At 44.4% G+C, this 71915-nt stretch overlaps 1 protein-coding gene across 2 annotated transcripts; it reads left to right on the plus strand.

Moving 5' to 3' along the window:
• The first annotated feature begins 291 nt into the window (after positions 1 to 291).
• PIGG (phosphatidylinositol glycan anchor biosynthesis class G (EMM blood group)) lies at positions 292 to 55465 on the plus strand. 2 transcript variants are annotated; one of them, XM_083419635.1, is made up of 13 exons: positions 292 to 561; positions 2514 to 2719; positions 8581 to 8790; positions 9593 to 9781; positions 10636 to 10780; positions 11859 to 12075; positions 13235 to 13452; positions 14651 to 14929; positions 19169 to 19623; positions 22482 to 22673; positions 31306 to 31615; positions 40868 to 41031; positions 48212 to 55465. In XM_083419635.1, the coding sequence occupies exons 6-13, from the start codon at positions 12063 to 12065 to the stop codon at positions 48435 to 48437; spliced, it is 1857 nt and encodes a 618-aa protein (XP_083275761.1). In that variant the 5' UTR covers positions 292 to 561; positions 2514 to 2719; positions 8581 to 8790; positions 9593 to 9781; positions 10636 to 10780; positions 11859 to 12062; the 3' UTR covers positions 48438 to 55465. The 2 variants fall into 2 exon arrangements, with proteins under 2 accessions (XP_083275761.1, XP_083275760.1); XM_083419634.1 differs by having other exon boundaries at positions 298 to 561; positions 11859 to 12071.
• Positions 55466 to 71915: the final 16450 nt, after the last annotated feature.

The raw sequence follows: 71915 nt of genomic DNA on the forward strand, positions 1-71915 counted from the left end.
AACTAGTATGAACTGTATTGCAAACATTTTAATTGGCGATGCCGAAATTTAATGCAGTGTGCGGCGCCTCGCGACCCACTTTGACTGAGAGCTTAGCCCGCAATGGATTATATGTGGTAAGACGCACTTTAACGCACGTAAAAGCTCCGTCGCAGTGGCTTTCTGGGAAATGTAGTCTTGCCCACCGCCCTCTCGGGATTGGCTCTTGCCTCCACGCCTTCCTTATAGGAGGCGTCTTGCGTAGAGGCCAGGCCACGCATTGGTCAGCCGGCAGCCAATAGCTGCCGAGACTTCCCTCCGGGCTTCCCCGATTGTTGTGGCCCGTCGGAAGCGGCGCAGGTGTGCGCAGGCGCGCCTCGCGAATTCACCTGTCTTCCGGCTCTACCTGTCCGCGCTGGAGCCGGAGGATGCGGCTGCGCTCGGGGGTCTTCGCCTCCGCCTGCCTGCTAGTGCAGGCGCTGGGCGTCGGGCTCTTCCTCAGGGGCTTCTTCCCGGTGCCGGTGAGGTCGCTGCCTAGGAGCGGGGCGCTTGCCGGGCCGCCGGCGGAGCCGCCTCCCACAGGTAAGTGCTTTGCCTCCTTCCTGGCGGCGTGGGGGGCGGGAAAGGTGTGGGGAGCGTCTCTTCCAGGCCTTGTGGGGGGTTGCACGCTTGAAAACAACGGGGGGCGACCTCTTTCTCATCGCCCAAGCCGGGAGTTCGTCCCTCCACACCCCTTTTCATGGGAAAGAGGCGTGGGCGGGGTAGCTGCCCCACCCCTAAATCAAGATAATAATCGAAAATAGCTTACAAGAAGAAATAAGTAAAAATATTTCGACAGGTTTTCCTGAGAACTTGGGGGCAAAAGAAAGGGATTTAAAACAACTGTTGTCCAATCTAAACCAAGTCCTTATTACGGTCAGGGGCCAGCATAAAAGCACCTCCATACATAAATGTAAGGGACGCGGGTGGCACTGTGGGTTAAACCACAGAGCCTAGTGCTTGCTGATCAGAAGGTCGGCGGTTCGAGTCCCCGTGACGGGTTGAGCTCCCGTTGCTTGGTCCCTGCTCCTGCCAGTTTGAAAGCATGTCAAAGTGCAAGTAGATAAATAGGTACCACTCCGGCGGGAAGGTAATCAGTGTTTCCGTGTGCTGCTCTGGTTCGCCAGAAGCGTCTTAGTCATGCTGGCCATATGACCCAGAAGCTGTACACCGGCTCCCTCGGCCAATAAAGCGAGATGAGCGCCGCAACCCCAGAGGCGGCCACGACTGGACCTAATGGTCAGGGGTCCCTTTACCTTTATCTTACATAAATGTAACATGCTAGATAGGCAATAGCGTAACTGTTGAAATAAAAAGGTAAAGGACCCCTGGGCAGTTAAGTCCAGTCAAAGGCGACTATGGGGTTGCGGTGCTCATCTCGCTTTCAGGCCAAGGGAGCTGGCGTTTGTCCATAGACAGCTTTTTGGGTCGTGTGGCCAGCATGACTAAACCACTTCTGGCGAACGGGACACTGTGACGGAAACCAGAGCGCACAGAAACGCTGCTTACCTTCCTGCCACAGCAGTCCCTATTTATCTACTTGCACTGGTGTGCTTTTGAACTGCTAGGTTGGCAGGAGCTGGGACAGAGCAACTGGAGCTCTCTCCATTGAGGGGATTCAAACCACTGACCTTCCAAGTGGCAAGCCCTCAAGGCTCATTGGTTTAGACCATAGCGCCACCCGTGTCCCGCAAACTGCCAAAGTAGAGGGTACACTTACTCATGCTCACAGTTACAGTAGAACAGCATAAGATGAAAACACATAACACATGTAAATCAAGCCTTCAGTTTTAGACCTGCCGTGTTGAACTGTTGTTGAGACATTTCATTCTGAATCTGCTAGACAGAGCCAGAGAGAGGGTGATGACAGGTGAGTGTCCTGCCCCCTTCCCAACATAAATCCTGTCTACACCCATGAAAAGAGGCTCTGCCTTGCATGCAGAAGGTCCCAGGAGCAACCTCCAAGGCGCCCTCGGATTAAGCCTTTTCTGAAACCCAGGAAAGCCACAGCCAGGCAGTACTGAGTTAGATGCACCCAGTGGTCTGACCCACTACAGTGGACGTTCGGGTTGCAAATGTGATCCGTGCAGGAGGCACGTTCGCAACCCGCAGCGTTCGCAACCTGCAGCATCTGCACACATGTGGGTTGCTATTCGGCACTTCTGCGCATGCGCAATTTAGCACTTCTGTGCAAGCGCCGAAACCTGGAAGTAACCCGTTCCGGTACTTCCGGGTTCAGTGCGGTGCACAACCCAAAAACACACGACCTGAAGCGTCTGTAACCCGAGGTATGACTGTATAAGGCAGTTTCCTTTGTTTCCCCACAACCACTACCCATCACGTAGCCCAGGAGAGAGGGAGGGCAAGTGAGTAGGGAGTGAGCTGGCAGGTTGCCCACTTTCTGCAGCAAGGCAGACCGCTGGGGGTAGTATTTACATTGAAAACCAACCCTTGACTTGACTTGGTGACTCATACATGTCTTAAATATATTTTAGGATTCTCTTCCAACTGGACGAAGGTGCCATCCCCTCTCTTTAAAAAAGCTGTCATAGTACTGATTGATGCCTTGAGAGATGACTTTGTGTTTGGCTCGAAAGGCAAAAGGTTCATGCCCTACACAACCCAGCTGGTGGAAAGAGGAACATCTCATAGTTTTGTAGCGGAAGCCAAGCCACCTACAGTCACCATGCCTCGAATTAAGGTGAGTTGTGAAATTTGGACACGTGCTTCAGAACAATGTTAGAAATTAGGTGTGTTTTGCAACCAGTGCGGGTCTGATTGCGGCCATGTGGAGATCTCTGGCTGCCATGTTGACGACTGACATCGCCATCTGGCTGGCCTCTCTACCTTTCTAAAGCAGGTAAGCAGAAGAACTTATTTATTACATTTCTATCCCACCTTTTCCTCCAAGGAGTACCTGGTTTACCACCTCCTCAGTTAATCCCTACAACAAGCCTGTGAGGTAGGTTTAGGAGGCTGTGAGTGGCCCAAGGTCGCCCAGTGAGGCTTTGTGGGGATTTGAACCCTGATCTCACCGGTCCCAGTCTGACACTCTAACCACTGCACCACCCTGCCTTCCTAGAGCACTTCTGCTATGGGACAGCTATATAAGTTAAGCAAGCAAGTAAATATGGGGAAAGCAGAATGTCACTTAGAGAAGGATCTGAAATCTTTCTTTGAAGCTTGAATTTCTTTTATTTTGGGTTTTATTTAATGTTTCAATGTGGTATAATGTCCTTTGAGATTTTTTTCCTTTAAAATACAAAGCTATATAGAAATGAAATTAATAATCATAAAAATATTAATACATCTCATTTAAAAATGGCACCTAAATATTCCATTGTTGTGTCCGTAACCTAGGTTTAAGGTGCCATCTGGTGATTAGCTTACATATATGAGTTTCTAATACTGATTCAGAATTGCTTGTACTTTTTTGAGAGGACTTCCAGGTTAGCAAGCACTGTAGGTGTAGGACAGAATTTCAAGCGTCGGGTATCTGTGTGCAGGACAGAGTCTTGCTAGCTGTTTCTTCCCCTTAGAACTTCCCACTGCTTAAGAGGCACTCTGCTTTTGAACAGAGCAGAGGCTTGTCTCTTCAACGGCAGCAACTATTGAGAGGAAAACTAGCAAATCTTTGCATGTGTTTGTGGCCCTCATACATTTATGTTCCTCCTTTTGATCCTGGCCATTGGCTTTGTTGTTATACTGAAGGGCAGACAATGAAAAATCTCCTGTTGTCCCATTGAGGGTGGATGGTTTATAAAGTTTTTGAAAAAATGTTTCTTGAGCGGAACCAGTAATGACTTCTGCTAAGTGTTCATGAGATCAGGGTATAATTTTATCTATATTCTTTGCCCCAGGGAAATTTGCTTAGCAACTCCTTTGTTTTCTGAGATTATATCTACATTTCCCCAAAGACTTGCAAACATACACATGTTCACAACTATGAGGACTAAAAACTAACATTTTTTTTTTTTTTTTAAAAAAGGGAAGCAGATTGTTTAATCTGAATTATGTGATGTATCCTGTGGCTTTCTTGGGATGCTGTATGTAGCTCCAGCCCAACAAAGTACCTACAAACAAATTGGGATCTGGACATCCAAATTCCACAAAACAGAAGAGTATAAACCAGTTATATAAAACACCTTTATATCACAAATATGAACAAATGAAGACTGAAGACTGACCTTTAAGATTTAATTGTGTCTCAGAACATTTTAGGAAGCAACATATTACTACTAGCTGTTGCAGATTTTTTTAAAAAACAACAACACATGGATCCAGAGCAGGAAAGGTGCTAAATTGTGTTTCTACAGTGCAATTGGTTGCATGTAAGAGCTCCATGAGCTTGCTTAGGCAAATCAACAAAAGCTGCTGACATTAAGGATGGAAATACAGTCATATGTCAGGTTACAGATGCTTCAGGTTGCACATTTTTGGGTTGCACACCGCGTCGAACCCGGAAGTACTGGAATGGGTTACTTCTGGGTTTCGGCGCATGCGCAGAAGCACCGAATCTCAACCCGAGTGTCCACTGTATGCTTTAATGGGTTGCAGGCAACCAACACGTCCCATTAGCCCAAGGATTTCTGCTTGCATGGCGGGACGCTACCCCATCCTCCCATGTGTGTGCCCTGTGCCCTCCCCTAATCTGTTCTGGAGTGTTGGGGGAACTCCTAGAACAGATGTAGGGGGTGCATAATTTAGTGCTACCTTTTTATATGCAACGACAGCTGCCAGGGTAGTGATTGCCACTAAATGGACACACCAACAAAGGAAGAGTGGATTTGCAAATTAAGTGAGTATATAGAACTGGCAAAATAAACTTCAGTTATAAGATATCAATCAAATCAAACGTTAAGAATGGAGTGGAAGTATTTCGAAGATTATATGTCAAAATATTGTTCTAAAAATGACATGCTAAGAGGCTTAGAATAAAACGTGCAAGCAATAACAAAGCCAATAAAGAAAGGGGGGAAATCAGAATTTAACAAAAACAGTTTATTATAGAATGCAAGGAAGAAAAGGTAGAAAGAAATATAAAGAAGTTGAATTGCTGTGGAGGGAAGTAGTAATAATAATAATAATAATAAGAATAATTTTTATTTATACCCCACCCTCCCCAGCCAAGGCCGGGCTCAGAGCGGCTTACAAGCAATAATAAAAACAAGTTGAATGATTACAACTTAAAAAACAAAATTAAAATACAATATTAAAATATTGAGACATTAAAATATTAAAATGTAGCCTCATCGCAGGAGGAGAAGGAAAGGAAAAAAGAAAGAGAGGGAGGGAATCAAATTGGCTTCAATTTGTAGAGGGTGGGGGGTGGGTTTTATAATTAAGTATATAATTATGCAGCTGTTGTAATTTAGATATTATATTTTACGTGAGGGAATCATTGGGAATTTTGGTTATTATGTATATAAGTTAAGTTTCAATAAAGATCTTAAAATTTAAAAAAATAAAATAAAAATAATTTAGTGCTACCTTGGACACAACCCAGTACTTTAAAGAATTGATCTGGTCCTATGCATTAAGAGTATTCCTGTTGGGAGTTAATGGTGGCCTGTTTGTTTTAAAGGCTCAGATCTCCAATATCTACATGTGTCATTGTGGTGATATGATTGTTGAGGGCAGCAATAACTAATATGTTTTTTTGCTGTATCTTAAATGAGAGTAAGGAGGCAAGGGCTCCTTTGTCAGGTGATGGCTGGAGATGTGAAAGCCCATGTGAACCCCCACCCCACCCCCAGTTTCCCCTCCAGTTTACCCCCTCCTCATTTTTTTTACAGACCTTCAAATCTCTAGTTTGCATCCAAAAAGATAAAATCCTGCACAAAATAAGACATAAAAAGGCACTCCCACTTAGGAGCACGACCACGTGGGAAGTTTCAGCTGGGTGATGTGATAAACTGAGCTAAATGTATTTGTTGTTGTTTAGTCGTTTAGTCGTGTCCGACTCTTCGTGACCCCATGGACCAGAGCACGCCAGGCACTTCTGTCTTCCACTGCCACCCGCAGTTTGGTCAGATTCATGCTGGTAGCCTCGAGAACACTATCCAACCATCTCGTCCTCGGTCGTCCCCTTCTCCTTGTGCCCTCCACCTTTCCCAACATCAGGGTCTTTTCCAAGGAGTCTTCTCTTCTCATGAGGTTTTCTATTCTAAAGACAAAAAAAATATGCAACTCTCAGGAATCTCTATAGCAAGGAATGCATACTACAGTTGTACCTTGGTTTTCAAACAGCCTAGTTCCTGAATGTTTTGGCTCCTGAACAATCAAAACCCGGAAGTGACTTTCCCGGTTTTTGAACATTCTTTTGGAAACCGAACGTCCGATGGGGCTTCCAGTTGGCTGCTTCCTGCAGCCAACCAGAAGCCGCGATTTGGAAGTCAAACGCTTTGGAAGTCAAACAGACTTCCTGAATGGATTCTGTTCGACTTCCAAGGTACGACTATACTATTTTGTGCATCAGGATAATAATTCCTCAGTACTAATATTAAATGAGTTTCTAATTAAATACTCTGACAACATCAAGAACTGTGTTATTAGGACTTAATGAGCCGTTGCAATTAATTCATCTTGTGCCCTTAAAACTTACTGTGAAGTTTCCAAAAAAAGACATTGCAATCTCTGTCCCAAAATAGATGCCTGTGAGGATTGATTGTCTGCTTCGGAAAGTGGCCGTCATCACAATTTGTCTTAAGTATCGGTTTCTTTTAATTTTGGTGAATGGATTCTGTAAATGTTGCACAACAGCTACAGCGCAGTTGATCAACTTTTTAATTTTGTGTGTTGTGAAACGGCACTCGGTGCTTGTTGTGTCTTTTCCTTGTCTTGTTTTTGCTGTACAACTGGAATCTTTCCAAGTCCAATATTGGGGATGGGCAGAAGTCTGAGGAGAGGGGAGGGATGTGCAGGCAGAGGAGGCAGGGGAGCTGGATGATGATCTGGGGGAAGGGGCCAGTGATATGTGGGGTTTTGTGCAACCCGTGAGGAAGGTGCCAAGGAGAGACAAGGGGAAGAGACTGGGCACCCAGAGACAAGGGGAAAGGAGGTGGGAGGAGAGATTCATGGAGTCTTAAGAGGCAGAAGGGGCTATGCCAGTCCTAGGGAGAGTCTTGCCTTTGGTCCTTGCTTCCACTGTCTCCACGCATATGGAGGGTCATAAAGTGACGGGAGCAACTAGAGCGGAGTTGTAGGGCGCTAGCCCCCATTGAGAGATTTTACTTTCTTGGGCTCCATGATCACTGCAGATGGTGACAGCAGCCACAAAATTAAAAGACGCCTGCTCCTTGGGAGAAAGGCGATGGCAAACCTAGACAGCATCTTAAAAAGCAGAGTCATCACCTTACCAACAAAGGTCCGTATAGTTAAAGCCATGGTTTTCCCAGTAGTGATGTATGGAAGTGAGAGCTGGACCATAAAGAAGGCTGATTGCCGAAGAATTGATGCTTTTGAATTATGGTGCTGGAGGAGGCACTTGAGTGTCCCATGGACTGCAAGAAGATCAAACACATCCATTCTTAAGGAAATCAGCCCTGAGTGCTCACAGGAAGGACAGATTGTGAAGCTGAGGCTCCAATACTTTGGCCACCTCATGAGAAGAGAAGACTCCCTGGAAAAGACCCTGATGTTGGGAAAGATGGAGGGCACAAGGAGAAGGGGACGATAGAGGACGAGATGGTTGGATAGTGTTCTCAAAGCTACCAGCATGAGTCTGACCAAACTGTGGGAGGCAGTGGAAGACTGGAGTGCCTGGCGTGCTCTGGTCCATGGGGTCACGAAGAGTCGAACACGACTAAACGACTAAACAGCAACAAGACAGATGAGACTTATGACATTTGGTTTCTCTCACATTTTTAAAAATGTCAAGATGTTCTTTTCTTAATTTTTTTTTTAGTTGTATTATTTGAGCCAACCCATTTGAGCAACCTGGGGCCTTTGTGGCCAAAACACCACATATAAACAAAGAGTAACATTAACTATAGGTGATTATGTGGCCAAAACTCAGTTGATCCAACAGGCTCAGTTCATTTTAGGAAATTAATTGAAAACCCCTCTCAACTGGTTAGTGAGAATGCCATTGAAAAGCTCTGTTCCTCTGGTTAATTTGGACTATGGACTGAAGGAAAATGTTATAAATAATCTCAGCTTTGCACTGTGTGTGAACTGGGAATCCTGGCTTACAACTGAATAATGAACCCGTTGTTTCTGGGTTTGCACATAATGCTAGGCTAAGATTCCCATCACCCTTGAACCTCGGCCATGCTGACTGTGGGGTGATGGGAGGGAGGAATCCAGCAACAATTGGAGGATACCACATTGGCTAGCCTTGTGTACATATCTAACAGAGACTTCCTTGGCAGTTGTGTGGATGTGTTCTCTCTGTTGTTTTTTTTTTTTTTAAGTGTCTCAGAGTTGGTTCATCAAGCCTGTTACAGATGATTGTGATAACATTTTTTCCTGTCCATGTACCCTTGTCCTAAGGCAGTCTCGTCCTTTTCTCAAACCCTATCAAGATGTTTTCCCCTCTGCTTTTGGGGCATCTGTTTGCAGGCACTGACAACGGGGAGCATCCCGGGTTTCATCGATGTCATCATGAATCTCAATTCTCCAGCCTTGCTGGAAGACAACTTGATCCAGCAAGCCAAAGCAGCTGGGAAAAGGATAATCTTCTATGGTGATGATACTTGGGTCCGATTATTTCCAAAGCAGTTTGTGGAATATGATGGAACAACATCTTTTTTTGTCTCGGACTATACTGAGGTAAGAAATTGCATTGTTAGGTTTGTGTGCAAATGATTACTGTGTGAAAATTTGATTTATTTTTGCCTATGTGTTCTTAAAGATCTGTGTATTAGCTCCTAGTAAAAAAAGCTGGAATTATCTGTGATATTCTAAAGCATGTTTTAGTTGCCACATTTCTAAAATGGGTATGTTTTTCATGTCTGCGTTGTTGTTTTTGGTGGTTTCTTTTGCAATTGGAGGCAGTCAAATAATTGACAGGCCCTGCCTTCCCATTGTGACGAATTACTAAAAGCTTAGAGGCTTAGAAATTCAGTTAGGTCCACATGGTTACTTAATTCTTATTAACTGGCCATCTGCCTAAAGATCCTTCTATACCAGTGTTTCCCAAACTTGGGTTTCCAGATGTTTTTTTCGGACTACAATTCCTACCATCCCTGATTATTGGTCTCGCTAGCTAGGGATGATGGGATTTGTAGTCCAAAAACAGCAGGCGACCCAAGTTTGGGAAACACTGTTCTATAGTGTTCCTTGGACTCCAACACTCCAGAGGAGAGGGGCATCATGTTTGAACGTTCCCAGTTGAAAACAGCTCATTGTATCTAGAAAATGAGCGTGTCTATGAGAGACATTCAGCCTTGACTTCTCCCTTTAGTGTGCAATTTCCCCTCTTGTGTAAGAAATGACCGGAATCATTGCAGTGTGATAAAGTCAAGGAACAGCTTTTCCCCTTAGATTCTGCCGACTGTATAAACTGCAAGCTTGAAAAATTAAGATGGCGTAGGAGTTTCAACCGGCCTTTGCTTATCCTTTCCCTCTTAAGGTTGATGATAATGTTACCAGACACTTGGATAATGTGATGAAAAGAGAAGACTGGGATTTGCTCATCCTTCACTATTTGGGGCTGGACCATATTGGTCATCTGAGTGGACCGCACAGTCCTTTAATAGGGCCAAAGCTTTCTGAAATGGATAACATCATCAAGAAGATTCATACGTCTCTCCTCTCCAAGGTGACATGCATATATATTGATGTAAATTTGATCATGAGAGTAGGAACAGCGTATGAAGCCTTAGGTTTCTATCCAATGTCATTCATACACTTATCAGCCTGTCCCAATGCATGCTTACTTGCAAGAAAGTCCCACAAAATGTAGTGAGGCTTACTCTCAGGTAAATGTACATAGGTTTACTGCCTTCGTGGTGCTGTCGCCTTTGAGGTTTGGGGCAAGTTAACCTGATGCCCTTGAAAATCTTGGCCAATGTGTTAAGGACACAAATAATCATAACAATTTAAAATGTCATCAATGCATGTGGCACAATTTCAGGCGTTATGCAAAGGCTGTTTTCAGGCGTTCATGGCTATTTCAGACATTATGCAAAGGCAAATCCATGTTTGCCACCCACCTGACAACTCAACACAAAGCTGCATCCGATGGCAGCTCTCTCAGCAAGGGCACCTGTGTGTAATACACACGACTGCGGTACTCAGATTGCACCTTTTTTCAGTGAAATGTGTTGAGTGACCTTAAAGCTCCGTAAGGGAAAAGGACCAACTGCCAACTTTTACCAGTGTCTGTGTAAAAAGGAAAAAAACAACAACAACAGTTTGTGGCTTAGTTACTTGAAAAAGTGATGCCGGGGCTCAAATCTGAGAATGCCACCTGACCTGGAAATTATTCCATCCTCCCTCAATCTCCGATGTGTTGGAGGACTCTCTGTACAGGTGCCCTGTTCCTGCTCAAATGGTTTTGACTATGACCGCCTGTGCTTTCTGAGCTTAGATGTTGTTAGTTAAGGAAGCTAAATGGTTAATGGAGAATGTCAATCGCCCCACTAAGCCCTTTGCAATTTCCTTCCTTTGCAGGAGGAGGGAGAGGTGACTTCACCCCACCTGCTTGTTGTGTGTGGCGACCATGGGATGTCTGAAACGGGGAGCCACGGGGGATCCTCGGAAGGCGAAGTGCGAACGCCCCTGCTTTTCGTCAGCTCCGCTTTCGACAGGGCCGGGGGTAAGGGCTGGATTCCTCTTGCCGGTGCTGTTATTTCAGTAAAGAGATCCAGCCGCTTTTATTAAAAAGTGCCGCAGAGGAGTAGCTGCTCCCTTGCGAAATGCTTGTGAAAAGACGCAACTTTAGAAAGGCCTGCTTAATGTGTCCTGGTAGACAGACAGTCTTATTTCAGAAAAAAAGAGAGAGTTAAAAATGTCTCAGGTCTGTGGTAGCCTTAGCATTAATAACGCCAGGACAGCTGCACAAATTATTATAGCTAGGAAGTGGAAGGGGCAAGGTTGAATATAAAATGGAAGAATGGTACAAAGAGCTGTGGGATATAGCTATTAATGATCAATTAACATGGGCCATTAAGGTAAGACAAGGAATATGCAGGAGAAATGATTTTGAGGAGATAGGGTATCTGTAGAATTTGTACTGTTAAAATGGAAAGGCGTCAAACCATCGCAAGAGGTGTTGAAATTTTGGGAGGTTGGATAGTTACACTGGAATGGCCTTGGTGCTGGGGTGCACATTTTTGTTCTCATTTATTTATGCTTATTATTTTGTCAAAATAATAATAAATTTAAAATGTCAGGAATCACCCTTCCCACTGTTGGCTTTTTCTTTTCTTTTTACCCCAGACTACCACTCCCCTCAGCCAAACATCTGGGTGTAGTGATTAAAATATCTGCAGGGCACAAGGTTAGAGGAGGGTGTCATATTATTATTATTATTATTATTATTATTATTATTATTATTACTACTACTACTACTACTCCTCTTACTATTATTATTACAGCTATGAACGGCTCCAGCACTTTACTCTCTTAGGAAGGTAATAATGGGGAGAATCTTGATCTGTTTTGGTTAAAACGTGGCGCTGATAATGCCAAGGTTGCAGGTTCAGTCCCCTTATGGGCTGGCTGCATATTCCTGCATTGCAGGGGGTTGGACTAGATGACCCTCAGGGTCCCTTCCAACTCTACAATTCTAGGATCAGAAGGAACATGATTGTGTAGCAAATACCACTTTGCATTTATCATATTTTTGGGAAGGCAAACCGGGGAAGTCTTAGCTGGCGTCTTTCTCCTCTCAGGTCTCCTGAAACCTCCAGAGCTTGTTCAGCAGACTGACTTAGCCGTCACGCTGGCCATAGGCCTTGGCTTGCCCATCTCAAGGAACAGCGTCGGGCAGCTTTTGCTGCCTGTCGTGCAGCAGAAGACGGTGAGAGAACAGCTGCGGTACTTGCATTTAAACGGGTTCCAGCTTAGCAGACTCCTCCAGGAGAACATGGCTACCTATGAAAAAGGCAAGTAAGTTAATTGTGCTTTTTATGATAGCTGTCGAAACGTTCTTAACCCACAGGAAACCCGCTTTGAAGAAATAACAATATAGTGGTACCTCGGGTTAAGAACTTAATTCGTTCTGGAGGCCTGTTCTTAACCTGAAACTGTTCTTAACCTGAAGCACCACTTTAGCTAATGGGGCCTCCTGCTGCCACCGCTGCACGATTTCTGTTCTCATCCTGAACCAAAGTTCTTAACCCGAGGTAATATTTCTGGGTTAGCAGAGTCTGTAACCTGAAGCGTATGTAACCCGAGGTACCACTGTATTCTGATTGTTAGGGGATTGAAATACGATTTTTGTAGCATGACAGGAGAGAGACAGGATCAAAAGCGACTCTTGTTCTTGTGACTCAATAGTCGGGGATGGTTCCCTCCTCTTAAGGCAGAACCTGCCGTTGGTCAGTTTCTGCTACAGTGCGGACATCAGGCTGAGGCATTTAAATCTTCTCATTTAAATCCTGCCTGCGGAGGGAAATGGCAGCTCTTCTACCTTATTTACAGTGGTGCCCCGCAAGACGAGTGCCTCGCAAGACGGAAAACCCGCAAGACGAAAGGGTTTTCCGTTTTCAGAGGTGCTTCGCAAGACGAATTTCCCTATGGCTTGCTTCGCAAGACGAAAATGTCTTGCGATTTTTGAGGGGTTTTTTCGCTCCCCAACCCCTTTTTCCTGAAGCGCTAAGCTGCTAATAGCCTTTTAGCAGCTAATCCGCTAATCCCTTAAGCCTTTAATAGCCTTTAATAGCCCTTAAACTGCTAGTAGCGCTAATAGCGCTAATCCGCTAATGGGCTTGCTTCGCAAGACGAAAAAACCGCAAGACGAAGAGACTCGCGGAACGGATTCTTTTCGTCTTGCGAGGCACCACTGTATTTTAATTTAGTTTAAACAGGGTATAAAACAAATGAGTAGTTAGCTTTAACTGTGGTTTAAAGTGGACATGTGCTCATAAACACTCACTTGGGTTTCTTTGCAAACTGTGTTTCGGATTCTGTTTTTAAAAGCGAGTTTGCAACTCAGTGGTTGCGAGGGAACCATCGCAGACCTTTATGTCTCGATGAAAGTAAGAAGAATCCTTTCTGCAGATCCCTCGAATAACTTTCCGTCTGCTTTAATGTCTCTTGTGACTAGATCCTGGATTCCAGCAGTTTAAGATGGCGGAAAAATCCCACGGAAGTTGGATCAAGCTGTATTTGGAAGGGAATACCTCGGAAGTCCTCAGAAACCTTGGCAAAAAAGTCCTCAGGCAGTATTTAGAGGCCATCAGGGTCCTGAGCTCTTCCTTGAGCAAGCAAGTGGCGCAATATGACACGTATTCAATGATAGTGGGAACCATCATTGTTCTGGAGGTATAGTTGCGTGTACTGAAGCCATCAAAATTTTCAGTTCAGTCAATAAGTCACTTACACTATCTCTTTTTCAAGTTGGGTGGTTAACCTACTTAGAAAGTACTTCTTTCATGCTCTAAAACAAGCTGACACAGCACCAGCCTCTTGACTCAAATTTAGGTGGCAACATATCGGCCATGAGCAGGGGATCTTCCTTCAGAAGGTGCTGACCTGGCCTTGCACCTTACATGTGTTGTGTCTGGTTCTCATATGGGCAGTATAAAAATACTGGGACGCGGGTGGCGCTGTGGGTTAAACCATAGAGCCTAGGACTTGCCGATCAGAAGGTCGGCAGTTCGAATCCCCATGAGGTGAGCTCCTGTTGCTCGGTCCCTGTTCCTGCCAGCCTAGCAGTTCGAAAGCATATCAAAGTGCAAGTAGATCAATAGGTACCGCTCTGGCGGGAAGGTAAACGGCGTTTCCGTGCGCTGCTCTGGTTCGCCAGAAGCGGCTTAGTCATGCTGGCCACATGACCCGGAAGCTGTACGCTGGCTCCCTCGGCCAATAAAGCGAGATGAGCGCCGCAACCCCAGAGTCGGTCATGACTGGACTTAATTGGTCAGGGGTCCGAGCAACGGGAGCTCACCCTGTAGTGGGATTTAGAACCGCCAACCTTCTGATCGGCAAGCCCTAGGCTCTGTGGTTTAACCCATAGCGCAAACGCTATAGCATTGGGTAAAAGAGCAAGTCTTGCCTTTGCTCCCAAAATTCTCACGAGCAGTATATGCAGAGAAACACTGTCTTGCTTGGCATGCTGGATAGTTTGAGCAGTCAGCCGGCCTGGTCTGTCCCTTGCGCCACGCATAGTGTGAAATAATGCAGGACCCTAACTAAATATAAAAAAGACCCAGAGTGGTATAGGGGCACGAGAGTGGTATAGGGGCTAAGACCTGGGAGACCAGAGTTCAAATCCCCACTCAGCCATGGCCACTGGGTGACCTTGAGCCAGTCACCATCTCTCAGCCTAGCCCAGCTCACAGGGTTTTTGAAAGGACAAAATGGAGGTGTGCAGTGGGGAGGACCAGGTACGCCCCCTTGAGGCCATTGGAGGAAAGGCAGGATGGAAACGCAACGGTCAAAAAAACCAAAAAACTGCTCCTTTCACCAGTTTTGAGTTCTAGACTCTCATGGGATGTTCTTGCTTGTTTTCTCCTCCTAGGTGCTGGTGCTGCTACTCTTGAGTACTGCAAAAGCTCTAAGCAGCAGGGCGGAACTGGAAGTGCCCCTCTCCCCATTGTGCTCTCTGCTGTTCTACCTGACATGCCTGATGCTCTGTGCGGTTCATGTGGTTGTGTGCACTTCGACGGAGAGCTCGTGCTATTTCTGCAGCATCTCCTGGCTGACAGCCATTGGAGTGATCATGCTGATTTCCGGGCTTCTCTGCGTCATTCTCTCTGCCCTGGAAAAGGTGTTTGTGAACCCCAAACAAATGGCAAAGGTAATAGATACAGGAATGTAATTTAAGCTGCCAGGGAATGTGGATCTGTGCTTTTCTTGTGCCTCGCTGCTTCGGAAAACCACTACACCTTTCACATGGTAACTTAAACCAGTGTTTCCCAAACACGGGTCTCCAGCTTTTTTCGGACTACAATTCCCATTGTCCTTGACCGCTGGTCTTGCTAGCGAGGGATGATGGGAGTTGTAGTCCAAAAACAGCTGGAGACCCAAGGTTGGGGAGCACTGCTTTAAACCTTTGCAAGGAAAAGAATACATCGTGCAGCTGCAAATTTATGTACAGCACCACCACTTCTGCCTGTCGGTAGCCCCTGATAGGCAGACGAGCCCACAATGTTCTCCTTAATGAGACTGACCTGGCACCTACGTCACAATCTTTTCCATGCTAAGCAACAGCGTTGATTTTTGTCCCAGGCATTTTAGCTTGTAGAAAGCATGCTAACAATTGCATTGGTGTTGTTTCTGTATTCGTACTGCTATACAGTTAGTTGCATAGTGCCCTGGAATTCCAAATACGATGGTCTCTCTCTCCAGACCCCCCCAGGCTGGAACTGGACATTAAATGACTCCCACTTCTTTGCTTTTCCATTGCCTGTTTAATTTTATTTTTTTAAACCCACCTACTCCTCAACATGCTAGGTTGGTGAGGTCTTGCAGTCCAAGGCTGTTACAAATGATCTTAGCGTGGCGAATAGCGAACATCGATTTGCCACAGTGGTGATATTGCTGCCTGAAAGGTAAGCTGCTCTCAGTTATAATGACTAAATTACCAGTGCCTAAGAGCAGAGTTCAGGGAGATTAGTGGTGGTGGAGCTGCTGGCTCGGCTCTTCTGCAAAGCTTCACCGGGCATCTTTTAGTCTTTGAAAATCGCTGCATGAAAGCTGCTTCTCCCAGTAATCCATGTTATCCGATTTTTATACCGGAGCGGTAATGAAAACCCTAGTTTTGAAGTCACGTCTATAGATTTCAGTTTAACTGCTTTTTAACATGCAGTTTCTTGCAAAAGTGCTCTGGGAATACAGTAGTTTTGTATAAAAGTGGCATAAAATTGTGACGGGGGAAAACTAGCACAGAAAAAGGGGAAGGAAATTAAGCCCCTCCTTTTGACTCAAACCCCTTTTTTTGACCAGTTTATCTACATGGGCAGAAGTGTGCAAGCTATGGGGAACCTTAGCTTGGAACTGGTGAGATGCTGGAATTGGTGAGCACCGAAATCAGTACAGCTGTGAGTTTATGAGCAAACCTTTTAAAGCTACTTTGGTTCCGGTGGTGTCGCTGTATGAGAGATTGAAAAGAAAGCATTAAAGATTACCTTTAGGTTAACAGCGAGTGGTAACTTCTCTTGACTTGTAGGTTAACCTTGTGCACTTCTTCAGAATCTTAATATTGAGGTTTTGTTAATATAGTCATAGCTTGTTGTAATGGTTCTAGGGGTTGCTCGTGTGTAAGTTGCCGTTACTCCTGGCTAGGTTGCCTGGTTGAACCCTTTCTGTCTGGACAGCCTTAAGTTCCGTGGCTGCCTCAGTCGCTGGCAGAATCCGTCAGTGGGCGTTTCTTGAACCTCTTCCAGCGTAGAAGCTGTTTGACGCCCAGACTTTGCCTGCGCGGAAGTCTTCTGCGCAAAGTGGGTGTGGGCAGCGGAGTACTCGTGCCCTCTCCGCTGGTCTCCGGCTAAGAGTCCTGGAGCCACCTCTCCGATTCCCCCATCTGCCCCCCTTCTCCACTGGTGTTACGCTGATTTCCTTCCCCAGCAGATGGGCTACCTCTCTCCCTGCTCGGACCTTCTCCGCCATCCCTCTGGAGCCTCCTCTCCGCTTCCAGCTCCGATGGCAGTTCCCTGACACTCGTGTTGCGTTCTGCTCTTGTTACGGACTTTCAGCTTACGAACGTGGCAAACCTGGAAGGGTTTACTTCTGGGTTCTCTGCCCACGCATGCACAGAAGCGATCTGCGTGCTTGGTGCACGCACAGAAGCACTCAATCGCGCTGCGCACATGCGCAGAAGAGACGCTCTAGTTGCGGACTTTTCGGGGTGCGAATGGCACACCGAAATGGATTAAGTCCGCAACTAGAGGTACCACTGTATGGAAATTGAGTAGGAGAAGGGGCATACAAGCATTTTTAGATATATAATAATTTTTATTAATTTTAACATATTGATTATCAATCATACAACAGAACTTCATTTCTTATACAATATTTTTGGACTTCCATCAGCACCTTACCGTACATTGAATCGGTTGATTTGGCTCTGGCTGATCACTGTAATCCATGTGTTGGTAACCACAAGGCTGGATTACTGCAATGCGCTCCCTGGGGGCCTAGCTTAGAAGCTCCAGTTGGTGGCGAATCTGATGGCCAGATTGCTGAATGGGGGGGGGGCACATGGCCAACGACATGACACAACGGTTAAAACATCTGCACTTGGCTGCCCATTGACTGCAGAGTCATGTTCAAGGTCCTAGTATTAATTTACAAAGCTCTGAACAACTTAGGTCCAGGGTAGAAACTGTTTGAAACCTTACCTTCCAGCTCAGCTGCCTAGTTCATCTGCAGGAGCATTGTTTGTCATCTCCTGAGTTGGCAAGGCTTATCTGACAGCAAAAGGAAACTGAGCCTTTAGTGTCATTGGCCCTGCCTGCCCTGTGCAGTGCTCTGCCAATAGAAATTCAGCAGACTTCTTCCATGCTGATATTTATGCATCTGCTGAAAACCTTTCTATACTGCTTATGCATAGAAAACTAGAATGCTTAATAAATAAATAAAACTGACTTGCCACAAGTGGGAACCATTTACCCCCTCCCAAGCTGAGGGATTCGAGGTGGTGGTCTCCAGTAAAAATAATTATGCTTAATGTTTAATTATGAGCTTTAAGTTTTGAAAAGGAGGGCTTCAAAGAGTTTAAGTGGTATGCCCAAAGAACAGCCTTCATCAACCCAGTGCCCACAGATGTTTTGAACTATAACCATCACCACTCGCAGCCATGCTAACTTGGGTCTGATGGCTAGTTATGGTCCAAAACACCTGCTTGATGAAGGCTGCTATAGACAAAGTCTGAGCGTAGGTGGCAAATATACTTTGATATACCCGTAGTTAAAGAGTTATTATTCCTGATAGCTTCCGGCAGTCGAAACTGATTACATTGAATGCATAGACTAGAGCAGTAACTGAATAAGCAAGTCAGTCTTTCTATTTCCCATATATACATTAAGATCCTTTCAGGCACTGCCTAGGCAGTGAAGTCTGAGAGGCCTAACATACAGCCTTGAAGCCTATGATTTTCGTCAACTGAATGGCTGGATATTTTTTATATACTTCTCTCTGCATGTCTTACTAGTGTTCAGATGATAACCCTTTATTTTACTTGACTGCACTTTTCCAGAGTCGTTTTGTTTTTTGTAGAGCTAAGCCAGTGTTTCTCAAACTTGGGACTACAACTCCCATCATCCCTAGCTAGTCAGGAACGATAGAAGTTGTAGTCCAACAACCACTGGAGACCCAAATTTGAGAAACACTGAGCTAAGCGAACTTTCAGTCTGCTAAAAAAGAGTGCACTCAAGGATTTCTGAAGAGTTATCCTTAAACCGGGTTACTCTGCCACAATTAACATATAAAATAGCCATTTCCGAGGTAGCCTTGCCTGGCGGCTTCTTAGGAAATAAACCCATAGCTTTAGTATGAGCAATGTAATAACCAGCGGATCAATATTATTCTTGCTGCAGCTGCGAAGCTAAATGAACAACTGTAGCTGGTTGGGTTTTTTCCCTCGCATTGCAACACGCTGGAAAATGGGTAGATTTAAAGAGATCAGAGAAACGGCTCGCTACTTACCTCCTTTAGAATTTTCTGATTGCGAAAAGATTTTCTATTTTTAGTTCCACATCGAGGCACTTCATACTCAGTCGCGTGGCTAGAGAGACAATGCAAACTTTACATGGTAATGCCGGTTATTCAGAGAGGAGCCCTGCACACTCCTTGAAAGAGAACGCGCAGCCGCTTCAATGGCACAATTAACCGAATGTTGACAGCAACTCTGAATTACGCTGAAATTAACCTTGTTTTGGGCTAGGAATGTAGGAGAATTACATAAAACGTAACAAAAATACCGTTGTCGTTGAAGAAGCCAATGCATGCAATTTTATACGCCGGCGGGCTCTAATGATGCGTTGGATTCTTTCCAAATTATATCGCCAACACATTTTTCTCCCTCCCCTCTTCACAGAATCCAGCTGCCGCTGCTTCCAGCTGGTCTGAATTTGACGTGCTTATCCTGGCAGGCACCGTTGGCCATGTGTCAAGTCTGGGCGCCAGCAGCTTCATTGAAGAGGAGCACCAAACGTGGTACTTCCTCGTCAGTACCCTCTGCCTCGCTCTCTGCCAGGAGACCTGCAGGCACTATTTCTTGGCTAAAGACTGCGATCTTCAGCTTCCCTCTTCAGCCAAAGCAAACCCTGAAGAAGCCAAAGGAGCCCACCACCACAGGGAGGATGCTGGCTACCTGCAGGATGCCCCCAAAACGGGCAAGGCTGCCAACTCTGAGAGCACGAGGGGCTCCGAGAAGTGGATGGCGTTGGCCACTCCATGGGTTGTCCTTGTGTGCTGCCGTCTGCTTCGCTCGCTAAATCAGACTGGGGTTCAGTGGGCTCACAAGCCAGATTTTGGCCACTGGTTGACAAGGTGCGTATTGGAATTGCTCTCTATTTGTTTTTGGCAGGATGGGTGATGAATTAAGGGTTGTACATGGTAGTTCACCTGCAGGGAGGTGTAGAATGGCTGGGGAAACCCCACCAGATAGGCAGGGTATAAAATTATTATTATTATTATTATTATTTAGGGAAGCATAACAAAAGGTCTTTCTTTTGGGCCACAAGCTACTGATACTTTATGGATCTTGCGGCTTTATTAGCTAGTATTTGTAGTAGTTTGTGTTTCACGCCATGCCTTGGAAGGTTTCCTCATATTTTCTTGGCAACCTCCAAAACAGTGGAACGTAGGTCAGCCATCTGAAAAGGTTACGCAGTTTTTGAAAATTTGGCAGTGGAATGTTCTTCCTCTGTGCATTTTCCCTCTTCCAGGGAGGAAGATGGCAACCCCATTGTTTTCTGGGTTAATGACAATGCGGAGGGAGAAAGATGGGGTGTACCATTTGGAATATGGCTGGAGGTTCCCTTACCTCTGAAGCCACGGAGCAACAGACTCTGGCTCTGACCACTCAAAATGCTTTTGTTTTGTTACTTCATCCCACCCCTCCACCCCGCACTCTACCGACCACTTTGGAAATTGCTGCAGGTTTTGTCTGCCCCCTCGAAATGCTTTTGTTCTACAAATCAAGGCACAGCTTCACCACCAGCATCACAGTCAGAACAAGCGCCATCGTATGAAAATCCTGGCGCCTAGGCCAGGGTGGTGCCTGCCCGCTCATGGTCAAAGCAGCCTCTATGCCAGTCTCTACAGTGGTTCTCAACGTGTGGGTCCCCAGATATTGTTGGACTACAACTCCCCTCATCCCTGAGCTCTAGCCTTGCTAGCTAGGGGTGATGGGAGTTGTAGTTCAACAACATCTGGGGAACCCACAGGTTGAGAAAGGCTGCTCTAGAATGAATGAGTGGATGAAGTTCAGGTCCTAGCAACGGCTAGTCCAACAACAGCTGAGGACCCCAAATTTGAGAAACTCTGGGCCAGGCTAGTCTTCCCCATGACTTGCCTTTCTATCTCCAGTTAGCCAATGGGGGGCTGAGCCTGAATAGTGCGGTGTATTACTTAAGGCCACTAAATGAGTTCACGACAGAGGCCAGATTTGAACTAGCAGCTTCCTGGTTCACTGTTTAATCATGAAGCTGCTCTAGCTCTACTTGGTAGTTAGATTCATAGACTTGTAGAGTTTGAAGCAACCCAAAGGATCATCTAGGCCAGTATTTCCCAAACTTGGATCACCAGCTGTTTTTGAACTACAATTCCCACCATCCCTGATCATGTGTCCTACTAGCTAGGGATGATGGGAGTTGTAGTCCAAAAAACCACTGGAGATCCAAGTTTGAGAAACCCTGATCTAGTTCAGCCCCCTGCAGTGCAGTTGTATCTATTTGATGCTTTGCAAAAGACTGGAACAATCTTCCTTTGCATCTGCTTGCTTTCTGTTTAAAAATAAAGTTTCCTTTTCCATCTAGGAAACAGTTACCTGCTCTTGGGTGGGAAAATGATGCTTTCTGAGATAACTTGCTGATCCTTAACTTCTTTCCAACAGAATCGCTTGGCCTGTGAAATAAGATTTTTAAAGGAAGCCTAAAAATGAAGGCTGGCATTGTGTAGCAGCCCACCCTAAATCTGCAGTGAAGCTGCCTTATACCGAGTCCGACCATTGGTTTACACAACCTCACTCTGGCTCTCCAGGTTTTTGGGCAAGGTCTATCCCAGCCCTACCTAGAGACACCAGGATTGGGACCTTCTGAACGTCAGGGAGATGTTCTATCCCTGAGCTATGACACTTCCTCGTTATATTCATGTGCAAAAATAAGGTAGGGGGGGGAAGGTGCCAGGCACCCAGAATGAATGCCATGGCAGAAATAGTTCTCTGTGCTCCGTGCTAAAAATACAGTGAAAACTCTGCTCCAAGGCAATCCAAATTCTGTGATGCAAAAAAAAGCCGAATTATGTCGCTTGTATAAATTAGGCAAGTTTGTGAGATTTCTCTAGTTTTGCATAACGCTGTGCTTGATACTATTTTAATTTATTTATTTTTGCGTTGGATATTCTGCTTCCGCAAATTGTGATGAGGGGCAAGGAGCCGGAACTCGTGACTTCTGAAATTTCACCAGGTGTTGGCACTGCACTTTGAAGAATATATTTGCAACCCTAATGGCTAGAAAGCTGCTCTTTTGCTGGAGCAGAGATTGGGGAGGGGGGCGGGAGGAAGCAAAGCCCTTTTACAAATGGTGCTTGGAACATTTGACTACCCCAAGCACAATTCCAATTTTCTCAGGGTAGTAAAATTGTCCTCAAGCAGATCCATGTGTGTGATATCAGAAGAAATGTATTAAGGCTGCAATCCTGAACCCACTTATCTGTGAGTAAACCCTATTGAATTTAGTAGGGCTTACTTCTGAGTAGACATGGTTAGGTTTGTGCTGTAATTCTTCCTTGGATTACCTTTTTTTGGGAAAACCCCAATGGGGCAATAAATCCCTATAATTTACACTGGCTGGGGCAAATATATCTAGTTATAATTATCTATATCTGTATCTAAGGTTTAGGATAGGGATAATTCCTCTGCTGTAATCAAGAGGCAATTCCATTTTTTAATAATAAAAAGTGTCTGGAACAATGTGACAAAATGAAGTAATATGCAATTTAGACAAAAGTATATGTATCAAGGTATGAGATTTGCTGTTTTTAGGTTGAAACTAGTTAACTCTTCAGCCTCCTTCCCAATAAACAACTTTAATACACGTCCAACCAACCAACAATTTCAAAAAATGAACTTGCAGTAGCTGAATCTGTTAAAATGGATCTAATTGAAATTATTCTTGTTTTTGCAGTTCTGAACATAAAGCTGAACTTTCTCTCGTGGCATCTGTATCTCTAGTTATGATTTTTATTCTTGTGCAGCGGAGATGTTCTCTGGTTTCAAAAATAGCAATGGCACTTGGACTCTTGGGAGTGTACAGTTACCGGGCAGCCATTGGAAATGTGGAATTTCCATGGCAACGAGACAGCAAAGATATTTCAAAGTAAGTTCATTAGCAGCTATGTAAATGTACTTAACACTGCGAGGTCTAAAAGGAAATGTTATACGAGCGAGTGGTGTGCTGGTTTGGGCATGAGCCTTAAGAGTTTCTGCAGGTTGCCAGGGACCATTGCAAAATGGGAAGCCTCTGTAAGACTGTTCTGCCTTGGTCAGACCACACCTGCAATACTGTGTCTGGTTCTGGGCACCGCAATTTAAGAAAGAAATTGACAAGCTGGAACGTGTGCAGAGGAGGACAACCAAGATGATCAAGGGTCTGGAAACCAAGCCTTATGACCAGTAGTTGAGGAACTTGGTTATGTTTAGAGGAGATGTTGTTGTTGTTTAGTCATGTCCGACTCTTCATGACCCCATGGACCAGAGCACACCAGGCCCTCCTGTCTTCCACTGCCTCCCGCAGTTTGGTCAAACTCATGCTGGTAGCTTCGATAACACTGTCCAAGCATCTCGTCCTCCGTCGTCCCCTTCTCCTTGTGCCCTCCATCTTTCCCAGCATCAGGGTCTTTTCCAGGGAGTCTTCTCTTCTCATGAGGTGGCCAAAGTATTGGAGCCTCAGCTTCACAATCTGTCCTTCCAGTGAGCACTCAGGGCTGATTTCCTTAAGAATGGATAGGTTTGATCTTCTTGCAGTCCATGGGACTTTCAAGAGTCTCCTCCAGCACCATAATTCAAATTAGAATTTGAATTATTATAATTCAGATAATTATTCAAATAATTCAATTAATTCAAATAATTCAATTAATTCAAATAATTATTATAATAAATGAATTATTATAATTCATAATTAGAGGAGATAGCCATCTTCAGATATCTCAAGGGCTGTCACATGGAAGATGGAGCTAAGTTTGTTTTCTCCTGCTCTGGAGGGTAGGACTCGAACCAATGGCTTCATGTTATAAGGAAGGAGTAAACATCAGGTGCCTTTCAACTCTACAATTCTGTGATTCTATAATGCACTGTGGGAATGAGGAGACACCTAGTCAGCTTGGAGATACATGGTTGGCTCATTGCAGGTGACCAGCTGAGTGTTAAACGACAACGCGAGGGATAGTTGGGGATCAATTTGACAGTAAGGTTCCGCAAATCTCTCCGTTTCCTAGTTGCAGCCACCTGCCCTTTCACAAATGTCTCTGGGGGCTTCTAAGCCGGAAGCATAATCCGCTGAACTTTCAAAGCTGCAGGTTCCGTGTGTGACTCTTCCTTCCTTAAAGCTGACGGCTTAATATCGCCATTACAGTGTGAAAAGCAGTTTAGAGGCATGTGATCTGAGGCTTCTGAGGTACAACAGCTCTTTTTTTAAAATGCATCTTTAACTGGGTTGATATATTATAATCATTTTGTGCTGTTGTCATTTAAAATTGTCTAGTGTTTTTTATATATACATACACACACACACGTACACACACACACACATATACATATACATTTACGTATACATATACACACATATATATATATATTTATACACACTCACACATATATATACATACACATAAAAATACAGTGGTACCTCAGGTTGCATACGCTTCAGGTTACAGACTCTGCTAACCAAGAAATAGTGCTTCAGGTTAAGAATTTTGCTTCAGGATGAGAACAGAAATGGTGCTCCGGCGGCGCGGCAGCAGCAGGAGGCCCCATTAGCTAAAGTGGTGCTTCAGGTGAAGAACAGTTTCAGGTTAAGTATGGACCTCCGGAACAAATTAAGTACTTAACAGAGGTACCACTGTATATACACACACACACACATATATACATACACACACACGCATATATATATATTTTATATATATATATAAAATGTATGCCTCTTTGACTGGACTACGCCCCAAAAGTTGGCCTATAAATAAGTTCATTAAAAATGCAGCAAGAAGCTTCTGCTTCTGAACGTCAATGAGAGCACTCATTTTAATAGCTAGAAATCTCGAGAGTGTTTGTAGCTACATGTACGAACTAGAACACTAGGATGCATTCCTGTAACTTTTAAGGAGAGGTGGTTGAATTGATGTTTCCCCTGCAACTAATTGGCGGTCTCTTCATTTATGAAGCAAGTAACTTGGACTTGTGGTTTGTGGAGGTCCTTGTCTCTGGTGACACGGCCAAATGTAGCCTTTTGTCATCACCAGTAAGTCATTTAGAGTTAGACCACTTGCATGTACATCATTTCCCTGTCCTTTTGCCTGATTTTGCTTGATTCATAAAACCAGCATAGTTGTGTTCAGGTAGTTTGTGGGGAAGACAGGTGGGGTTTGGACCAGGCGAAGAATATGGGTATACAAAGGTGTGAAGACCTGGGAGTTGGGTGGGTGACTGTTATTTGGGTACATGCCATTTTCCCTCTGAATTTCATTTTCAGTTGGGAGAATACAGAAAAAGAATTGCTATAAAATATTTTCTCTTTTGAAATGAATAACATGCTTTTTTAAGACAAGGTTTTACTCGATTTAAAATTTATTCTATGAAGAGTTTTATGTAAAATAATCTACAACAACATTAGAAAGTGGTGATTTCTGTATTTGCTGTAACGACATATACACCCCTCAAATATAATGCAGTCATACCTTGGAAGTAGAATGGAATCCGTTCCGGAAGTCCCTTCCACTTCCAAAATGTTCGAAAACCAAATCGTGCCTTCTGATTGGCTGCAGGAAGCTCCTGCAGCCAATCAGAAGCCATGGAAGCCCCGTCGGACATTTGGGTTCCAAAAGAACATTCACAAACTGGAACAATCACTTCCGGGTTTGTGGCATTCGGGAACCAAAAGGTCCAAGTTCCAGGGCATCCAGGATTCAAGATAGGATTGTACGTACTGCAAAAGTTTAACTATCTAAATATGCAGCAAGTCATCAACATTATGCCTGTGTGAGACCATTCTTCCAAATAGTACACTTTCTTTTGTTAATAACAAAATTTCTACTTTTCTGTTTTCAACATTTATTTTCCCCAGGTTATTATCATTATGATTATTTATTAAATTTGTATACAGCCCCTTCATCCATGGATCTCAGGGCATTCAACTTATCAGATGACAAACGCTTAAGATACGTGTACTTAAGGTACCATAGGGCAAAACACTTTGCAGCTTTCTCTAGTATTTGATCATATATTAGTAATTTTGCTTCTACAGAACAGAGGCATACTTTTTGAGGCTGCAATTCTTTGTGTGCTTATCGTGGGAGAACTTCACTAAACAGAATGGGTTTTACTTCCTAGCAAGCATGCGTAGGACTGCTTTGTGAATTTCATAAACACAGCAAATGGTATACTTTATAAATAATGCATTTTATACTGATAAAGCCATAAAATAAAGGTAGGGTTTATGAGAATGTTAAATATTGCATATATTTCAGTTGCTCTCCCAAACTTGTTTTGGCAGGGATGGATGAAGAAGAGAGAGAAACCAATAGGTCCTTTTAAAAAAAATAATGACTTCAACACTTTCAGAAAGTTTAAGTCTCTGTTATGTAAGAATTGTAGCATATTGGTACAATAGGTATTCAACACTGATAATAGAAAGTGGAACTCATTTAGCTGTTTAATACAGGATTGTATCCAATATTAGTCATACTCTGAGTAAACTCATAAAAATAGGCCAATTAATTCCAGTTGGTCTACTCTGAGTAGGACATAGTTGGATGCAACCCTTCATTTAAATGACATATTTGTTTATATGGATTGATATACTAGTGGCATAGTTTAACTTTTTGGTGGATGTTCCTTAGGGTCAAATGTTTTTCTTTCTTTCTTGAAACAGAACAGAAACGTTATAACTGCTTCAGTTGAAACGAGAGGGTATTTTTTAATGCAATTAGAGTAGTGAATAACTTCTTTTTGAAATGCCAACCAAAAACCTGCTTCTGACAGCTTAAGTGCAATCAGCATTTTAATTCCAATTATCATAGACTGAAATATAATGTTGTTTTTTTAAAAAAATCTCTTATCATAGAATTGTACAGTTGGAAAGGGGCCCTTTTGTAATTTTAGTTAAATTGCCGGTCTTTGGTAACACAGTGGTTTTCAAGATCTCTTGCAATAATGCCCGAGAAATGTTATGCTATCAACTGGAGATGTGAAGGTGTCTTAAAGATAATGGAGTTTGCTAACCGAGCAAGGTTCGGGATACACACACCACACACACACACACACACACACACATATATATAGATAGATATTCCCTACCCGCCCTTCATCACCAACGTCCCAGGGGTAATTGCCATAGTATAAAAAGGCAATGCTAAAATTTGTTAAAGCCAACCAACCAAACAAGGAACCTTCCTTTTTAACATGGAGGAAAGCTATGGGGGGGGGGGGGGATAAAAACAAAAACACTTCCTCCCTTTATTTTTTACCGTCAGGGAGCGCTTTCCAGTTTTTTGTTTACATTCCCTGTTTACTTTGCCTGTTAGCAGCCTCTGCATAATTAGCCAAGCTCTTGAGAGTTTTTGAGGGCAGGAAGTTCTTCTGAAAGAGTTGGTTTTTGTGCTTGCAAGGGGTTAAAATTGGCTGCAGCCTCAGGCTTCTATCCTTACTTATCAGTATGTGTGTGTGTGTGTGTGTGTGTGTGTTTTAGGAAGGTGGAGGGAAAGAGGAAACAAAGCCTGCAAACTCTTCAAAGTACAGTAGTTGAGCGTCTATTTTGGTGAAGGTCTGCAGCAAACCCGGAAGTAGTGGAACGGGTTACTTCCGGGTTTGCCACATGCGCAGAAGCACAAACCGCTCCGCGTGTGTGCGCAGAGTGTCCCTTTCATCGAGCGTCCGGGGCTCCGGTACGGATCCCGAACTCAAAACAAGGTACCACTGTATCTGTAAAGTTCAGCTGTGCTTACCCCCGCGAAGCTGTCCAGCTTTTGTTCACCAGTATGTTGCCTTGTTGAAACACTTATCACGAGGTTATTATAATCAGTGTTGGATTTACGTATAAGCTAAACAAGCTATAGGTTAGGGCCCCACTCTCTTGGGGCCCCCCAAAATTTTTAAAGAAAAAACAAACCTGGATGTACATTTCCAAAATATAATATAAAAAATAAAATAGAACCTACATACAGTTAAAGGTAAAGGTACCCCTGCCCGTACGGGCCAGTCTTGCCAGACTCTAGGGTTGTGCGCTCATCTCACTCTATAGGCCGGGAGCCAGCACTGTCCGCAGACCCTTCCGGGTCACGTGGCCAGCGTGACATCGCTGCTCTGGTGAGCCAGAGCCACACACGGAAACGCCGTTTACCTTCCCACTGGTAAGCGGTCCCTATTTATCTACTTGCACCCGGGAGTGCTTTCGAACTGCTAGGTTGGCAGGCGCTGGGACCGAACAACAGGAGCGCACCCCGCCGCAGGGATTCGAACCGCCGACCATGCGATCGGCAAGTCCTAGGCGCTGAGGTTTTACCCACAGCGCCACCCGCGTCCCACTACATACAGTTAGAGCTTAATAATTATTTCATTATTAATATACTTCTTCTTAATTGCATTTCACTATTAATATACTTCTTCTTAATTGTATTCCAGTTCAACACTTACTTTGATAAAATACATATTTTGTTATGTGCAAAATGGCTTTAGATACCTATTAGGTCCATAAATTACCATATAGCATATATTTCAACACAAAAAACAGCGACAATTTGTTGTTGACAAAGGACAGCTGGACATATAAAGGGCCCCATTACCTTCAGTAGCTTAGGGCTCATCAAACCTAAATCCAGCCCTGATTATAATACTGGTATGGCAATTTATCGCACACCTCTAGTGGCAGACAAGATGCTTTGAATGCTAGCATTACTTCTACTTCCTTTCAGTGTGCAGGTACAGGACGGTGCGCAGGTGAGTTCTGGACATGCCACCACACTGAGGCATACCAGGCCTCTTCAGTGCTCCTCATGAGTGCAATGGGAGCCTAGGACACGCTGGCAGCTCCTGGTAGATATACAGGTTTCCTCAGCAGATATGCCCAAGTTTTTCTTGCCAATAAAAAGTTTGAAAGCCCCTGGTTATAATGGGTTTGGCTGCAGCCATTGTTGAAACCGGCGTGTGATTTTAAGTCTAGTTGTTTAAAGCTCTGGCTTCTCTCGCCTTTTCTTGCTCCGATTCCCCAAAACCATTAGAAAGTGCAATTCATCAGGTAATGGTGGTTTACAGAATAACAGGTCCTTTATGCACCCTGGTTGTGTACAAAAATCCAATTCCTGCTGATGTTCAAAAGGCATGTGAATAGTGGAAATCAGCCCGTCAACACCTTCCCCTTATTTTTAGCCCTCCCATCCCTCTTGAGGTATTTGAAGGAGTTCAGCAGGGGTCTGATTGCCTTCAAATTCAACATCCTCCTTCAAAGTGATTTCCAGAGAAAGAAAGGGAGATAAAGGCCCTGTGAGCTTGAGTCAGCTGTTCATTTCTTTGCCTGGGTGCTGGGCGCCAACTCAAATGAAAGACACCACTGAGAACATGGTCTTCGGATGCAGGAATTGTTATTCCATGCACTATGTTTTGGGTTTAACTGCCAAATCATACATTTCTATATAGCTTTGATGCTAAGTATCCCAATATTCTGCTATGAGGGGTGGGGGGTAGACCTCCTCCCCAAACCCCTGGATCCAGCAAGTGTTAAGATATAAGTCAGGCTAGCTTCCTGTTGAGGCGATTGCCTGGGTGATGGTCCATTACGGGGATCAAAGGAATGGGGCTCTGTGCATGGGACAGGTACCTTACCCCAGTTTGTGGGTAGTTGGAAAGACAAAGCTGGGAATGAGAGCAAAGAGTTGCCGGTGATGTGAGCTTAGAAGCAAAGCAGCAAACTGGGAACTGAGAGAGAGACAGCTGTGGCTTTGGGGAAGCAAGGCCCTCTTGGGTGCGAATGCTGTGAACCCTTCCATCATAGGCTTAGGTTGTACATGTGTAAATAAACAATATAACAGAAAGACGCCATAGTCTCCACTGTGCCTCATTCCAAAGGAAACACAGACCCTGGGTAAGTGCCTGGAACTACTGGAATCTCGAACTGCTCGCTTGGGTAGTGGGGTGGCATGTAGCAATACTTTTTGCACTGTGAGTAGGAATGGTTAGGATCGCACTATAGGCGGAAATGACTGGCAGAATCCGAGATCAGGGAGAAGAGTCGATGGAAGAAGATTGGAAAAAATTTAAAGTATATTTACAGAAATATTGCAAAATTAATGAATGTTAGAAGAATATTGGAATGAAGCTGCATGGTTTTAGCAGAAGGGTTATTAAGAATTATATGAATATTAAGTGTTAATGTGTTAAAGTGGAAAATTTAAAGTTAAATTGTGTTAGGATAAATTATAGAACAAAAATTGAAGAAGAGGGAAAGGATTTGTTGAACCAGCTAATTTGAACTAGAATACAAAAAAGGGAGGTGCGAGGAAGTCGAGGAAATAAGCAAATGAAAGATATAGATATAAAATTTGGATGTGTGTTTAAATGTTTTTGTTTTCTTTATGTCGTATTGTTGTATTGTATTTTTTTATTGTTGATGTATTGTTTGTTGAATCTATGTATTGTTTTTCTTTATTGTTTTTCTTTTTATAATTATAAAATATTTAATAAATATTATTCAAAAAAAAGATCGGGCTATAAATTTCTAGTCGTTATCAATGGAGATGTGATGACAGGTTATGAAATAAGAGGTGAAATGACCCCAGATCTTTTAAACACCCACTCTTTCAAAGTTTGAACAGACTTTGGACGGAGCTGTTGGAACTTTGAAAGAGTGGGTGTTCAAAAGATTTGGGGTTTACTCAGAAATAATTCCTGCTGAGTTCAGTGTCCATTGTTCTTTGGTAAATGGGCACAGGATTGCAGCATTAGGTTTCGTCATGGGAATAACATCTCCATAACGGGTATAAAGGCTCCAGGTTTTTATAGCTGAATAAACATACAGGGTTATGGTTGAGAGTTGTGGAACAGGAAGTTCTGAGGGCAAATTTTACTCGGCATCCCATCAGGGTTCAAAATCAGCAGGGCGCTAGGCACATTTTGTGCCTAAAGATTCTCCATTTCTGAGCACCCCACAGAGTCTGGGTGCCATTTTTTGCACCCGGCTGACACTCAAGGATTACTGAAATGTATGTGCTTTGAAGCCTCAAAGTATATGTTAAGGACAGACAATATGTTAAGGAGTTTTAACCATAAAGTGTGGAGTGTTTTCAAAACTGAAGTATGCTACCAATTCTTTTTATTGTAAACACCAAATTAAATGTGTATTAACAATTTCTGTTAAAAATAGGATGTTAACAATGTGTCACGTGAATTGCATATTAATTCTTGCTTATCAAAAATTCTGTTTGGGTCCCCACAACCCAAGTCCCAGAAGCCATTTAGCTCCTAGCTTTTCTATCCCATTTTCTAACACTGCATCCCATGGGGGGTACAATCCACCAGGAAGATTTCCACACAGAACTCTTTGATTTATTCCAATCACTTCTTGTTAATGTCTTGTTCCATTGGTAATGACACCCCAAAACCCATTGCCTTGCTTTGCTTTGTGGATGGGCCTACTTTGGGCTCTTCATTCCTCCAGGAATATTTATTTATTTTAGTTTCAACAGAAGCAGATTTTTGGACCCATCAGATGCTGAATTTGTTCTATCTTTTCTCTCTCATTTTAGGGGCATAATTGAAGCACGTTTCGTCTATGTCTTCGTTCTTGGCATCGTCTTCACAGGCACCAAAGACTTGCTCAAATCTCAGGTTCTCTCGACAGACGCTAAGACAAAGTTTATAGGATTGTGGGAAATCTACAGTGGGTTGGTCCTGCTGGCTGCTCTCTTACTCAGACCTCACAACTTGCCCGTGTTGGTCTTCTGTCTTCTCATCCAAGCCATGATGACAAAGTACGTCTGGAAGCCGCTGGAGTTTGATGCAGCTCAAGTTACCATCATGCATTACTGGTTTGGACAAGCGTTCTTCTTTTTCCAGGTAAGAGCATATTGTCTTTAGAAGGAACATACAGTGGTACCTCAGGTTACAGACGCTTCAGGTATCAGACGCTTCAGGTTACAGGCTCTGCTAATCCAGAAATAGTACCTCAGGTTAAGAACTTTGCTTCAGGATGAGAACAGAAATTGTGCAGCGGCAGCAGGAGGTCCCATTGGCTAAAGTGGTACCTCAGGTTAAGAACAGTTTCAGGTTAAGAATGGACCTCCAGAACGAATTAAGTTCTTAACCTGACGTACCACTGTATTTCCTCGGTTGTAGCCAGTTTCCTGTTTCAGTTCAAATGCTTGCCTCTTAGGCGATAAACTCTTGACCAGGAGCTAGGGCTACATTGAGAATGGAACTTGAACACAGGTTGGCAGGGCCCATTGCTGCAGCTGTTGTTATCTGCACACACGCCATTTCCCTTGTGGGAGTGGTTCAAAGAGTTAAAGAGGCCAGATTTAACCATGGTACCTCCAGTTGATTATTTCTGCCCAAAAGTGATCTGGGGCCACGATACTTCAGGGGAGTACTTCCTCCTATCTGCAGGGCTCTTATGCCCCAGTACATCTCAGTTTTATGTGTTGGTGGGCCTTAAGAAATTTGCTTGAGGGAGACCAAAATCATCCGGTTCTTTTCCATGCAAGTCTTGGGCTTGAAAGAAACCCATGTGGTTGTCCTTTTTGGACTTCCAGAGAGCATTTAAAACCTTCCTCTTCATGTTTTTTTGTTTTTGTTTTTAATATTTTAGCAAGCTGATCGATTGTTCATATTTATATTTTGTTTACCACTTAACGCTCATCAGAATTAAATTTTTGTTTTTCATTTGCTGGACCGAAAGGCAGTCTGTGGAAATGAATTACTGGGTGTTTTGTGTAGCATTGTGGCAGCCTTGGGTTTCTAGGCAAGTTCTGTTTTCATTCAAAGCATTTAAAAAGACCTCTCGCTTCTAAAGAGACTTAAAGCCACTTACCAAGAAATTTCAGCAATGGCAACAATGGCCAGATCTTGCCAGCTTTAATTCAATTTATGAAAATTCAGATTGAGTCCTTTTCAAAGGTTAATTGTAGTTCTGCTTAAATGCAACCTTCATATGGAAAGCAGAGAAGTGGCATGAAGAATTTCTGTAGTGGCGATTGTACCTTTGTACTACAAAAATGGTTGCCTGTGGAGACTGGCAATTAAGTTTTGAAGAATTGAAAATCCCAAAATACAGATGATCCTCCTTTATAGTGGAGAACATACTAATGTGTGTGGAATACTTGAAGTGTATGTGGTGTTAGGGGAGGGGTAGTTCCTCTGGTGGAGGACATATTGTGCTCCTTCTGGGATAGTTCTTCCACCTTTGATCTCAACCCTTTACTCACCCTTCACCTGCAGCTGCCAGAAACTGTCAGCATATGACAGCGGCCACACACTGGGAAATGGCTTTGACCGGCTGGTTAAACCAGGTGAGGGTAGCTGATGGGTCTCAAACATTTGATGATTTAGGCACGCAAAGACAGGCCCGGCAGATTGAACAAACTAGACCAATGTTGTGGGTCTAACGGTCAAGAAAGCAGTTTCTACACTTGTAAGGGGCAGATGGGGCTTGCCAAGTTGGAAGGGTAGCCCATCTAGGAGAAGAAAAACTGATCCCCAACCTCTGCTGCCTTGTGTCTATACTCATTCATGAGATCAGCTTCGGGAGTAAACCCTGAGGAAAAATCTGTACCCACTACCTTGTGGGACATCTTCAGGAGAAGAAAAGGCAAAGGAGTTGTTGTTGTTGTTTAGTTGTTTAGTCGTGTCCGACTCTTCGTGACCCCATGGACCAGAGCACACCAGGCACTCCTGTCTTCCACTGCCTCCCGCAGTTTGGTCAAACTCATGCTGGTAGCTTTGAGAACACCATCCAACCATCTTGTCCTCTGTCGTCCCCTTCTCCTTGTGCCCTCCATCTTTCCCAACATCAGGGTCTTTTCCAGAGAGTCTTCTCTTCTCATGAGGTAGCCAAAGTATTGGATCCTCAGCTTCAGGATCTGTCCTTCCAGTGAGCACTCAGGGCTGATTTCCTTAAGAATGGATCGGTTTGATCTTCTTGCAGTCCATGGGACTCTCAAGTCTCCTCCAGCACCATAATTCAAAAGCATCAATTCTTCGGCGATCAGCCTTCTTTATGGTCCAGCTCTCACTTCCATACATTACTACTGGGAAAACCATAGCTTTTACTATACGAACTTTTGTTGGCAAAGTGATGTCTCTACTTTTTAAGATGCTGTCTAGGCAAAGGAGTTAACACTACACAAATCCAGAGTGGAGTCCCTAAGGCAGTTGGAAGATGTCTCGTATGCCTCCTTCCAGCAACTCCTGCAGCCAAGCTGGTGCCAGATGTATCGCTCTGCTTTCCGTTTGATCACATCAACACGGTTGAGAAGGGACTTCCGAGGAAGGCAACCCAAGACTTCCATAGACACTGCCCAGGCTTGCACCGCAGGGAGATCACCTTGGTGCTGCTAACACAGCAAAAACAACACAGAAGGCAGCAGTTGTTACCGGTCTCTGCAGCCACAGCAGGCGCTGTGATTCTCCAATCGTTTGACTTCGCCCCCAGAGGCGCACTCCATTGTCTTCTTGAGACAGATGGATGCCAACAGCAGCATGAGGAAACGCTCTCTGGTGAATTTCTTGCATGCAAATTCACCACTCAAGTTTTTAAAAGAGGAAATGGGGATTTGCATCCCCTCCACCTGTCCGTCAGGGCACTCGGAACACCTTCTAATAAAATACATGTTCAAGCCAATTCAGAATACTTGGTACAGGATTAGTGGTTCTGGCAACGGAAAGGCACCACTTTATTTTTTCACACCCAATACTTTTTCTTTAAAACCTGTCCTGTTTCCTACCGAAACACTGCTAGGCATACATTCTCTTTTGGCTTTGCTTCACTATTAATAGAAATGCGTGCCCTGCACCCAGAAAAGTCATTAAACACTGCCCCCCCCGCCTCCATGTTAAAAGAAGCTTGAGTGATTAACAGGCAGTCGGTCTTCATAAAATAGTTCATGTGATCAACCCTGTAACTGAAATTGGAAATGCTTTTAGAAGCCTCAGGAATACTATTTTTGGAATACTCTTAAATTAAACTCTGTGTTGCCATTTTCTCTTAGCTTCTTGTGTAGAATTGCTGGCAATTAAGCAATGCTGGTGAGATGCATATGGTTTCTGTTGCATTAGAGGCTATAGTATATTGGTAGAGTCTTGGTTCATACTTTGGCTTAATTGAATTATCCATCCATGCACCCCTCCTGCGACAGATTGGCTAATGATCCTGAAGTTCTGAGGCAGCAAGTACGAGTAGCTTTTAAAGGTCCCATTAAAACCTAATGAAAAGTACTGCTTATATACTTCCCTCCATCTCCCTGTACTTATTTAATGCAAGCTTCCTCAGGATTATTCTAGAAAGGAAAGCCTTAAGCTTCTGAAATATTTGGAGGCCTTGCGTTTACAGTGGGGATGTATGTGTGTGTAGAGTTTATAGGGTAGACAGGAGGATGCCTGCACACCAGACTGCTTAGATGGGATCATGGCGGTGTTAACAGGATATTGTTAGTTCTTAGGGATTGTTTACAGCAGGACCCAAACCAATGGATTCAAGTTACAAGCATGGAGATTCTGGTTAAACATCAAGTAGAACTTTCTGAGGGTAAGAGCTGTTTGACAGTGGAGCGAAGTCCCTCAGAAGGCGGTGGGCTATCCTTCTTTGGAGGTTCTTAAGCAGGGGTTGGCAAGGTTTACCGGCCATGGGCCAGATCACTCCCACAGAGGTCGTCTGTGGGCCAGACTGGCACAGCGTGACACCGAAAATTGTGTCTGTGGCGCCATAAACCACTTCTGCGCATGCCCAGATGCTGGAAATCGCGCTTGCGCAGAAGCGATTTTCGGCGTCTGGACATGCACAGATGCGATTTTCGGTATCTGCCCATGTGCAGACGTGATTTTCGGTGCCACACAGGGAGTCACCGTGCTGCGCCAGTTTAGCGCAGTGTGAGGGGGACTTGCCAAGCGGGAGGCTCGGTTTTGGGGCGGCTTGTGGGCTGGTAAAACGGTCTTCGTGGGCCGCATCCAGCCCATGGGCTGCACATTGCCGACCCCTGTTTTTGAGCATAGGTTGGTTGGCCATCTGTCATAGATGCTTTAGTTGAGATTCCTGCATTGCATTCTACGATTCCCATCAAGGCCCCTCAAGGAAGCATATGTAATGTCTCACAGTATCACAAGGTGCTTCCTCTGCGGACCTCATCGACTTGGGTGCGTAGCTTGTCTCTGCATTTTCCTTGGGCTCCGAGGGCCTTCTGGCAGCTCCCTCACTGTGAGAAGTGAAGCTACAGGGAACCAGGCAGAGGGCCTTCTCGGTAGTGGCGCCTGCCCTGTGGAACGCCCTCCCATCACATGTCAAGGAAATAAACAACTATCTGACTTTTAGAAGACATCTGAAGGCATCCCTGTTTAGGGAAGTTTTTAATGTTGGATGTTTTTCCGCTTTTTATTATTGTTATTAATATTTTGTTGGGAGCTGCCCAGAGTGGCTGGGGAAACGCAAGGTATGGGCAAGGTATAAATAGTAAATTATTCTTATTATTGGGGTATGTCGTAGTCCTAAATTGGGTAAATCTGAGGAGAAATCTGATTTAATAGATTAAGCTTTTCCTGGCTGGAGAGAACCTTCCAACATACACTTATTTGCCAGGGAATCCTCTGGTATCGGCCATAGAGCCCTGGAACACTCCAGAGAATGTTCCGGTGTGTTTCAGGGCATTATTTCAGGTCCTACATTACTACAATCTGTTGGGCCTCCGCAGAGCCCCAGATGAACCGAGCGTGTGCTACAATGTGCTTAACATTTCCCCGTGGCTGCACATTGCAAGGGATGATTAATAATAGCTGTTGGCAACCGGTGTTTCAGGAAAGATTGCCCAGTGTTATTAATCTTCTTTGAGGAGCCCCGATGAGCGTCTGAGGAATTCCGAGTTAAACATAAGGACATAAGATGAGCCTGTTGTTCAGGCCAAAGGCCCATCTAGTCCAACATCCTGTTTTCACAGAGGACAGCCAGGTGTCTCTGGGATTTCCGCAAGGAGATCCTGAGCCCAACAGCATTTAGCAACTGATATTTCAAGCATTTGGCCCTCCAGCCAAACTCTGAATTCCCTGAAATGTAGTTTGAAAGATGTTAAGACATTGTGATATATCGGTTTGTTGCGATGTTTAGCTGGTGATATGTCATGAAGTTGAAAACCAGATATCGCCTATCCCTAGTGTATGTACAAGCTAGGAAGCCAGAGATTTGTCCTCGTTCCTCACCAAATCTACTGGGTGCTTTGTGGGTTTCCTCTCAAAGTGACACGAAAGTAGACGTTGAGTTTTGTTACCGTATAAACATTGTTGTGTTTTGCTTTTCGCCCATTTCTATCTACCTCTTGATATAGAACCTAGTCCCCATTAAAAATTACTGTTCTGTTCATTTTGTTTCTAATGCATGTTCAAAAATTTATAACGAACAAAAGAGAACATTTGTCTGGCCACTTAGGCCTCCCGTTGCAGTAGATAGATATTGTGTGGCTGCTTCCTCCGCACAATGCTTCCATTCTGACGGTTTGTCCTCTCCCGAATACAAATTTGTATACGCCTCTGAGCACCGGGCAATGGCTTTGTGAAGCTGGCATCCTCTTGGGAACAGAATTCGCGTAGCACAGCGTAAATATTTAAAATGTAATATCTGCACAGTACACTTTACCTCAAGGTATGCCACGCTCTAAACTGCAGAATCAAATAAGGAACGAAGAACAGATTCGCTTCGAGCCGGGGGAGTATATAAAATCTTTATATAAAGAAAACTAAAAATAAATAAGCCACTTGTTTGTGATTTATACAGAAGTGCTTCGAATGCCTCTTTTAAACACTGGAGGGATCTCATATTGTCCTTTATATCCCTGAGTTGACAACAACAACAATGGATTATCCCAGGGGGGTTTTCAACCGGAACTCAGTTCCAGCACCTCTCAGGTAGGCACCATTGCCATTCTAAGAAAACAAGGGAGGTGTTCATGGTGACTTCCAGTTCCTCTTTTTCTAGAAAAATAGCACCGGATTATCCACACTGGACATTTTTTAAGCCACACGAGAGCTGAAAGGCCAGCACATGGTCTCCCGCCACTGACTGACTCTCTCAGCAAACTGATGGGGTCCATGAACTTTTTAATCCAGGCATAGGCAAATTTGGCCCACCAGATGTTTTGGGACTACAACTCCCATCATCCCTAGCTAACAGGACCAGTGGTCAGGGATGATGGGAGTTGTAGTCCCAAAACATCTGGAGGGCTGAGTTTGCCTATGCCTGTTTTAATCCCATAGTTCCTAATTTGAAGAGCAACAGTTAGTCGGTTCCCCGTGTGAGCTAGGACCCTAGCAAATAGGAATGAAGAGCATGATGGAGGACTCTAGACGGCTTAGATGTGACAGTTGTAGAGATCAGATCCAAATTATCTCCTCTCCAAGCTGCTATTTACTCCACATGGCAAAGTATTCAGGTACTCATGATCGTACACTTATGGTCCCTTCCCCCCACCCCCGGTAAATAGCAAATGTGAGGGGGGATTTCGATTGGGGGAAACTGGAAGAAAGGGTTAAAACCTCGCCTTTTGCAGCACTGTGTCCATAATCAGCACCGCCTTCTCCACATACACCTTCCATGTAGGTAACGCATTTCCTGATACAAATGGTTTGGCCTTCAAAAGCTTCTGTTAGTGCACACACCTGAGACTTAAAGGGCTCTTTGCTTATGTCTGTTTAAGAAATTGAGTGAGGTGCATAATAACTACAGGGTGCCTAGGGAACAACTTGCACCTTAATATCAGCAAGACAAAGGAGATGGTGTTGGACTTTCAGAGGAAGAGAGGAGAACTAGCCCCGCTGTACATCGGGGAGGGCTGTGTGGAGAGAGTCTTTTCCTTTAAATTCCTAGGAGTTTATCTCAGTGAAGAAGTGAAGACCTCACATGGAAAATCAATACAACCCAGGTGGTTAAGAAAGCCCAACAGAGACTCCATCTCCTCAGAGCATTGCAAAAGAACGATGTCAATCAACATTTGATGATCTCCTTCTAGCAGTCCACAATAGAAAGTGTCCTATCATACTGCATCACGGTGTGGTACGCTGGTTTGACATCAACCGATAGGAAGTACCTACAGAGGGTGGTAGAGACATCACCTTGCCAACAAAGGTCCGTATAGTAAAAGCCATGGTTTTCCCAGTAGTGATGTATGGAAGTGAGAGCTGGACTATAAAGAAGGCTGATCGTCGAAGAATTGATGCTTTTGAATTATGGTGCTGGTGGAGATTCTTGAGAGTCCCATGGGCTGCAAGAAGATCAAACCTCTCCATACTTAAGGAAATCAGCCCTGAGTGCTCGCTGGAAGGACAGATCGTGAAGCTGAGGCTCCAATACTTTGGCCACCTCATGAGAAGAGAAGACTCCCTGGAAAAGACCCTGATGTTGGGAAAGATGGAGGGCACAAGGAGAAGGGGACAACAGAGGACGAGATAGTTGGACAGTGTTCTCGAAGCTACCAGCATGAGTTTGACCAAACTGCGGGAGGCAGTGGAAGACAGGAGTGCCTGGCGTGCTCTGGTCCATGGGGTCACGAAGAGTCGGACACGACTAAACGACTAAACAACAACAACAACAGAGGGTGGTGAATATGGCACAAGATATTATGGGCTGTCCCGTGAATCCACTGGATGACATTGTGGAATAAGTTGCCTCAGGAGAGTGAGGAAAATTCTCAGGGATGATTCACACCCTGGCCGGCACTTTCTTGATCTCCTGCCCTCAGGCAGAAGATAAAGAAGCATGATTAGTTGCACCAACAGGGTAAATAACAGCTTTTATCCATGGGCTGTTAGACTGCTGAATGAAAAGATAACAACAGGGCAACTGACTTTTGGGTTTGGTGGGTGTGCGTCAGTAAACGAGGGGAATTGAGACTAAGAGAGCTGAGTGGGTGGTGCTCTTGTAATCTTACTGTATACAAGTTGTACAAGTGACAATAAAGTATTTCAATTTCAATTCAATAGTGGACAGCTTCCTGAGGTTGGGGGCTGATTGAGTCTCCAGGTCTCTGTTACTATTAATGGTCTTATTTCTTTAGGAAATTTATATTTAAAAAATGCACACGCACACACATAAACAGGGTTCCATAAAGGAAATAAAAAAGCATAAAATATAGCAAAACATATTGCATAGTGATCAGTGGCCTTTTGTTGATGACAATAATTATCCAGAAATGCTTGGGAAACAGAAAGGTTTCTTAAGAAGGCAGCAGGAAACATGATATAGTTGACACCTGTTTAATGTCTAGGGCTCGAGTGTGGAACTTCTGGTCTTGGGTAATGGGCCCTGGAGATGCTTCCCCAGGCCATCTCCTTCACTGACAATGCCACACTCCTCCAGTTCTTCTGCCTGGCTGGAAGGATCCTTGATCTATAATAATGCCTCTTACTGGATGGAGAGATGTACCGTATTTTTCACTCTATAAAACGCACCCAACCGTAAGACGCACCTAGTTTTAGAGGGGGAGAACAAGGAAAAAAATATTCTCTCCCTCTCTCCGCAGCGCTCCTTCAGCGAAGCGGCAGGAGAAATGGAGCCCCTTCTATTTCTCCTCCCGCTTCGCTGAAGGGGCGCTACGTAGAGAGGGAAAGCTGCGCAGCACCTCTCCAGCAAAGCGAAGCCAGGAGAGCAAGAGGAATCGGTGCTCACCGACCCCTCTTGCTCTCCTGGCTTCAGCGAAAGCAACACGAAGCCTCCAGAGCGCAGTGGGAGCTCCCGCTGCGCTCTGGAGGCTTCGCGTTGCTTTTGCTGAAGCCATGGAGCCTGGACTCGCTCCATAAGACGCACACACATTTCCCCTTACATTTTAGGAGGGGAAAAGTGCGTCTTATAGAGTGAAAAATACGGTACATGTAGAAACCTCTGACTTCTCTGTGCCTGAATCACAGTCTCTGGACAGTTGCCCACTAGTCAGAGTGTTGCCCTTTGGGCTAAAAGCATTCCCTGCCCCTGGCCTGGGGGAAAGGTGTAAAGACAGAGTTCTGAAAGGCCTCCTACCCCTTATGACCTCCAGATGTATCTTGGGTACCTTTATCTCGCAGAATAGCTTTCAAATTTTCACTGTGTGGATCTAGCTGCTCAGTGTTTTCCTTTTCTTCCAGGGCAACTCAAACAGCATTGCATCTGTGGACGTTTCGGCTGGCTTTGTTGGGCTTGATAACTACGTGGAAATCCCGGCCATCTTCCTAACTGGATTTGCAACATACTCTGGACCTTTATTGTGGGCCGTTCACTTGCTGTGCTATTTGAGCTCTGATGTGAGCAGGTAATCTGTGTGTTTGGGTTTTTTTTGCACTGACCGCAGCTTTATAAATACTGCTAAATGTTTAATTTCTTTCTGGCTGTGTGCTGAATGTCACAGTCCATGCTCCAGCGAACTTCGCAAGCCTAAGGGGCGAGCTGGAGACGTTTTGGCAAATGCGTGTTCTCCAAGTTGCGTGGGCCGAGATAATGGAACGTTTAAGTGGGCAGGACTGGCAGGCAAGCAAGCAAGCAGGAGGCTCTTTTTTATTCTGCCCACTGATCCAGCAATTGGGGTTTTTGGAGTCTGGCTGGAGAAAAGAAGTGAAAAACAACTGGTGGGTGGGGAGAGAATTCCTGGGCAGGGGGGATAAACATACCTGCCTGCAGATTCTGCCTATTTCCCCCTATATTAGCATTTCGAAAAGGCTTTGTTGGCATCCGCCTGTCTCAAGAGACAATGGAGTGTTGACAATGGAGTCAAACTCTGGGTCTGTGAAGGGTTTACTCCTTAGCCTTTTCTTCTACTGAAGAAGACAGCGGAGGTTTAGTGTCAGAAGGGAAAGGTGTGCTTTCTTTTTCTGCTTTGGCTCAAAATAACACGAATGGGATATGGCAGGCATAGGCTAACTCGGCCCTCCAGATGTTTTTGGGACTACAGCTCCCATCATCCCTGACCACTGGTCCTGTTAGCTAGGGATGATGGGAGTTGTAGTTCCAAAACATCTGGAGGGCCGAGTTTGCCTATGCCTGGGATATGGCTATGTGGTCAAGAGCACTGGAGAGCCTTGTTACAAAGATCCAAACTGACAGTCTCCATACCTGTTGGCTTTTCCTGAGTCAGAATGATGGGGAGCAGGGAGTGGGATGCCATAGCCTGAGGGCACTCGAGGTACCTTCAAGCAGCATCACCCAGTTGGCCTCTGTCCCCTCCTACCCTTCCCTTTGGGGGTGGTGACTAAGGGTTTTGGCCTGGCCAACAAGGCCATCTAAAAATTGTAGACCCCCCCCCCCAATATAGAGTGAATGTACAGTGGTGCCTCGGATTACATATGCTTCAGGTTACATACGCTTCAGGTTACAGACTCCGCTAACCCAGAAATAGTACCTCGGGAACTTTGCTTCAGGATGAGAACAGAAATCGTGCTCCGGCGGCAGCGGGAGGCCCCATTAGTTAAAGTGGTGCTTCAGGTTAAGAACAGTTTCAGGTTAAGAACGGACCTCCGGAACAAATTAAGTACTTAACCCAAGGTACCACTGTATATAACCACAATATAAAGGGCTTGCAACCGTATGTGTATCAGCTTTTTAATACTGAGCACTGGTTTTGAAGCTTTCTCATTATATGTAAGCTAATTTGAAGCCGTTGGCAGGGCTTCCTGGTAAAAACTCTGGAGAATTGCTAACTCAGGAGACCTTGTTGCCTTTCTCCTTTTTAAAATAAGGTAGTTCATATTATTTATATATAAAATAAAATAATAAATAATAAATAAAATCACCTTCCTTCCCTATAAGGATCGTTAAAGCTGCTTATGTTACAAGTATCAAATAAAAGCACTATTAAACTCCAAAATAAAAACTAGACAACAATAAAAACAGCAGCTTACATGCTTAAAATGACAACATAAACATTGCCACGTCAAACTTGCCACTACCCTGTAGCCAGCTGCAAATGCCTGGTGGGGTGTTTATAGTTTTTATTATTATTATATTTTATTATTTTAAAAATTAGTTGCCAAAAAGAAATAAGTACTTTGAGTTACATATTGGAAAAATGACTCAACTAAACAAATGTTTAGTTAATAACTATTCATAATCTATTTTACAGCAACTTAAAACATTAACTTAAGATGACTTGATAATTAAGAGAAACGTATTTACAGTATTTTTAATTAATTTGAACTATGTTGAAATCATTTAATATCGGCTCCAGAAGTAATGTTTGGAGAAGCCCTAGTGGGATGAAAGTGTTTGTTTTAAGTATACAATCTCCATTTTTAAAAAACAGCGCAAACAGTTCCTATTAAAACTTAGGACGAACAACAGCTACTGGAAAATTTGGCAAAAAGATTAATTGCATTACATCAGAATGACAAATTTTCCTGGCTGGACTGCTTGATTAAAGAGCTGCAAATATTGTTCATGTTCTTAAAATAGATTCTTAGTTTAATTGGTTGTGTTCCCTTTACTTTCCTAAAGCCTTACTAGATGGGTGAATTTTGCCCATATGTAGTGTAGTTCAGATCCTTTAAAAGGAAAATACCCCTGTTGCGGTATTGCCACTGACTAGCTAATTCAATCCTTGCAGCGACAGTCACATTAACACCAGTTTTTTAAAGACGTGTTTTCATTCCAAAACCTTTATATAGCTAAGTAGAAAAATATACCCAGGAGCAGGAGAGGTAAATGAACAACAGCCACATGGCAATGCAAAGAAGTAGACCGAGAGTCCTAAAAGGATTCTGATAAGATACAAACCATAATTTGAAAATATGTGAATGGCCAGAGAAGGGTTTAATGCTGTGTAGTTAAAACATTTTGGCTTCTGCCTTCCTTGGTTATTTGTGCCATCGGGATTTCACGTGGATACTCAGAGCTCAAGCGGGGGCCTTAATTCTTACTTTAGACTAGGGGTCAGCACACTTTTTCAGCCTGGGGCCGGTCTACTGTCCCTCAGACCTTGTGGGGGGGCCGGACTATATTTTTTTTTGGGGGGGGGGGAATGAATGAATTCCTATGCCTCACAAATAACCCAGAGATGCATTTTAAATAAAAGCACACATTCTACTCATGTAAAAATACCAGGCAGGCCCCACAAATAACCCAGAGATGCATTTTAAATAAAAGGACACATTCTGCTCATGTAAAGACACGCTGATTCCCGAACCGTCCGAAGGCCGGATTTAGAAGGTGATTGGGCCGGATCCGGCCCCCAGGCCTTAGTTTGCCTACCCATGCTTTAGACTGTTATTTTGGCTCCTGACATTATTTTGAAACCCCAGCTGTGTTTTATTGAGGAAGGCAGAGAGGCTGGAGCATTTTAACAGCGCTCAACCTACCGTATTGGCCCGAATATAAGCCGCACCTGAATATAAACCTGCCAGGTTGGTCACCATTCTTTCCATATTGCAGATTCCATGGGTGGGCAGGAGGGACAACATGAGAACTGAGGTCTTCCTGATTCCACAGTTCAGCTACTTAGCCTCTCTGCCCCACTAGCACACAAGCTGGTAAAATCCTGACTCGCCAGAAGTTATATTAAGAGAACATGCCCTGCCTTTGAATTACTGCCAGGTTGCTGTGATTTTCACTTCCAAGTAGAGATTGGCTTATCAGTCTCACTACTGCCCAATATAAAAACCAGCGTTTAGGCCTGTGACAACCATTACTTGCTCAATCCAATGGCTAGTGTGTTCAGCGGCACATCATTTTGTTTACCAAGTGCATTGATATTGCGTCTCTACAGACTTAGCAAGCACCTACTGTGCATCAGAGAGATTGCCTGTGTGCCTGTAATTCTGTTTTGCATTACAAAACCTACAGCACATCCCCCCCGCCCCTCCTCCAGCCCTTTATTAAACTTAATAAGCTGTTTTTTGTGCAGTACACAATTCTAGCGCCGGCTGCAAAGCCTGCATAAATACGTCCTCCCAGGATGCAGAGGCTGTGTTGTCAGAATCCCTTAACAGCCGCCACAGAATCACAAGTGTTATTCATGGTATGGTTAATGCTCCTCACGCGGACAGGAACCTGGAGAGCTTTTAGCTGACCTTGGTTCATCAATAGGCTAACATTGGAGAGGGAAGAAACTCCTGATGAAGTACAGTGTTCAAGAGGATTCACTTCAGTTCTCAAATTTCATTGTATTCTGCAGCCTCCCTCTTCTCTCTCTCTCCCCCCCGCCCCGCCAAAGTGTAGAGATCTAGCTGGAATTTGCAAGGAGATTGTCCTTATGAGCACTGATCAGTAAAGATATGTAGAACTGTAGAGTTGGAAGGGACCCAACGGATCATTTGGTCCAACCCCCTGCAATGCAGGAATACGGGGATCGAACCTGCAAATGTTATCAGCTCCACGCTCTAACCCACTAGGCTCTGTAATGCACTGTACTGTAAGCTCCTCTGGGAGCCTTGGCTGAACTGTGGCAAATGTTTCCAATAAACAACGGCGGCACCTGCCTCCTAAAATAAACCCAGCCTATAGGTATCAAGGGGCGCGGGTGGCGCTGTGGGTTAAACCACAGAGCCTAGGACTTGCTGATCAGAAGGTTGGCGGTTCGAATCCCCGTGATGGGGTGAGCTCCCGTTGCTCAGTCCCAGCTCCTGCCAACCTAGCAGCTCGAAAGCACTTCAAAGTGCAAGTAGATAAATAGGTATCACTCCGGCGGGAAGGTAAACGGCGTTTCCGTGCGCTGATCTGGTTCACCAGAAGTGGCTTAGTCATGCTGGCCACATGACCCGGAAGCTGTACGCCGGCTCCCTTGGCCAATAAAGTGAGATGAGCACCGCAACCCCAGAGTCGGTCACGACTGGACCTAATGGTCAGGGGTCCCTTTACCTTTATAGGTATCAAACATTGAAGAAACACAGGTCTGGTTTGAGGAGTGGAGAGTAGCTGAACAAATGGATTTATTGCCCCTGTGTTGACCATACATTCATAGGCACACCTCGCTTATCTTAACTAGTTCCTAATGCATGTGACATTCAGGTGCCTCGGTGCTATTTGACGTGCACCTTAATGATAGCAGATGGACCTCTCAGCTTGATAATTGGTGATGAGCGCTAGAGATGTGTATAGAATCAAAGATTTGATGTTGCCGGCCCTTTAGAACGATCATCTTGAGTGCCTTGATGCTGGTGGGTGGGGGCGCATTGTCACGTTGAGTAAATGGAAATAATTGCGCCTGTATTGTGTCAAGCTTTGAAGATCAAATTGGCACAAGACCAGTGGCTAGCAGAGCCAAATAGTGGAAGCTGAAGGATAGGCTTTCTGCCAGCTAGGTGGCTCTGTTCTGGAGTCTTTCGTCTTCATTAATGAAGTGGGATTGGCCTGTCACCTTTTGACAGTTTAAAGCAGGCTTTTCCTCCCATCAGATGCAGTGGGACTGTGGGGTCTTTTGCCAAAAATCAAAAATCTGCTCTTTGCACTCTTACTATTTGGCCTTGAGTATCAATCTGCAAGGGACATGGGTGGCGCTGTGGTCTAAACAGTTTCTATCCAAACGCGATTTTGGTTTTAAATGCAGTGTAAGGTAGTCTCCATGGGAGTATATTGTATTTAATTACTTTATTTTAATTATTTTGTATTTTATATGTCTTGGAAGCCGCCCAGTGTGTCTGGGAAAACTCAGCCAGATGGATGGGGTATAAATAATGAAATAATAATAATAATAATAATAATAATAATAATAATTGTTATTATCTTTTCTGTGAACCGCCCTGAGACCTCTGGGTATAGAGCGGTATTTAAACTCAATTAATCATCATCATCATCATCATCATCATCATCATCTCAACCAGGGAGACTAATTTTCTCCCAATTGAAGAACCTGACAGGCAGCTTCTCACCTCATATCTTATAAAATAGTATTGGGGTAACAATGAGGACCTTCAGTTGAGCCAGTACACGGACCACAGCATACAATGGCTCATGTTTCTTATACATACATAGGCAATAGAATTGTCTTCTGACGAGCCCCTGCTCCTCTGCCGTGAAACACCTGTGCAGTGTGCAGGGAATTCTGGGACATAGACAGAGTTCACACTGGGCCCCATCAGGCCTGTTGCAAATTACCCAGCTCTCTGTGAGAACTGATAGTCAACACATAGCACTTTCCCATGGCCCCATGTTGCCAGGGAATGCCAGTTGCGCTGGGCAAGCTGTCGTTCCAAGAAGCTTGCATGCCATTACTGATTGCCTCCGCGAGGAGCCGTTGGCATGCTTTCAAGGAAACCACAGCTCCCTGGAACACACTGGCGGAACTGCTGCTCCAAAAGCGCTATTACTGCTTGGCGGCAACAGCTCCCATTGGACATGTTTCATTTTGGTTCCTTCCCAATTACCCATTCAGCGAGAGCTGTCTTCATGTATGAGCAGTCCCATCATTTCTCTTTATTCCCTGACTGTCATGATGACAAAGCCTTCTCTTTATGACAGGGCTTACAAAAGGTCATGTGTAATAGCTCTACAAAGTTAATGGGCAATAAATCTACAGCCTTGGGAGCCACCAGTATGGCTTTTTTTTTTTAGTTCTCTGTGATTGCCATGTGGTGTCTGCCAAACCATCTCTTGAACTGTTAAGTCGACGTCTGGATTTCTGCCCGGCACTTAGATGGTTCCCATCGTCTTGGGCCTGCTTTGGAACTTAGCAGCGGCAAGACGCCCCCTCTGAACCATCGCTTTTCTTGTACAATAAAATAGGGTGGGTGGGTGGGTGTCCCCAGTTGGAGGTAACAGAAAGACAAAGTCCCAGGAACACAATTTAGCAAAAAAATATATGAAAGTAATATGTATGTAAACATGTGCACTGCAGTAAAAGAATACAATGATCTATGAATAATACAAGCCAAAGCCATCAGCATTCCTTTTATTTTTGCGAAGTTGAGTTGCTGTGACCCCACCCCACCCCTTATAAAACTCCTTTATTGTTGTTGGCATCTGCCTGTCTTGGGAGAAGGAGTGCACCTTTGGGGGTGGAGAGTTACAGCACCTGCTGAGGCATCTATAAGAACCATATAGAAGAGTTTGGATTTGATACCCCGCCTTTCACTCCCTTTAAGGAGTCTCAAAGCGGCTAACAATCTCCTTTTCCCTTCCTCCCCCACAACAAACACTCTGTGAGGTGAGTGGGGCTGAGAGACTTCAGAGAAGTGTGACCGGCCCAAGGTCACCCAGCAGCTGCATGTGGAGGAGCGGGGACGCGAACCCGGTTCACCAGATTACGAGACTCTTAACCACTACACCACACTGGCTCTCAATGAATATATCCATTAAGACTCATGCCTCCACTCGGCGTAAATCCACCTGAGTTGTTTTTGGCTCTCTGCAGATCGGGCTGCAATGCTGGAAGCCGGTTGTCCTGCGTTTCCTAAATCCACTTCCATCTTTCATTTATTACAGAGGCTTTCCTATGCCAGCCCAAGGAAATTATTGGCTAGGGCATTGACACGGGCTGAGATCATGTTTTGCTTTTTTTTTATTTAAAGGAATCCTTCAGCCATGGGGCACGGCTGCTTCTGTTACGCGCTGCTGCGTTCCATCCCGGTTGCCGTGTACATCGTCTTGGTCACCGGCCTGCGGTACCACCTCTTCATCTGGAGCGTCTTCTCGCCAAAGCTTCTCTACGAGGGGGTGCATGTCTTCATCACGGCAGCCGTGTGCACCTTCTTCACAGCCATGGATCACAACCACTTGCGTAAAGTCCAAGACTGAAAGCAACCATTAAGGCAGAGTCTTGCATAATTTCGAGCGGCGGACTGAATTTCTACTATGGAATGTGGATTCTTGCCTTTAGATTGATATTTAAAAGTTAACTGGGTAATCTATTTTTGGCAAACACGTTTATACATGCATACATATCTACACACACAGACACACAGACACACACACACACACACACGTTGAATTGCAGAGTCTGTCTTGAAGTGGTGTTCCAAGCATACAGGCCATGCGGTCGGGAACTGTATCTAAATTTCGGTTGGACTATAAATGGTTTGTTGGATCGTGTCCCTTCCATGCCAGTTTTCATTGCATGCCTTAACTACAGTTAAGCATCCCATTGGCATAGTTGTTGATTGCAATGGAAACTAGCCAGGCTCTGTTCTCCATCTTACTAAACCAGAGTTTGAAGCTAGTTAACAGGCACTGGTCAAGTGGGCATTTGGCTTGACTTAACTAGGATTAATATCCATTGCTGACTATTAAATGGTGGTTATAGTAATCAGTGGCAATTGATGCTGGAAGAGGTCACAGGCTGCCCCCGATTTCTTAATTGCACCACAGTTGTCCGTGTTGTGTATTCACTATCTGGGTTTGAACATCTGAACAGGGTCATCTCTTGAGAAGTTCTTACTGGTCTTCATTCCTTCATATTGGAGTTTAGATGAAAATCTACCAGGCTTTAACCGATTGCTGGGGGTAGGGTTCTCGCTGTCACTCGGACTGTATGTTGAAATTTTATTTCACTCCTGCACTGCATTTCTCATTTGTTAATCGTAACTTGAATAAGTAAAGTTTTTATCTCCTTATCAAATTCCATGGAGTGCTGGCTGATGGACCTCACTCAAAAGGTTAAAACTGTGAAGAAGATTCTCTCCAAACCAATTACTTGTATTTTTGTTGTTGTTCCTTTGATATACTCTGAACATGATGGCTCACAATGTGACAGGATGCTGTGAACTGGAGATTAGACATACACACATACATTTATACAACACACATCACAGTTATATGAATGTAGCTCTCTCTGTTTCCGGTCGTTTTCTGCAAACAGCAGTCAAAGACTATGAAAGCGCTCTGGCAGGCTTAAAAGTGCTGGCATATCTGTAAATATGTGTGTGAAATTCTTTATAAGCATTACTGGAATGTGTTTTTTATAGGGAAAAGCAACTAATTCCATTATTTTTGATAGCTGAATTGTAGCATGGAAATGTTACAAGTTATATATGTAATTATATAAATAAGCTATCGGCGAATGTCAGTATACTTGCAGCTGACAGCAAGCTTTGCTTAAGAAATGCAAAATCTATGTTTAAAAAAAAGAAGAGTTATATTTATTTATGCTAACTTTAACTCTCCTGGGTGAGACCTTATTTTTTGGTATTAGCATGTGTTCAGAGGCTACCTTTCTGAGAATCCAGCCCTTGTGGGGTGAGTGGGGGCTGGTTGTGGGTGCTTAATCACATGATGTTAGATGGGGAGGGGTATGATGCATTTATCTGCCTGTACTTACCCTGCGACTCATTCTCAGATCAGGGAGGCAGGAAAAGCCCATAGGCACAATAGAGCCTGGTCCAAACTTCATATTCTCTGTTTATAGTGTGTCAGGCCAAAGCTCGTTCACATTCTCAAGTTACGCACTGAAGTATTATCCAAGCAAGCCCCATATTATTCAAGCTTCTCGGGTTTGGTGAAATGGTGTCAGATCTAAACGTCTAAACGAGGTATACTTTCCTTCTCCCGTGCCGTGGAAGGACAGAATGCTTTGTGCTGTGAGCAGTGGTGATTTACAAGGTGTTTTCATTCCTTCCTACAGAGATGCAAGCAAGGACCGCAGCAGAAGCACGAACAATGGGATTTAAGCAGCATCTCTGCATTTGCAGCTGTTGATCTCTTATTGTTTTTAGCTGCACGGTTCTGAAAGCATTTGATTATTTACATGTTATTGCAAACTCTTGGAATAGCAAGCAGGAGCAGAGCAAATAACAGAGCTGCTGCTCTGGCAAACAGCAATGCTAATATTTTTTCCTACTTTCAAAAAAAGAAATTTTCTCGCTATATTTCTAGGCGGTGTTTTCCAAGTGGAATTGCTTGGAGGAGCAGGCCCTCTCTCCCTGAATCTCAGTGTGAGTCCCTGTTCCGGTTCAGCCCCAATTGAAAGGAGGAGAAACTGGAGGTGCAATGAGCAGACTCCTCTGAGGACAGGCAGTTTTGCTCTGTACAGGGAGGGAGGCAGTTGTCAGAGGTCCCTCTGCTGGAAGCAGGGGGTGGGTGCTCACACCTGGAGCTTACCTGCATGCCGTGACATAATAGGTAAGTACATTGGGCTTGCAGGAGTCTTTGATTGGTTTCTTTAAAATTTTAATACTTATATTTCTAGTGCAACAAGCTAATGTGCCCCAGTGCACATTTTGGCGAATTACTGCTCCAGGGTATATGAACAATTGACTCTTTTTCCAATAAGAAAAAATAGCTTATAAGAAAGATTCGAATCATGCCACATGTAAATACAGTTGGAGTTTATCTGAGCAACCACTCTGGCCTGTATATATGCTAATATTTAAGATAGGGTGGCAGTTTTTCAGGCAGTGATTTTTAATAGGTTAGATCATAATCTTGTTTTAGTTTCAATAACAAAGAGTCTCTCAGGGCCAAACTAGATGAGATGCAGGAGATCTGGATCTCCCGGTGTTTTTCAGCTTTATTCCAATTCTGCAACTTTGCACGCTCAACTAGACTGGGCCCGGGGAAGAGGCTTTAATTCCCAATGTGTTTCCCTTTGCTTTGCTGGGGCGGCCTTTGTATAGGTAGCTATATCTTTTTCTTCACAGGGCAAATGACAACTTGCACATGTGCTTTTGATGAGGAAAATGACTTGGAAGGATTGACTTTGCCTTCTCCCATATCGGAGCGTGATCCAATTCTAGAACTCTGATCACAGATCTTCCCCCATCACCTCCAGTTTGGCCGTGACCCTGGTTTAAAATGCAACTTGAATGTGGTGTATACATGTTTTAAAACCTTCCCTCACAGCCTCTCATAAAACGGAGGCCATGACTGCCTATCTCACACACTGACTCAATTCAGATGTTGCACTTCCCATTCAACGTGCCAGGTGGAAACCTGCAAACTAATACTGCAAGCCAGGATTACCTCATGATTCGGAAGAGTGGGTGGAATCACACCAGTTTCCCAGTGAGGTGTTATAGCAAGCCAATAACTCTTGTACTAAGATGGGCATGTGAGGAAGGGAGGAACCACACAGGGACATGGGGCATTCCCCAATCCAGGAATGTGATGGTTGAACCAAACAGTTGAACTGCTTTTCTATCGAACAGAATGACCTAGAGCAAAAAATATCTGACTTCTTAGGTCAAGCATTATCAGAGTGGCACAAGACATTATTAGAATCATAGAACCATGCAGTTGGAAAGGCTAGTCAACCCCATGTAATACAGGAATCTCAGCTAAAGATGACACTGTTGAACAGCTCTTACTGTCAGAAAGTTTTTCCATATATTTAGTCGGAATCTCCTTTCTTGTAACTTGAAGCCATTGGTTCGAGTCCTACCTTCCAGAGCAAAAGAAAAGCTTCTTCCCTCTTCCATGTGACAGCCCTTAAAATATTTGTAAATGGCTATCGTATCTCTTCTCAGTCTCCTCTTCTCCAGGGTAAACATACCCAGATCAGTACATTCCCTTTTCATCTCCATAGAGGACTCTTGCCTAGTAATTACCAGTCATTGTTTCTGAAAGTTTTGAGCGCTTCAAGTAAATGATCTTGTGTCGTGTCTTTGCATGGGTATGGAGAAAACCAAAAAGGAACCTTTGATTTCATAGCGGCTCCTATGTCCATTTGCCAGGAAAGATTAGGACTCCAAAAATGGATTAAGAAGCAATTAGTGAAGGCATCTTATTATTTTGCTTAAGGCCTCATTGCACAGTAGATTTCAATTTGTATGCATTAAGGTGTTATCTAAGTATGTAAGAAATATAAAGGTGCAAATTCAACACACATGTTCACAAAAGCACATCTCAGTCCGGTAGACATGGCAGGGAGCTGGAATTGGCTGCAGTTGCGTATCCCAGCCAATTTCACTTAAGTACCAACATATACTAATTTTAATGATTTTTGCTTGAAGCTTTACACAGCAACATAGACAGGCTTGTCTCTTTCCTAAATAATTTTATGTGCAGATGGAATTACAAGAAATAAAGGGAGAATGCCCACAGTGATCGGGGGGGGGGGGGAGGAATTGGCTGGGGCTTTTATGCTTTAACACAGCACTGCAAAAGTATTTTGTCGTACATACATGCTTCTTTGCGTATCCAACTTTAGATCTTAAAGGCATGAACTGTACTTCTCATGCAAGTCTAGTTTTGTGCTGCATATTGTGTGCTGTCTGTTAGGCTGTAGTGGACAGCACAGCGCTAAGTGACCTTTCCATGACAACTCCCAAAGAAAGTTATATTTCTTTTGTTCTCCAGATAGGTCACGCGTGGATGTATTGTTCAACCATCCTTTGTGCTAAATGTGGTTTGTTGTCTTAATTCTGAGCGAGACCCTAAAAATACAGTAAAATGGTAGTTTGGCTTGTCAAGCTGAGGTTTGTCCCCATAGGGTGTGACAGCCGCTTGCCACGTTGCAAGCAGAGAAGCTGGAGGGGCAGAGAAACTGCCTTAATCATTGTTGGTTTGGTGTAGATCCTATTCTTTACCTATGGTTTGCATGCCCACATGAAACCATGGTTTATGGCCAGTATTAACCATCGTTAAGGAAAACAAACCATGGTATAAACTACAGTATGTGCAGCATGTTAGGTTTTTTCCATTAGAATTCATCTCTCTTCTCAGCTAACATATCTGTTGGATGGGCTTTGCTTTATGATGAATGTCAGAAAAGAAGTGTTGATGTTTTAACTAGCTTCTGTGCTCATGAGACCTGCTACTGTTCAAAAGCAGCTTGCCTCCCCAAGAGGTTTGTAACACATCTGTCAGGATTTTGGTCTAACAAGGAGATTCTTTTGGGAAGCAGAAAACAGCAACTTTGAATTTGTTGCAAAGCCAGATAGGCATGCTTACTGTATACAATTGTCTCTGCTGAAGGATTTCTACTCGTTTGGAGCCACAACTGCTTCTCTGACATACAAACACACACACACACAACCCCTGGCCACTTGACATTCAGGCGGGTAGCTGTGCCAGTTCTTCAGGTCATAACCCAAGATCCCATGTAAATCTTTCAGCTCAAGATTGTTCTAAGAATTGACCTTTATTCGGTGTCCATTTGCTTAATTAGGTAATGCATTGTAGCTCAAATTCCCTGCTGGTTTGAAAAGATTCATTTTAATGGGAAAGTTTGCCTCCCTGCGGTACGAAACGAGGCCCATTGATTTGGCCAGTTTGTACAATCAGACTCATGTAGCAAATGTTTTTTTCTTCTTCTGGACTCAGGAACATCGGGGTGCAGCTGTTTGCATCTGTGCGTTGAGAGAAAACGGCATATTTGTATGCATTCTCCCCCAAGGAATGTATAGAGAGAGAGAGAGAGAGAGAGAGAGAGAGAGAGACGCTTTTCCTAGACATGGTACTTAAAGTGAACCCTTATTCTGTGGCAATCTAGTTCTCGGCGTAGATAATCCCTCCCGCCCCTCTTTTTTGGGGGGGAGGAGCAGTTCAAACTAGCCCTAACTCATATATTTCCTGCTGGCAGTAGGAGTACAATATGGGTATGTCTTTAAGTTAACATCTTACCTTAAAAACCTGACTGTACCAAACTATCGAAGGCTATGGATGGCAGGTTGAGAGGAGTTCCCTACCAGGACAGACTTTGCTTGTGTGCTCAAGACATCGATTCAGTAAAACATATTTTGTTGCATTGTGCAAAATATGAGCAAGCTAGTGCTGAACTGATACTACCCTTGCTGGTACCTTTCCCAGAAAAATCAGAGGCTCACTATGTCAGGTTCCTATTGGAAGACCGGACAAATGCTAGAACATTAGCAGTAGCAAAGTTTTTATCGGTGGTTGCAAGAACAAATAATCCCTATATTCTGAACAAAATGCTTGTTTAACCTGGAGGTAGGCTGTATGAATTGTGTATTGCTTTGTAATGATTTGTTGCGTCTCTGGACCGTAATAAAGATTGATGATGATGATATTTCCCGTTACAAAGCATTCTGGAAATAGACATGGAAACCATGAGGTTAAAAACAAATAGTTTTTAAAGAAAGAGGTGGGGCTGATGCAGTGCATCTTGGGGACTTGCTGCAAGTTCATTACTTACTTGAAGTCCACCATGGAATCAAAATTAACTTTGGTATTGAAAGAAAGAATGAGTGGTGAAGAGAATATCCAGAAATTTAGAATTCTGATTTTGGGTGGTTGTGGTGGTAGCAGCTTAATGGTAATGGAGAAAAGTCTAAATCTGCAAGCTTTGAAGGAGTGAGTTGAGTGTGTGTTTAGATGTTTCCAGGCTGAAATGCCAGAAGACTGTTACTTCTAGTTCTTTGATAACAAACTGAATTAGCATTTAATAGTTTTAAAGCATTCTTGTTCCTTAAGACACCAACTTTGTAAAATTGAAACGTGGGTTAATCTTTGGGTTGACTTTCACCCCAAGCCTATGAATGTTTGCTCAGAAATCCCCCTGTGTTCAGTAGAGCTCACTCCTGGGTCATCGTGCATGGAATGTCAGCCTCAGAATTGGGAAGGTATAGGAGAGTCTTCCAGTCAGGAAGCCGAAAGGAATACTGCTAGGCCTGAAAGGATAGCTTTCAGGACTGAAGTGGCCAATGATGACTGTCTAGGCAGAGGAAAGAAATATTCCAAGTCCAGAGCAGAAATTGAAGGCACTTGCAAGAGTCACTACAATGAGAATTTCAGCGTTGGCAGAGTTCCCTTGTTTTCAGCTTCTGTTGACTTCTGATTAGTCCATGTTTTAATTTCCTGTTTGTGTGTGTTCTGTACACGAGTTATTTCTCCTGTTCTGAATAAAGTTTGTTTGTTTTTCTTTTGACTAATTTGGCTCTTGATTGTGCTGTTTTTAAGTATGTTGTCATCTTGAGCAAAGCTCGGCTGGTTTTTGGAATCCATCTTGGTACGCTTCCCTCCTTGAAGTTTCTATGCCAGTACTGTATATATATTTGCAGCTCCGTTTCCCTTTTCCCCTCACAAAAATGCATCTTCGTTCCATGTCAGAAGCACAGGGGGAAGGGAAGGCCGTATTCCCACAGACCAAATATGCAATAACATATATATTCAAATCCTTATTTAATGGCTGGAAGGGAATGAATGGACTAGATCTCATCAGGCAAACAGCCTTCTAAGTTACAGATGAAGTAAATGCAGATGACAAAGGAGCAGAAATCCACAGTCAGTTCATCAGGAAAAAAAACACGAGAAAAAGATTTTAGGGAATAATATGAAAGTGAAGAAGATACAATCGGATCATGGAATAGCTAGAAGCTTTTAATAGACCTAATACTCAGTGGATTTGTCTTTTCTTTTTTTTTAAAGGAAGCACAAGAAATCTACCCCAAAACAAATAACTGGAAGGCAACAAAATTAATACTAAACTGTGTAACAAATATTGACACAGCATAATTGGACCACAGTGGTGATGTGGACCCACAACTAGCCTGTACAAATGACAGATGGAAAATGCTGAAGTGAGCCAAATTATACATGCAGGACGTGATTAGAAATATCAACACCCGCTGCCCAGCATGGGTATAAAGTTGCTCATGAACCATCGGTGCTGATGACATCTCTTAATGTTCTGCCTAAAACGCTGCTGGGAGACTGGGGCATCACTCACAAATGGATTTACCCATTGTAAGAATGATTAGTTGCACGAGAAAAACCCAAACGTGCTGTGTGTAGCGGACATATTTATTCAAAATGGTGCTGATAGCAGACCTGCACTGCTGTCTCACGACTTCTAAGTGCAACCCACTGAATATACAGACTCCCCCCCCCCCCCCAATTAAGCAGAGGTTACGTTTATGTGCACAAGGGAGCTGGGCATGTTTAGCCTGGAGAAGAGGAGGTTAAGGGGTGATATGATAGCCATGTTCAAATATATAAAAGGATGTCACCTAGAGGAGGGAGAAAGGTTGTTTTCTGCTGCTCCAGAGAAGCAGACACGGAGCAATGGATCCAACCTACAAGAAAGAAGATTCCACCTAAACATTAGGAAGAACTTCCTGACAGTAAGAGCTGTTCGACAGTGGAATTTGCTGCCAAGGAGTGTGGTGGAGTCTCCTTCTTTGGAGGTCTTTAAGCAGAGGCTTGACAACCATATGTCAGGAGTGCTCTGATGGTGTTTCCTGCTTGGCAGGGGGTTGGACTCGATGGCCCTTGTGGTCTCTTCCAACTCTATGATTCTATGATTCTAAGTGAAAATCATCATATAAGGGGGTGTGTCAGTATTTTCATCCCTCCCATTGCAAAGATCACCAGATCATGTTTGCTTTACTTTCTGTCTGAAAGGAGGGGGTGGAAGCTACTCTTCCAGAGTTCCGTCCCTAGTTCTGTGGTGGTTTTTCTTTGATCTGTCTAGAGACAAGATGGCAGTATGAGAGAGCGGCTTCTCTCGTGCATGTTTGTTACGTTCTTTTATTTGTTTAATCAGTAGAAATAAATTAGGTATGCCACAAAACCTCCGCAGCTTTGCTTCTGTTATTCGGCTGCTTTTGAGGTGCTCACATCAGCAAATGTGAGTCCACTGCACCAGGACCTATTCCTCGGGAATGCTGCGCTGCTGTTCCTGCGTTCCTGTGATCGGAAGGTCGAAGAAGGTGCTCCTGACACCCAGCCCATGCAGGCGCTGAAGATGTGGGCTGTACATGGGTATATGGGGGGGGGGGAGCCTCCCCCCCCTGCTTTCCAGCTCTCTCTCCTGCTTTCTCTCCACACAACTCTTTCTTCAACTAGAGTTGAAGCTCTGGGGCTGAGTGGAGGCTGGAGAATATGTGGAAACATTGCTGTTGCTTGCGTCAACTGCTAGGCGGGGAGGCTGAGCAGCCTAAACCAGGCATGTCCCGTTTTGGGGGCCCGCCGGTTGGTTTAATCCGTCCCCTGTGTCTTCCAACAACTTCCAACAACTTCAATCCTAAAACTATACAACTTCAATCCTAAAAAAGCTCAACAACTTTGGGGTAAAATCATAAAACTCAACAACTTCAATCCTAAAAAAAAGGTTAACAACTTTGGTCGGCCCTCACGGCCCTTCACTTCATCAAAAGTTTGGACACCACTGGCCCTAAACAAAGCCCTGCTGTGCCTCTTTGGGGCTTCCTCAACACTCACTGAAGTCTTCAGGCTCCAGAGAGGGTCTCCTCATGAGCCACATGGACTCCTCAGCTCTTCCGCCATTTCCTGGTTTGAATCTGTTTATTTTATTTCCCGGTGCTGAGCATATATGCAGTCGCACATGAGTCAAATGTGCGTAAGTGGTGACGGGATCGCCTGTATAAAATATACATTCTGTCCTTTGTGAATGTTGGTGATTTGTACTCTAATTGGTTGTAGCTGGACTCGGGGAATCACAGGGTTGCATTCATCTAAGACCTCAGAGTAGGCCCTGTTGGAATTAATGAACCTGTTAGTCATGCCCATTAATTTCAATGGCTCAACTCTGAGTAGGACTAACGAAAGTTATAACTCTATAGATCCTCCCCACTTGAACCTTGTGCTGTGTGTTAGTTGCAAGAAGGTGTGTTTCATTCAAAAGGCAACGCATCAGTTTATCTTTGATCCACGCTAAAGCCTCTCTACCAGTAGAATTTTGCAGTTTCGCAATATATAAACTATTAAGGTCCAGTACATCACAATTGATTTACAGATGGATGTTTTCCTGCTGCTATCTTTCCTATGAATAAGATCGTCCAAAATAAATCAATGGACCAGCCTCCCATGGGGATTTGTTCAGAATATGAAGCGATCTCTGCATTAATGGACTTTCCAGCAACTTTACATTCATGCTGGGCTGAAGATTTTGGTATTTCAGATAATGTGCTGGATGTTTTTTCCGCATTTAGATGTCCAGCATCTTTTCTGTCTTTTGTACCTGTTACTTTCCTTACAGATTACTCTTTACATCTATATGTTCTAATTGCACTGTGTTCATGCAATTCTAGGATTTTGTTCCCTACATTGGCTCCCAGTACGTTTCCGAGCACAATTCAAAGTGTTGGTGCTGGCCTTTAAAGCCCTAAACGGCCTTGGTCCAGTATACCTGAAGGAGCGTCTCCACCCCCATCGTTCTACCCGGACACTGAGGTCCAGCACTGAGGGCCTTCTGGTGGTTCCCTCACAGCGAGAAGCCAAGTTACAGGGAACCAGGCAGAGGGCCTTCTCGGTAGTGGCGCCCTCCCTGTGGAACGCCCTCCCACCAGATGTCAAAGAGAACAACAACTACCAGACTTTTAGAAGACATCTGAAGGCAGCCCTGTTTAGGGAAGCTTTTAATGTTTGATGTATCACAGTATTTTAATATTCTTTTGGAAGCCGCCCAGAGTGGCTGGGGAAACCCAGCCAGATGGGCGGGGTATAAATAATAAATTATTATTATTATTATTACCGTATATTTTTGGGTGCATTTCTTGTGCTACCAGATTTTCTGTCTAGCTGACCTCATTCTGCCTCCCTTTTCAGTGCTTGCCCTTCACTGCATCTTGCATCTCTTAATTCCACAACTTTTTTTATGCCTTGTGGGCAGTGCTATTTTTCTACAAGGAGGTGCTAGAACTCGCCACGGACGCCTCTCTCGTTCTCTTAGAATGGCAACGGCACCCACCTGAGTTCAGGTGAGTTCCAGCTGAAAAAGGCCTGATGGCGAGAAGAATTACTTCCTATGCCTGCTCTCAGCTGTGCTTTAAGGAAGGAAGTCTGAGCAGCTGGAGTCTTGAGTGGGAAACACTTCTGTGCCATCATGTTTCTCTTGCTGACACAAGAGACCAGTAAAAGGAAAATGACTCCATAGGTCCATCCTTGCCTTGAACGTATGTCTCTCTCAATTACTTTACACCTGCAGTTTCTCAGCTCCTTGTCATGGATGCCGCTACTGGATGGAGCCTTGCATTTGGGTACATTTATTTATGTGGAATGTATACTGGGGCAACAGGAACGCGGGTGGCGCTGTGGGTTAAACCACAGAGCCTAGGACTTGCCAATCATAAGGTCGGTGGTTCGAATCCCCACGATGGGGTGAGCTCCCGTTGCTCGGTCCCTGCTCCTGCCAACCTAGCAGTTCAAAAGCACATCAAAGTGCTTTCCCGCTCCAGTGGGAAGGTAAACGGCGTTTCCGTGCTCTGGTTCGCCAGAAGCGCCTTAGTCATGCTGGCCACATGACCTGGAAACTGTACGCCGGCTCCCTCGGCCAATAACGCGAGATGAGCGCCGCAACCCCAGAGTCGGTCACGACTGGACCTAATGGTCAGGGGTCCCTTTACCCTTTACTATACAAGGGCAACCTTATCTTGAAGTTGATATCAGCTTAGCTGATAGATAAAAGTTGCTTGAATACAGTCATTCCTAACAGCTGATTCATACTGGCAAGTACATCATTTGAGTCCTTGCTACCTGGCAAGTTGCAGCTGAATGTTTGAACAATGTTTGGCGGGGCGATTGAGATGACATGTGATATGAAACATTCTATCCATGACATCATCGTTGACACATGCCAGTGCCATATCAAGTGATCCAGACCCTGAGATATCATCTGAGGCCCTTCTTCGTGTGCTTCCCCAGCGAGAGGTCTGGAAGGTGGCAACACAGGAATGGGCCTTTTTTGAGATGGCTCCCCATTTATGGAATGCTCTCCTCAGGAAGACTTGCCTGGCCCCTTCGTTACATATTTTTAGGTGCCAGGCAAAAAAATTCCTCTTCCCCTGGGCCTTTGGCTGGTTAACATTCTGCGACCTTTTAAATGTGTCTGTGGGATACGGTTATTGGCGGTTTTTGCTTTATTTTGTCTTCATTTTGCATTTTTATGTTGCGAACCACCCTGTGGTCTTTAGATGGTGATGGTGATGGTGATGGTGATGGTGATGATGATGATAATAATAATAATAATAATAATAATAATAATAATAATAATTTATTATTTATACCCCGCCCATCTGGCTGAGTTTCTGAGATTTCTCCTCAGATTTACCCAATTTAGAACTACGGCATGCCCCAATACTATTTATACCTTGCCCATCTGGCTGCGTTTCCCCAGCCACTCTGGGCGGCTTCCAATCAAGTGTTAAAAACAATACAGCATTAAATATTAAAAACTTCCCTAAAAAGGGCTGCCTTCAGGTGTCTTTTAAAGAGAAGATAGCAGCTTAATTCCTTCACATCTGATGGGAGGGCGTTCCACAGAGCGGGTGCCACTACCGAGAAGCCCCTCTGCCTGGTTCCCTGTAACCTCACTTCTCGCAGTGAGGGAACCGCCAGAAGGCCCTCAGTGCTGGACCTCAGCGTCTGGGCAGAACGATGGGGGTGGAGACGCTTCTTCAGGTATACTGGGCCGAGGCCATTTAGGGCTTTATAGGTCAACACCAGCACTTTGAATTGTGCTCAGAAACGTACTGGGAGCCAATGTAGGTCTTTCAAGACCGGTGTTATGTGGTCTCGGTGGCCACCCCCAATCACCAGTCTAGCTGCCGCATTCTGGATTAGTTGTAGTTTCCGAGTCACCTTCAAAGGTAGCCCCATGTAGAGCGCATTGCAGTAGTCCAAGCGGGAGATAACTAGAGCATGCACCACTCTGGTGAGACAGTCCGCGGGCAGGTAGGGTCTCAGCCTGCGTACCAGGTGGAGTTGGTAGACAGCTGCCCTGGATACAGAATTGACCTGCACCTCCATGGACAGCTGTGAGTCCAAAATGATGCCCAGGCTGCGCACCTGGTCCTTTAGGGGCACAGTTACCCCATTCAGGACCAGGGAATCCTCCACACCTGCCTGTCCCCCAAAAACAGTACTTCTGTCTTGTCAGGATTCAATCGCAATCTGTTAGCCACCATCCATCTTCCAACCACCTCCAGGCCCTCACACAGGACCTTCACTGCCTTCACTGGTTCTGATTTAAAAGAGAGGTAGAGCTGGGTATCATGAAGAACACTATGCAAAATAAACTAAGAAGTCAAAACCTGATGACACTGCAGTTGTCATGTACTAATACTTGTGTGGTGGCAACCCATCCTAACTAGCAGCAGTGCTTGGCTCTTAGCTTGAGTTTGCTTCCTGGCAGCAACGGTATATGGACACAGGTTGGCAAAGGAAGATCTGGCTCTGTGCTTTCAGCCATCAGAACATAAAAGCTCGCTTTTAAATAGATAAATGAAGGGATTCCTTGCACAGTGAACTCTTCATCTCAATATTTACATTGGGCTTTTCTCCGCCCCTTTACTTTTGTGTGGGATTGTTTTACTAGACACAGGCCAGTATTGTGTGTTCCTAATAGTGCACCACAGAGCTATATGGTGCAGACATGCCTGCCCTGCCTTCCTAATCTCCTGCAGACCTCAGGACCCCCGTGATAATTTTAGCTCTGCTAATAACAGCTCACTCACACCTTGCTGATGGTGATTGTTAGAATGAGGTTGAATCATTAGGGTCTCTTGAGCTCCTCTGAAAAGGCATGTTTTACAATCTTAATGAATGCCATGAACTGATATGGAAATTGCCAAATTGCTCTTAATGAAACCACCTCTAACTTCATACTGCAACGTAATTGCTTTTAATTGCTAATTTTCTTCTGCGCCGTTGTGCAATCAGGAAGCCTTTGTGTGTGTGCTTTTGTGTTCCTAGCCTCCTTTGCCCGCTGTAAAAGGGGGAGAGAAATTAGATGCACTTGTTTGGAAGTGTTTGGAGTGCAAGGACCTGGGCTTTAACCCACATTTCATTTCTTCTGCCGCAAAGTTGAGTGTTGTGGGCTTGTTTTATTCTAGGGTGTGCTCGATTCCTTCTCATTGCCTGCAGGGGGACGTGTTGGAGATAGAGGAATGTTTAGCCTTTGCCTGTTATAAAATTGAGCCAAAGTCAGACTTCAGATCAATGTCCTATAAATATTTTTTAAAAAGGCTTGTTCTGCTGTTGATCTATCTCCCTCCATATCCTGCTTCTCAAATTTAATTTAGAATGTCTGAGGTAGGTTAGGCTGGGAGTGAGTGATTGGCCCAAGGTCACCCAGTTAGTGAGTTTCATGGCCAAGTGGGGATTCGAACCCTGGTCTTCCAGGTCCTATTCCAACACTCTAACCACCACACCAAACCATACTGGCCCTCCAGGAGGCTTTTCTTGTGGTTTTATGAATCAGCTGCAATATGACGCAGGAGGCCTTGCTCTGACAAGTGGCGGAAGAAAGGACAGACTTTCTCTTCTTAGTCTTCCGTATGGTTCTACTCCTCCAGTGCTGAGCTGAGGCTCTGCAGGTCCGAGATTGGCGCTTGGGTGCAATGGTTGGCTGGATGATGTTCAAGAAGCTGATATCAAAATCTGCTAAGATGGGAAACCAAGAAGCAGAACTGTGGTTTCCAGCAACTGGCATTCAGAAGCTTCCCTGCTTCCAACTGTAGAGGCATTGCATATTGTCATCATGGTTGGTAGCCTCCAATATCCCTCTCCTCCATCCTTGCCTATCCTTCTGCCTGCATTCCAGCCCTACTTTAGATAGTTTACACCAGGCTTCCTCAACCTCAGCCCTCCAGATGTGTTTGGCATATAACTCCCATAATCCCTAGCTAGCAGGACCAGTGGTCAGGGATGATGGGAATTGCAGTCTCAAAACATCTGGAGGGCCGAGGTTGAGGAAGACTGGTTTACACCAAGTTGGCTCAGCCTCCTCTGGTTCCCGCATCACTGATCTGTGAAACACCCTTGTTATGACTCGCCTTTTGGTTCTCTCTGTATGTCTATCTGCTGGTTTCTCAGGTCTTGCTTGTTCCTCTGCTACCATGAGGGGGTGGAGAGTGCATTGGGAGACTAACCCCACCTTTATTCATAGGGGTGCTGTTTCTGACTCTCTGAAGCATTTTATTTATTGGAAATGTTACAAATGTTCAGTTTACAAAACTTCCAGGGGCCTCCGGAAAATCATTAAAATGCTATCAAATACAACATGACTTTATTAAATTAGCAAAAGCAATAACAGCACAGCAGAGTGATTAGAACCAGCGGGACTGGTAAAAAAATAAAATAAAAAATCAATTTAAACCAGCTTTGATGACATGCTGGCAGCACTGGGCAAATTACAATGTCTTTACCCAGATATGGTAACCTGGGATCATCTCTGGAGTAAACATTCCACATGCAAGGTGCCACAACTGAGATGGCCCTCTTTCCAGTGACCACCAGCCTAACTTCAGAAGATGTTGAAGAATCATCATCAAGGTTTGGGCAGGCTCATATGGGGAGGGAGCCATTCCTCCAGTATCCCAAGCCATTTACAGCGTGAAAGGTAATGTCCATCCCTTTGAATGGTGACCACTGGAAATGCACCGGTGTAGCAATTAACCCACTGTCTCTTTTCTCACTATGCCACAGACCATTTATCAGTAGGTTTAAGCAAAGTCCTCTGACACTTGGAATTCCATTTTGATTTATGCGCCTTCAGGCAAGGAATTCTGATGGACGTAATCTTCTGCTAGCCCATCCAAAAAAAGTGCGAGCTGCCACATTACATACAACATTTCCCCAATGAAAATAGGGATGCCCCACTCCATAATGATAATTTTACTATTTATACCCCACTCATCTGACTGGGTTGCCCCAGCCACTCTGGGTAGCTTCCAAGATATATAAAACACAATTAAACATTAAAAACAAACTTTCCGATAAAGGAATGCCTTCAGATGACTCAGGGATAACTCCATACCCTCCAGCATTTCTCCACTGAAAATTCTAAGGAAAAGTGGGACATTTCAGGATCAAATCAGAAACTGGGACGGCTTCTCTAAATAAGGGACATCCCTGGAAAATAGGGACACTTGGAGGGTCTGGTATTAGGGTATGTTGAATTTTTCAACTTTCAAATTCCAAAACTGAGGGGTGCTAAAAAGTTGCAACATAACTTGGGAATTCAATAGATATTTGGGTTGAATTAATATAATTTAGTTTTGCCTGGTAAGTAAAATTGCAGAGAAATCATTAAAAATGATTGCCAAGTACTTGCAGTTTTGTTATATATTAATATTACTTTTTATTATAATTATTTAGCATTACCTGACATTTTCAGAAGGTAAAATTATAATTCTTTGGTTTTCCCAAAAGCAGTTGATGTGCTTCTTCATCAAAGGTAGACTTACCAAGCAAAACTTCCAATCACAAAAATAGGCGATTTCAATTCCTCACACCCAAAAGTGTGTGTGTGTGTGTGTGTGTGTGTGTGTGTGTGTGTATTAAAAACACAATACAGCATTAAACATTAAAAGCTTCCCAATACAGGGCTGCCTTCAGATGTATTCTAAAAGTCAGAGAGCTGTTTATTTCCTTGACATTTGATGGGAGGGCGTTCTACAGGGCGGGTGCCACTACTGAGAAGGCCCTCTGCCTGGGTCCCTGTAACCTCCTTTCTCGCAAGGACCCCTCAGTGAAGAAATTTGCACAAATTAAACCTCACCCCCTGAAATGACACACGCTACAACGACATGCTCAGAAATTGACATGTTTCCACTTTTGGCAGCAGAAAAACCTATGATAAGTGGGGGGGGGGGGGAGAACCTTAACGGGTGGTTTTTGAGTTGCTAAACCAGCCACCTTCAGCAGACTGTTCCATCCACCCCACTGGCATCCCTTTTAATGAAGGCTACATCAGTTGCTGTCAGGAATGAGTTCTGCAAAGCCATCAAGGGCAGCCCTGGCAACAACGCATTGTAGTGGTCTAAGCAGGTGGTGATCGAAGCATAGGTAAGTGAGCCTGTTTTTCAAGTCTCAGTACTGCATGCCAACTTTTTTTGGAATGACTATAATTTCACCAGCTTCTCTCCATATTGCTTCAAGCAGGGATGAGTGGGAAACTTCAGTAGAGTGAGTCATGTCGCCCGGGACTGCAAACACAGCCAAGTACATAAAATCCACATCAAACCAAGTTTCTGGTGTCTGAGACACCCTAGTCAGGCATCACCCGGTAATATTGTTGGAGAAAAGGAATAATCAGTAGCACTGCGCAAGAAATGGCTGTCTCGATTCCCGTTGAGTTGTAAGGGGCAAAGTAAATGGGCTGTACAGTGGTACCTCAGGTTACATATGCTTCAGGTTACATACGCTTCAGGTTACATACGCTTCAGGTTACAGACTCTGCTAACCCAGAAATATTACCTCAGGTTAAGAACTTTGCTTCAGGATGAGAACAGAAATCGTGCAGTAGCAGCGCGGCGGCAGCAGGAGGCCCCATTAGCTAAAGTGGTGCTTCAGGTTAAGAACAGTTTCAGGTTAAGAACGGACCCCCGGAACGAATTAAGTACTTAACCTGAGGTACCACTGTAATTTGTAGCATAGTTCAGCACTTCCTTTCCCCAAAATACTGGTCCCAGGGATGTGATTGCAGGTTTAGCACCCACATCCCAATGGAACCCGGCTATACCTCTTCCCATAAAAAGAAATGGGCTAGGCTGCCTATAGCTGCACTCAGAAATCCTCATCTCCTGACAAGATTATCTTAATTTGCGCTGCTTATGGGTGAGAAGCATCTGGAGAAGATTTCATCCAAGGAGGGAACTAGTTCCTGTGTCACCATAGGATGAACTAAGCCTGCTTTGAGCTTTCCGTTTCCCCTTTTGAAACATGCATTGGGAAGGCATGTAAGGGAATAAACCTTTGGGCTCGTCAAGATTTCAGAACCAGCCCCCCACTCATCTAAATTAAGATTTATTCAATCTTAATTTGTATTCCAAAGTATTCCAAAGCCTCTCATATAGGCTTTGCTTGCATCCCAGATTATTTTCCTATCTGTGCCTTGTTTTTCATTTATTTCAAAGAATTCTTTCAATGCTTTTATGGCTTTAATTGCCCTTTTATTATCTCTCCACAATTCATCATTCATCCTCCCCCTCCCCCTTGTATGTTTTTTAAATTCCATATGTAAAGGAACCCTGACCATTAGGTCCAGTCGTGGCCGACTCTGGGGTTGTGCGCTCATCTCGCTCTATAGGCCGAGGGAGCCGGCGTTTGTCCGCAGACAGCTTCCAAGTCATGTGGCTAGCATGACTAAGCCGCTTCTGGCGAACCAGAGCAGCACACGGAAACGCCGTTTACCTTCCCGCCGGAGCGGTACCTATTGATCTACTTGCACTTTGACGTGCTTTCAAACTGCTAGGTTGGCAGGAGCAGGGACTGAGCGACGGGAGCTCACCCCGTTGCGGGGATTCGAACCGCTGACTTTCTGATCGGCAAGTCCTAGGCTCTGTGGTTTAACCCACAGCGCCACCTGCGTCCCTTAAAATTCCATATGTATCATTATTAAAAAAGAAGAAGAGGGGAGCTCCTTGAGAGTTGGCTGCTAGCACCTTTCAACAACCTAGGAATCAGAATTGTAGCTGCAAAGGTCATCCCCCCCCCCTGCAGTGCAGGAATCTTTTGCCCAACATGGAGCTCAAAACCCGTAACCCTGGGATTAAGAATCTCATGCTTTACCATCTGAGTTAGCAGCCAGGGTGGTGGACGTAAAAGAGGGAGATTGGGAAATGGTTTTCAGTCTATTCCTGGTAGAGCCGTTGAGTGACACTTCAACTCCTGTATCCTCCATTTACTGTATTTTCTGCTCTATAAGACTCACTTTTTCCCTCCAAAAAAGTAAGGGGAAATGTGTGTGTGTCTTATGGAGCGAATGCAGGCTGCGCAGCTATCACAGAAGCCAGAACAGCAAGAGGGATTGCTGCTTTCACTGCGCAGCGATCCCTCTTGCTGTTCTGGCTTCTGAGATTCAGAATATTTTTTCCCCTTGTTTTCCTCCTCCACAAACTAGGTGCGTCTTGTGGTCTGGTGCGCCTTATAGAGCGAAAAATATGGTAGTATTGACCCTGTTTGGGACAGCAGGAGGAAGCCTGGGACTTCTTGCATCACACAGCTTCTCCTGCCATGCAGATCTCTGTGTTTCCTCACGACGAACACTTGTTTAGTAAGAAATAGAGCTGTTTTGCTGAAAGCGGCAGCTGTTGATGTGCTTTCAGATGTCTTTGCGTTTTCTTCTCCTTCTGTGGGACCCGGTCATTGGGTCACAGAATGATAAAAATGGAAAGTTAGTTCAGATAGTTTGCTGATGAAAGGGAGGTTTCGGGATGCAGTGAATCAACTAACTGCTGTGAATATGATGTGGGAAGATTTTTACCGTATTGGAACAGGATGAGAATAAAGAGGGGGCATGAATAGGGAGCTGAATGAAGCAGGAAGGGAATGAGATCAGTGCAAGAGGTACTGATTGAAAGGGAGCGTCTTTCCCACTGCAGCCCTTGTGATTCTGTTCAAGCTGCCAATTGCTTCCTCTGAGTCAGCGCTTAGTCACTCCTCGTTAGGGAGCCCTTGCTGGGATTGAGCTTTCTTTAGCTGCTTTCCTCACAAGCCACTGCTCTGTTGCCCGGCCCTTGCTGCTAGGTTTGAGACACCTGGAGGAAAAACAACAGCATTCAGCTCATGCTTTTGTTTTGCTTTGTACAACCTGGGTAGACTAAGCTGGTTTGGAAAATGGGCTAAATGCTTATGGCATTCTGCACGCTTGGAACTTTTAAGGGCTCTGCAAGAACCCAAAGCTTGGTGAGAGTGACACAATATGGTGCATTGATTTTTATCTTGCTGCAATTCTAGGATTCGCATATGCTAACAACAGCTGCTTCCTTGTGGTGTAATCCCATGCTGCTAAGAGTGCAGCTGTTGGAAATGGCCATAGTGGTAAGGCTAAGGATGTCTCTCCTTCCTTCCTGAGCACCAATATGTTTCTAGAATAATGTGGGATAACACCACAGGGAAGTGGCTCCCACATTAATGTGGATGCATGCGAGCCCACCACAAGCTCCAAAACACTTTTTGGACTCTTCGTGACCCCATGGACCAGAGCACGCCAGGCCCTCCTGTCTTCTGCTGCCTCCCACAGCTTGGTCAAACTCATGCTGGTAGCTTCGAGAGCACTGCCCAACCATCTCGTCCTCTGTCGTCCCCTTCTTCTTGTGCCCTCCATCTCTCCCAACATCAGGGTCTTTTCCAGGGAGTCTTCTCTTCTCATGAGGTGGCCAAAGTATTGGAGTCTCAGCTTCACGATCTGTCCTTCCAGTGAGCACTCAGGGCCGATTTCCTTAAGAATGGATAGATTTGATCTTCTTGAAGTCCATGGGACTCTCAAGAGTTTCCTCCAGCACCATAATTCGAAAGCAACAATTCTTTGGCAATCAGCCTTCTTTATGGTCCACAACTGGACCTAATGGTCAGGGGTCCCTTTACCATTACCTTATACCAGGCATGTCCAACAGGTAGACCGTGATCTACTGGTAGATTGCGGGGAGTTCCTGGTAGATCTTTGGCCCCTCAGTGATCTCCTCACCCCCCCCCCAGGAAAAAATAACAACAAACAAAAAGAAAGCTTCCTAAAGAAAGCTCAACAACTTTGGCCCATCCAACAACAATGGATAGATCACTTCCAGTTTTTTATACTGTGAGTAGATCACAGTCTATTGGGAGTTGGACGTCCCTGCCCTATACTGTAAAACTGCCAATTAAAGAGAAGCAGTTTTCCATTTACATGAACTTTGACTAATTTCAGCCCTTAACCTGTGTACAAAAAAACCCCTTGTCTTACAAGAAATAATTAACTATTTAGAAAATAAGGGGAGTTGTAACAAAAATGATATTGTGCCAACACCAAAAAGAATACAATTGTTATGTTTTTCTTTAGCTAAAGATGCTTGATTACACAGCACATGAATGGCTAGAAGATACTTGCTCAATACCTTCTGTCAGCCTACTGAAGCATCCATCCTGTTTTCTGTGGGCAGGTGGCAGAGAAGTCTATTTTAAAGCAATTCTCGAAAAGGCCAAGCGAGTTTCCACCATGACTACATGTTTAAGCTGCCTGTGTACATACCCCACATTTATTGGGGGAAACAATGGTTGCTTTATATGTACAAAGAAACAGCAGAGGCTGTATATTCAAAGGTGAAATATATGAAGTATGTGAATTAATCATAAATTGTATGCTGTTTCATTTGATAACGGGTGGTAATCTTATTTGAAAATATTCATTATTTAAACAGCATGGTTATAATTAGAAGTAAAAGAGTTATCTCTGGATACTGGAAATACACATTTCTCCCTAGTTCTAAGTAAAGGTTTTTTTTTGGTTTTTTTAAAAACTTATGGTGTTGTCATTAACTGCCAGGACAATGGGGAGGTGGCAGAGGATTCCAGCTATGGATTGTAGCCAGGACTGGGGCACACCAGGGCAAGCTCGCAATGAGGAGGGAGAGTTTGGTGTAGGAAGTACTCACTGGGTGACTGAGGATGATGAGAGGATGGGGGTCAGTGCACAGGAATGAGAGCAGCAGGACCCATCACCAGAGCCAGAGGGGCCCCTGTCCCCATGAACATGGCAGGCTCTGAGACCTAGGGAGCAGAGGGTGACATGCTCCAGGAAGCTGAGGCAGGGCTCACAGCCCAACTCACTGCCTGGCCAGGTGAGGCTTGCTAGCTCTGGGAGGGGGTGTGTGATTCCTCAGCTGGAGGAGGCTTGGAGCAGGTGAGGTCACCTGCCTCACCAAGCCCACATGCTGCAATCAGCATGCAAAGTACAAAAGGGCAGCCGAGCTGAGGTGCTGCGTCTGCTCAACTCCCCATAGATGGATCTCAGCTTGGAGTCTCCAGGATCTCTGTGGAACTGTGCTGACTTTGGACCCGTGGTTTGCCCCCGGACTGGAGACTTGATATTCTGACTTGCCGCCAGGTAGGCCAGGAGTTCGGGACAGATATCTGTTTTCTTATGTACTAGTACATTGCTGCTGCTATTTGTTGGTTTGTTTGCTTTTAATTGTTTTGCATTATCTTGAAAGAACAGAGTAGCTATAAAACAGTACATGGGTGTGGGAGTTTGAGGAGCTCTCCCTTCCCTCGTGTTCCAGAACCCAGGGAAACTGAGGTGCTGTGACATGTTGTTGTTGATTAAAGTGAGGGACAGGGAGCTTTGTGGGCAGCAGACTATAAGGTATCATTTGTTAGCTGGGGCTGTGAGTGGTTTACAGAAATATTTAATTTTGCAATATTGTATTCCCCCCCCTTTCTTCCCCCTTTTCTTTTAATAATTCAAATTGAGATCTACGAGAATCATGGAGAATATTTTGCTGTGCAATCCCTCCCCTCCTGCAAGTTTCCATGTGCCTCACCCCCCAAACTATCCAGCATTAGTTGTGTTGCTGTGCCACATTTTCCGCTTACAAGCTGAGTTTGTTGTGCCCTTTTCAGCTCCTTCCAATTGCCTCTTTTGTGCACTGGTTGCCTAGTAATAGACCATTTCATGTTTCCTGACTTTGCTTACTGCAGAAAACAATGAACAAGTCAAAAGACCCTTATTGAATAGTGTTTTACATAGCCAAATAACTTTTTCTACCTTGTAATGCAGGGAGTGAATGGTAAGAATCATCTACATTACTCTGATTCCTTCTCAGCACTGAACTGTCCCACAATTAAACCCCTTTGGTTTCAAATGTTATAATAAGGTGCCTGCTTTTGTACGGTTTAGAAACAGATATACTGGTTGTGGGGCGCATAAACCTTGAGCATTACGAAAAGTAAGTACTTTCCATCCTGCAAGAACCAGTTGTTTGCTGCTGTTCTGCAACGGACCCAAAATTGTTAGAGGCAACCAGATTGTGCACACCCAGTTTGGTAAATGCCCTTGGATGCCAGCGAGAGAAAGGCAGCTAAAAAAGCTCTAAAATATAAAGTCGACCAACTAATAAGTGGATGTCTGTATTATATGGTCCCGGCGGCTGCTCCCAGTCGCCAGACTGGCTGCTGCGTTCTCGATTAGTTGCGGTTTCTGAGTCACCTTCGAAGGTAGCCCCACGTAGAGCGCATTGCAGTAGTCCAAGCAGGAGGTAACACTGAATGCATGCCTGTCAGGTGTGATTCCACTACTCCTCATGGATCATTTAATATACCGTATTTTTTGCTCTATAAGACTCACTTTTTCCCTCCTAAAAAGTAAGGGGGAATGTGTGTGCGTCTTATGGAGCGAATGCAGGCTGCACAGGTATCCCAGAAGCCAGAACAGCAAGAGGGATCGCTGCTTTCGCTGTGCAGCGATCCCTCTTGCTGTTCTGGCTTCTGAGATTCAGAATATTTTTTTTCTTGTTTTCCTCCTCCAAAAACTAGGTGCGTCTTGTGGTCTGGTGCGTCTTATAGAGCAAAAAATACGGTATGTACCGGTATGTGTGTGTGTGTTTGCAGGGACAGTCCTCATATTAAGAAGATAATTGTGTCAGGTGGCAGATGCTGGAGGGC

The sequence above is a fragment of the Podarcis tiliguerta genome (assembly GCF_965153285.1).
Source record: "Podarcis tiliguerta genome assembly, chromosome: 17".
Classification (NCBI taxonomy): domain Eukaryota; kingdom Metazoa; phylum Chordata; class Lepidosauria; order Squamata; family Lacertidae; genus Podarcis; species Podarcis tiliguerta.

Excerpts from the sequence above, each read along its gene's own strand:
- PIGG (XM_083419634.1), top strand. The coding sequence starts at position 408 with ATGCGGCTGCGCTCGGGGGTCTTCGCCTCCGCCTGCCTGCTAGTGCAG. Across the intron at positions 562-2,513 it reads GGCGGAGCCGCCTCCCACAG|GATTCTCTTCCAACTGGACG; the intron begins GTAAGTGCTTTG and ends AATATATTTTAG. Across the intron at positions 13,453-14,650 it reads GAACCATCATTGTTCTGGAG|GTGCTGGTGCTGCTACTCTT; the intron begins GTATAGTTGCGT and ends TTCTCCTCCTAG.